The sequence below is a fragment of the Glycine max genome, chromosome 9 (genome assembly GCF_000004515.6).
Source record: "Glycine max cultivar Williams 82 chromosome 9, Glycine_max_v4.0, whole genome shotgun sequence".
In the NCBI taxonomy this organism is placed as follows: Eukaryota; Viridiplantae; Streptophyta; class Magnoliopsida; order Fabales; family Fabaceae; genus Glycine; species Glycine max.
This window is the reverse complement of record NC_038245.2, coordinates 7,349,956-7,422,044: the sequence shown is the minus strand read 5'-3', so window position 1 is coordinate 7,422,044 and position 72,089 is coordinate 7,349,956. Positions and strand designations below refer to the sequence as shown.

The window sequence follows — 72,089 nt, the reverse complement described above, 5'->3', positions numbered from 1 at the left end:
TCCACGCGAAGCAGAACGTAACGAAACGATGAAATGAAGATAATAAAAACCCTAAAATAGAGATAGGGGGGGTTTTATCTGATGATAATAGAGCCTTCTAGAACGAACTAGTGCACTCGTGAGCAGAGGATAGTGTTTCTATGTTGCTCACGCGCATGAACCAGCCCGGTTTAGTAGCCTTGTAATTTCTTAAACTTTTTTTTTTATTTGAGAAAAACTAATAGGGAATTTGAATAATAATAAAAATAATGGTGGAAATTAATTGATTAGAAAATAATGTAAAAGAAAATAAAATAAATGTTTTTAAATAGATCACTATATCTTTATTAATGATAATGAAATATGGATAAATATAAAAAAAATTTAAAAAATGTGAAAATGCTCGTTTTGTATTATTATATGAGAAGAGTTATGGCTTTCTTTACATTTGTTTGAGGACAATGTCTCGGGTGTGTGATCTCGATAGGTCTTGTATCGTGCGTGAGGATTTTGAATCATTAGGTATGATAAAATTGAAATTCAATCTTAATTTGTCATCGTTCAGCCGTGTTGTGCCTGTGATGAATCTAAATGAGTGGTTGCACCTTCAAAAATGAGAAAGTGAAAAGATCTACATAACGATCTAGGAACAATCTTGACAGGGCCTCTTCCTTCTCCTTGTTGGGTAGAGAAGTGGGTTTTGAGGAGGTCAAACAACAGCGAAAGGCGACTGTCACAATGACAATCAGTTTTAGACAGAGGCGAAGGCAAGGAGCATCAAGAGGAAGAGAAACAATTGTTGATCAGAAATCAAGATCTCACCTTTTAAAAAATAAAACTCATTTATGCAAAGATGAGTGCTAGCAGCTTGTGGTGGTGTGATTCAGCAAAGGGTGGTAGTGCCTTGTAGTGGTGTAGTCCAAGTGATGGTTCCAATGATAGTAGGGTTTTGTCTACGACTATGTAGAGGAAGAAAAGGAAAAAGGAGGAGGAGGGGGTAAATCCAAGAAATGTGGAAAAAAGAAAAGAGAAAAGTATAAAAAAAATCTTACCCATCAAATTAATCTAATGACTAAAATTTAGTTGTGCATTATGCAAGACCTATCAAAGTCACACACCTTAGACTCCGTCTTGTTTTGAGTTTCTAGTTTTATGCATTTGACTATGTTAAATATAAACAATCCCAAAATATTAAAAGTTTGGTCCCCCATGAAATCACATTATTAATATGCTTTACATGGTTAACTAATTAATAACACGTGATTAATTTTTTAATGTTGAATTCTACTTTTATATTAAATATAGACATGATATCTATTTGATTCTCTCCTTTTTAAAGTTTTTTTTATGTCAAAAACGAGGGGAATGTATAACAAGTGGTAATACTAGTATTGAAATGTGAAAACCATATGTTGGGAAAAGAGTTATGTTCTTATTTTCAAGTTAGCACATATCAAGGAATGCATCAATTGAAGGGGAACATGAAGAAATAAACATTTTACTTGGAGATATAAGGTTGGCTTGGTGGTGAAGGGAATAGGAAATGGGAGAGATTGTGAGTTCGAATCTCCCACTAACAAAAAATTAATACTCTAACATTTTTCGATCAAGAATAAATAAATATTTTACTTAAGGACAATAATACAGTGGTTATTTACCAAGAAAAGAAAAGCTTTTAATACACTAGCTTTGTAATTACTTATACAACCTAGAAGAAGGATGGATTGAAGATCAAACAATATTGGTTTTCAAGGTTGGTTTGTCATCATAAAAAAAAGGATATTGTAAATGTAAAGCATGACCTCTTGTACTTGAGGAACAAGATTCAAAAACAATTACAAGCAGACAATCTTCTAATTTATGACAAGAGAAGTTTTGGTGAAGACAAAGCCAATAAACAAAACACTCCCACAAAAAGTCACAAAACAAAGCAAGAAAAAAATTATGTCAAAAGTTGGAGAACAAAGACAAACATTAAAGATCAAAGCCAAAGACTTGGGTATGTTATGTAAATTCTCCATGTCTTAACAAGTTTGCATCCAATGATCCATCTAGGGTATTAAAGTTGAAAATGACTTTCTAAAAAGACAAGAAAATGAACCTATTTTGAAAGAAAATAATTAGATAATTAAAAACTTCGTATTGGGGCTAAAATGGTAAAAGGATTTTGAAGGTGTTATAGGAAAAGGAAGGAGATATCGAAAGGAGAAGGTGTTATAGGAAGAAGAAAATGGAATTGAAAGAGTTTACCCTACTAAAGAAAAAAGAAATGGTTGAGAACATTACATTAATCTGTCGGTCTGTGAGCGTCACAGAGACTTAGGACATGAAGGTGTTTATAAGTTTCAATCCTAATTACAGAATACAAGTTATATATTTATAGAGAACAAGTTTTAACCACTCAAAGTACAAATTATAACTATTCGTAACCGCTATAAACTTTTCCTAAATCTTCACCATCGATGGCTTTAGTCTTCGATCACAATCATTGATAATTTTCTCTTCAATCTTCACCATTGATGACTTTGGTCTTCAATCTTCACCATTAATGTTTGATCTTCATCTTCTGATAATAAAAATATCAAATGACCAGTTTTTGATACAATCGAAAAATGGTGGTGTTAACACTATATATTGTTTATACATGTAGCAATTAAGGATTCAACTGTAGATTTAAAGTGCAATCGTGTTTCTTTGATATTTCTTTATATGATCGATTACATATAAAAATTGGTATCAAAGATTTTAATCTCGATTGTGACTATGTTTTGTAATTATGATATTAAAATTTTATGGCATCCAGATTTTGGCATTTTTATCTTATTCTTTTCAGTAGTATTCTAATTGCTCTTTCACGTTTCCAATAATGAGCCCTCTATTTTGTCTAGCACCGAAAGCCTATAATTGGAATTCATGTTTCCAATTCTTGTTATTATATGCATCCATGTTTGTCTAATTCAAATTGCTTTGGGATTAAAATCTTTTTTTTGTGTGTGTGAGCATATAATTGGAGATTTCCATAAAATCCAATTGCTTATTTTATACTGTGTACTTCAATTGGCATATATATTTGGATTGATTCCATGCTTATATAATTGGATTGCATATATCCATTACTTTATAAATTGCCTTGTAGTAATATAAGATTATGTCATCGTTTTAGTAGTTTATAAAAACACACATACATGATCTTTTATTTGATTGGATCACAAAATTTGTTTTATCTTTTCCAATTTTGTTTCATGTTATTGTGCACTTAAAATATTGTTCCTAACCAATGCTCTTTGAATTCTATCTCATATGTTCAGTACTCTTTCTATTGATAAAATTTAAGCATTTATTTGTTTTTCATGATCATGTACTCACCTGTCATGGGACTGGTCATGAAAAGGATTACTAAGATTGCATTAGAAATTATGTTAATATTGTATTTGCCCTATCAGTCTATCCCCATTAATGTAATTCTAATGATTGTGAAATTTATTGAATGCTATGGTCTTAGAGTTTTCAATATCCTGTCAATATTAGCTTTAAGAACATGATTTTTATGTTTATGAAAGTTGACTTGTGCATTGTAATTCAGGACCCTTAGGCGAGATTATAATAGGATAGGTGTTCAATTGAAATTTATGTTCTACACCCTTGATGTGGGATTTTATGTTTCTCCTTATTTTGTATATTGGCATGCTTAATAAAACTATTTGTTTTTATTCTTATATCTAGCATTGCCTATGCAAATGAATGTCTTGAATAGGCTTAATGGGACCAATTATGAGGACTAGGTTGAGTCTCTAAAATTATTCCTTGTTGTGTCTAATATGGACATGGCTCTCATTGAGGATGGGCCTCTCACACTTACTAGCACATCTTCTATTGTTGATAAGTCAAGATATGACAAGTAGGTACACTCCAACAAAGTGTGTTTGATGACAATGAGACCATGGATATGACAATTAAGGACAATGTTCATGATATTGAAAATGCAAGAGAATTTTTGTAGGTTGTTGGAGAGAAATTTAAGAGGTTTAATAAGGCTGAAAAGGCTCATTATCTTTCTTTGGTAGGAAAGACCACTAATGATGGAGTAGGAGGTGTTCATGAGCATACTATGAAAATGGTGAATTGGTATAATAAATGGAAATCCATGAATGTGGAGTTAGGAGAGGACTTTCTTATTTGCCAAGTGTTTGAATCTCTTCCATCTTAGTTTGATGTTCTAAGAACTTCCTATATTGCTCAATAGAATGTTGAATGAAGCATTGATGAAATGATATCTATCCTCACTCAAGAGGAGGAGATTATGAGGAAGGGAAAGTCTCAATAGTGTGTAGTTTGTTTCTTATATTGAGAATGACAAGAATAAATTCTTCAATCTAAAGGGTAAGAAGTTTCAATTTAAGAAGAAAAGGAATTTCCATTTTGAGTAGCACTCTAGCTAGCATTCTAGGCAACACTATGGAGAAAGTTCTGATAAGCCTAAATATAAATACAATGGCAAGTTCAAATTTTGTGATGCTTTATAGCACAAGCAAGCAAATTGTTGGAAGTTTAAGAATTGGCTTGAGATGAAGAAAGGTACCCCTCTAGCTCTAGTGTATTTTGAATCAAATTTTGTTGAAGTTCCTTTTTGTACATGATGCTTAGATACTAGTGCAATTATTCATGTTTCAAACTCTTTACAAGAGTTCAAAAGCAAATAGAAGCCAAATAAAGGAGAAATGGTAACCATTCTGGAGGAATGGAGCTAGAATGGATGCTGAACACATAGGCGTTGTTTCCTTGAAGTTATGCAGTGGACATGTTTTGAATTCGAACATTATAATTTATGTACCTTCTATGAGAAGGAATTTGATTTCTATTTCTGTATTGGATGATTGTGGCTACTTTTTCAACTTTAGTAATAAAAGAGTTACTTTATCTTGTGACTTTATTATTGTTGGTTTTGGAGTTTTATGTGATGGCTTATATACATTGGATGTTCACGCTATTTCTAATCTTGAAAAGAATTTAATCGTTAATTTTGTAGTTGGAAACAAATGTGGTAGAATTTTTGAAAATTCTTACATGTTATTGCATAAACGTTTGGGACATATTTCTGAGGAAAGAATAAAGAGATTAGAGAAGAAATCTTGCATGATTTAGATTTTTCTGATTTTGATACATGTGTTGATTGCATAAAAGGGAAACTTACTATTAGAGTTAGAAAGAATAGGGCTACCATAAGTGAGAAAGTTTTGCAGTTGATTCACACAGATATTTATGGACCTATTACTCGTGTTGTTGTGGGTGGTTTTAGGTATTTTATTACCTTTATTAATGATCTTTTGAGGCATGGATGGATTGAGTTGCTTCGTGAAAAGTATGAATCCTTGGATGCTTTAAAGGCGTTCAAGGTAGTGATTAAGTTGAAATTAGGTATAAAAATCACGTGTATGAGATCAAACAAAGAAGGAGAACTTTATGGTAGATATGATGAGACTGGAAGAAATACTGAAACTTTTGCCATGTTCTTTCAAGATTATGGTATTGAGGCTTAATATACCATGTTCAACATGCCTCAACAAAAATAGAGTTGCTGAAAGGAGAAATCGCACCCTTATGGATATGGTTAGTTGCATGGTTAGCCATTCTTCTCTGCGAGAGTTCTTATGGGGAGATGCTTTAAGAACAATGGTATATATTTTGAATGATGCTTCTAATAAGTTTGCTATTAAGACTCCTTATGAACTAATGTCAGGAAAAATACCGTGTTTGAGGCATTTTCATGTTTAGGGGTGTAAAGAAAAAGTGAGGCCTTATAATCCACAAATGAGGAAACTTGATCTAAAAACTGTAACATCCCAATTTTCGTAAACTAGATTAAAAATGATTGTTATTTATAAATAAATAGAATTTTTAAAAAAATGATGAGATTTTATAAATAAATAAATAAGGAGATATAATTATTAATTAAAATAATGATTTGAGAGAAAATAAAAAGGGTATTTTATTTATTTGTTTGATAGAAAATAAAATAAAGTTTGTTTTTATAAAATAATAAATAATAAATAAATAAATAGAGTAAATAATAGATCGTAAATGTCCCTAGCTATAAATAGCATGCTAGGTCAGTTTTCAGACTGACTCCTCATCCTCCTCTGCCTCACAATTTTGTTTTTTCTTTCTTCTTCCAAAACCCTCTCTTTTTCCCACAGGCCACCTAATCTGTCTCAGAAAAATGACGATCATGGACTCATTCACCGTTGAATCGTCGTGAAATTTGATCGCCATGTTCGAAACCCAATTCCGAGCATTGTCACCGTTGTGAACTTCTATATTATGTCTGAGCTAAGAGAAATACCCCTCAAATTGTAGCATTTTCCTTTCCCGCAGAAACCCAGAGCTGTCTCGGAAAAACTACAATCCTGGTTTCGTTTACCGTTGGATTTTCATGAAATTTGGATATATTGTTCGAAATTCAGTTTAGCAAGCTTTCACCATTGGGATTTGCGAGAAAGTATTTGTGGAGGGAGAAAAATAAATCGCATGATGACAGTACAAGTGGAGGCTTCAATCCCTTCTTTGTCTATTTGACATTTGGGAACTCTATCGGAATAGTTAGAGGAAAAAAATTGGAGGAATCTCAGGGAACCGCTAGAGATGCTGTTATCGCTGGCTGAAGACACGTGGACCCGCTTAGAGGTAAGGGATGAGTTATTCACAATTGAGAATTAGTGAGAACATGTGTATGGATCCTTAGAGATATCAATTGGAATGGGTTTTGGGGTATTTTTGCAATTTTCATTTTATCCTTATAATTATTACAGTGAATTATATATGTTTGACAGACCAATTGTTGTGAAATTGATATGCTATTGTGTTGAGCGTGAACCCCATAAATTGAGTACTTTTTCTAATTAATATGAATTGATGAAATAAAGTAAGGAGAAATTTAGAGAGATATTGATTTTGTATTTTCTCTTTTTCTTGTTGTTTAGGTTTTTATATATAATTTAAAAAATTAATATCATAATTGAAATTGACCAAAGTGTTCATATAATTATTTAGAATTTGTGCATTGAAAACTTACTTTGTAATTTGTGATTCAATATGATGTATGCTAGTTTATATATATATAGAGGTAGTTATTTATATTAATAATTTATGTAAATAATATTGTAGAGTGTTATAGTATGATTCCAAAAATTATTAAGTGTTGGAGTTTGAGAATATTATGGTTAAATTTGATGAACATGTGTATGTTGTACCTTATGAATATCATTGTGGATGTTATGAGATGGTTGATGTGATGTTATGAGATGTTAAAGTGTGGACATGATATTCGATTGTGAATAAGTGGATGTGTTAACACTTGATGTTACATTAATTATATCGTGAGCTATGAATTATACAATAACCCGACCAATGTTTATGCGTAGTGTTAAAGAGAAAGTGTAGGTTCCTTGTTAGGAACCAGTGTTAAATTGTAGCGCAATTGTGTTAAACATGTTTGAAACATGAGTGTGAGGTCATGGTATTGTATAATTAATGAGCAATGCTTATAAATGAAATATGTGATGAATTATGGAATGATATGTTGCCTTGAGATTATAATATTGTTATTGAGATTGAGTAAAAGTGTAAAGTAGAACAGGTGTTGAATTGTGAAATACGTGAAAACATGTGATGGTGGATTGTGACATTATGAGATGTGAAATTGTGAATGAGTTTTGGTTGTGAATAAGTGTGTGATTAACTCTTGATGTGACATTATTTGTGTTGTAAGCTGTGAATCGTACAATAACCCGACCAATGTTATCTTGAGAAAAGTGTAAATGCGCAGTGTTAAAGAGAAAGTGTAGATTTCCTATTTAGGAACCAGTGTTAAAGAGAAAGTGTAGGTTCCTATTTAGGAACCAGTGTTAAATTGTAGCGCAATATGTCGTACGTGTTTAAGACATGAGTGTGAGGTCGTGGGTATTGTATAATTCACTAGCAGTGTCTGTGTGCTAAAATGATTTTAGGGGTTGGACCTGAATCAGGAGGGAGAGGCCCTGACGGACTCTTCAGAATGTAGGCCTTGGAGGTCACCAGGTTTGAGTGCTCCTTTAAGTCTATGCTGATCCCATATGGTTGGAGTATTTTCGCAAAACATCGTGACCCTGACTGGTCTCCCTATGATCTTACTTAGTGAGAGTGACCTGGCAAACCCATTGTGTGGTGTGTCTTGTTATGTACTCCTAAGCGCCTCAGGGTGGTTTTTCATTGACATGGTACCACATTGCATGTAGGCTTGAGTCTTAGCATAATTGTCTCATGCGCTTGCTAATTGTTTATTATGAAATTGAGGTGTTATTATGTCTTGATCAGAATGCGTGATTCTTGTGTAATGTGATTGATGATTGAAAAGTGTGATTGAGGGATGAAAAGTGAATTTTGAATGACAAAGTGATGAAATAATGTGAGATATGCTAAGTAAACTGTATTTGGCTACTATATGTTGTTTTGTTTCTCTCTAGTAGTTAGGAATGTGATAACTCACTCCCGGTTTGCTATTTGTGTTTGGATCCTGTGACGATCTTGAACCTTGTGTTCGGGGGAGCAGATGACTAGGTGAAGTGCTTAAAGGAACCTTGTGTTGAAGGACGTCGGGACACAATGCTCTGATACGATGTGACAGTGGGGCATAAGTTTTATATTAATTACATAATGTTAGTCTATTTTATTTTATCTCACTGATTTAACAAAATATTTTAGTAAATTTTGACGGCCTTGTTTCGAGCCGAATATATTTTTAATAAGTTTTAATTGATAATAGTGAAGTGAATGTGAACCTTTTACCCGTGTGAATTTGGTTACCGATATTTTTTATATATTTTATTTATTTATATGTCGGGATAGAGGGTGTCACAAAAACAATTAGTGGTTTCTTTATTTGGTATTGTATTGGCTCAAGAGGATCAAGATCTTATTGTCCTACTTACACTACTAGACTCATTGAATCTGATAGAGCAGTATTCTTTGAGAATGAACTGGAGCATGATGAGAGCTCTAGGTCAAGGACTATTGAATTCAAAGATGAAAGTGTCGTTGTTCATATACCTCTTGCTTTTTTTTTCTAGAGGAAGAGATGCATGTTTTCCCTTATAATGAAGTTATTGATCCTATCATTCATGTTGAAATCCCTCAACAACAAGTTGTTGATGATGAGCAAAACGAAGTTGAAGACTTGGTTCCACACAAAAGGTCAGAAAGGCCTCATAAGCCTACTAAACCTACTAAATTTAAAGACTATTATGTTTATCTACAAGAGCATTAGTTTTCTTCAAATGTGTACTTTGATCCTAATTCTTTTCAAGAAGCTATTTCTAGTTCTTTAAGTTCTCAAGGGTTGATAACCATGGAGGATAAACTAGTTTCTATGGAAAAAAATAGTGGTTGAGAATTGGTGGAATTGCCTATTGCTTGTAAGACCGTTGGGTGTAAATGGGTCTTTAAGACCAAACAAGATGAAAAAGGAAAAATAGAGAAATATAAAGCTAAACTTGTTGCCAAAGGGTCTAACCAGAGAAAAAGCATTGATTATAAGGAGACTTTTTCTCTAGTTTCTACTAAAGACACCTTTCGTGTTGTGATGGCTTAGGTGGATTCATTTTGATTTAGAGCTTCGCTAAATGGATGTTAAAACAAATTTCTAAAATGGTGACTTATATGAGAATGTATGTATGGATCAACATGATGGTTTTAAAGAAAAAGGTAAAGAGCACTTGGTGTGCAAGTTAAGAAAATCCGCTTATGGACTGAAGCAAGCTTCCAGGAAATGGTACTTGGAATTTGATGTGATGATTTTCTCTCTTGGTCTTAAAGAAAATGCAGCTGATCAATGCATTTATATGAAGAATAGTGAGAGTAGGTTTGTTATTCTTGTCTTGTATGTTGATGAGATATCATTCTGGCTTGCAATGATATGAATTTTTTACTTGAGACCAAGAAGATGTTGACATCTCATTTGGATATGAAATATCTTGGCAATGTTTCTTTTGTTTTGGGGATTGAAATTCTCTGTGATAGATCTCATGGTGTTCTTGCATTATCTAAAAAAAAATATGTTGAAAAGGTTTTGAACAGGTTTAATATGAAATTATGCAATCCTTATGCTGCACCCATTCAAAAAGGTGAGAGACCCTTTAATTTTCAGTGTTCTCAAAATGATAATTAAATAGTAGAAATGGAAAATGTCTCATATGCTTATGCTATTGGTAGTCTTATGTAAGCCCAAGTCCATGCACGTCCTGATATTGCTTTTGCTATTAGTGTGCTTGGGAGGTACACAAGCAAACCTAGTGTGAGTCATTAGAAGGTTGTTAAACAAGTTATGAGGCATCTGAAGGGCACCAAAGAGCATTTACTCACTTATAGGAAGTTTGATCAGCTTGAGGTGACAAGGCTATTCTGATTCTGATTTTGGTGGTTGTCCAGATGACCATAAATCCACATCAGGATATGTTTTTATGTTGGATGTAGGAGTTTTTTCATGGAGAAGTGTCAAATAGTCAATTACAATCACTTCATCTATGGAAGTAGAATATGTGGCTTGTTATGAAGCCATTCGTCAGGCCATATGGTTGAGAAACTTTACTTCAAAATTTCACCTTGTGGAGAGTATCTCCAAGCCTTTGGTCGTGTATTGTGATAATTTTGTTGTGGTTTCTTTCTCTCAAATCAATAAGAACTCTAAACATTCAAAGCATTTTGACACCAAGTACATGTTTGTTAAATAGAAAGTTCAAGAGTTTCATATTCACATTGAGCATATACCTAGTGAACTTATGATAGCAAATCCTTTAACCAAAGGTTTGTTTGTTGGAGTTTTTCAAATCATGTAATTTGTATGGGTATTGTGAACTCTTTTGATGCTCTTGGTCAGTGGGAGTTGTTTTATTGTGATTGTAGCAACGTTGTATTTTGAGACAATGTCTTAAGACTATTATGAATAAATTGTTGCTACCATTATTACCAATATTGTTAACAAATAGTGTTGTTATTTTTTTTTGCGCTATTTTGTTGTTTTATGTTATGGTATATATATTGATTGGAGACATTTTGGACCCAGTCTCACTGATATGTTAAGATATTTTATCCTAACTATTAGGCATATTGGGTGAATGTCAAGGGCCGTTTTGTTTTCGAATTGCATAATTGATCTTAATTTTGTTTGTTTTTCCATGGTCCACTCCTAATTTGTTTGGGTTATTGAGATACGAGTGTTTTGGTATATATATGATGTCAATACTCCCATCAAGTATGATTTTCTATAATGCTAAGACATTCATGATCTTATTTTGAACATGTTGATAGGAAGTGCCTATTATATTTCGGCATCTTGTTGTGGCCACAATTTGTAAAGTTAATATGGAGTATTGTTTTATTACAAATCTAGTAACCTGACTTATGTTGTCCAAGTGATAGATTATTGGATTATTTTATAGTGAACATTATAATCAGTGTTATTATTTTTTTAAAAACTCATATTAATAGGATGTCAAAAATATATAATTATGTTGTTTTATTAGTCCCAATTATGTGATTATATATTAATGTTTATTGAAATTAATATTATTATTATAAAGCATTATTAGTAATATGTTGATGTGGCAGGTTTGTGTTTGGGCTTTCTATGATGAGTAAGTAAGCCCACATTGATTTAACCCGGGGAGAGACTCTTATTTCTAACCAATGTACAATGTAGTTGTCCTATTTGAGACATCACACAGAAAACGTACAATGAAATATGAATAATCTTCTCCATTACAGGAACTAGTCAATGGATCAAAGGTCTTTTTCCTATTCAGGTACTTCTAAATTTGTTGTATATTGTTTATACATGTTGCAATTAGGTATTAAACTGTAAATTTAAAATGTAGTCTTGATTCTCCCATATTTCGTTATATGATAGATTACATATTACATATAATAGATGATGCATAATCATTTTTATATTGATTCATCCCAACAATGGGCTACTCCTAGTCCTTACCCTTCAAGATGAGATTTCACTAATACAATCAACCATTGTTGAACCAGCCAACCATTGGATTTCAATAACTTTCCAACAACCCCATTGGACTTCACACTTAGTAGTCACTGCTAAACCAACAACACCACTAGTTTTCAACCTTTGCCAACCACTTGTTGGACTTAACAATAAGAAGGTTTTTGTGAATGACTGCATAGAGATAAATCTCTCCTTGCAAAAGGGGTTTCCACTCATAAAATTAGAAGTTATCACTTTTACCTATGATCTATATCAGTTTATAAGCATATGCATAAGTGAGTCTCTCTTTTGAGAGGGTTGAAGCAACAATCACATAGAGATGTTAGCTCAAGTTTCTCTCTCTAGGATGGGTTCAAGTAGTCTTCATGATGCTCTTTCATGTTTTCTTAAAGCTTCAAAGATAGTCGTTAAAATGGAGCCCACATAATTGACACACTTCTGGAAGAAGCCGAAAAAGGTGACAACTATCAAGTCAACAGCTAGTAGAGCTATTCTGAGGAACCTTTCTAATGAGCATTTTGAAGACTAGCGATGTTCACAGATTGGGTTGTGCAGGGTTTGGTCAAACCCATGACCCAGTCCAATCAAATTTGAATGAGTTGGGTTGGGTCTATTTTCTAAAAAAAATTGTAATACCTAACCCAAACCAACCTTTTCAAAAACAAATTGGTTTGGGATGGGTCAATGGGTCAATTAATTAAATTTTTTTTATCATTTTTTAAATTTCATTCTTTTTTATAAGCTAAAATTTTATTAAAATACACTTAAATTCACCACAAAACTAATATCATACAACATAAGAGTATACATCTCTTACCCAAATTTTTAAGCTAATATAAAAAGGATAAAACAAAAGCAAATACATAAAATCTCATGACCCCATCCTTTTCATAGTGTTACACAAAATGTGCATGCCTCACTCTTAATTACATTCATTTTAATTGCAAGTTGCAACATTCATTTTAAACTTTCAATCCTTCGTCAATTCATCTTATCCTCTATTTTTTTAAAACTTCACATTACACAAGAAACACAAATAACTTGAATTCAATAGAAATACTCAATCACTAAACTTGTGTAATGTAATATGTTGTCCTCACTAACCACTGTTATGACTAATAGTCTAAGAAGAAAAAATTATTTATATATTTTGTATAAATGATATTAGTAGTTTAATATTAAACAACAGGTTCACAGGTCAGGTTTATAGATCAACAGATTTATAAATCAAAACCCGTGACCCAATCCAAAAGTCAACAAGTTTGATTAGATTGGTTTGGATTTGACTTAAACAAACAAAATTGTTTGGGTTGGTTTGGGTGAATTTTGGTTTACGGGTGACCTATACCATTGAATACCCATATTGAAGCCACATTAGAATGATGATTCTTTTGTTAGTTGAGAAAAAATCCATTCTAAAATAGATCCTTTTGATGAAGCACAATTGATATGACTTTCTCTAAGAGATCACAACTTCATCATACTTAACACATCTTCATAGCACAAAACATTCTGAAGTAGATTGTTTCATAGATAAGAAGGGAAGAAACAATTGTTGGTGTGTTTATGTTTTGTCAGAATTTTGATACACATAACACACGAAGGAAGTGTGACGCATTTGAATAAACCACTTTTATCCAGAAGAACATTTAAATATTTTAAATAAATATAAAATAAAAGGCGGTTACAAGAGAAGATCAGGTCATCAGAATGTATCTTAGATTACAAAAAGAAGATTTTTTAGAAGCTAATGGTCAGTTATATAAGAGAAGATTGAGTCAAGAGAGATAAGTTGGTTGCATAACTGACAGATAGTGAATAGAGGAGAGAAATAGGTGGATGAGTAGGATTAAGTGGTTACAACAAAAACCTATAAGAGGTCTATAAAAATTATACTTACATAACGAAAAAGGGGGATGAAAAAAGGAACGAACGGAAAAATAGAGAGGAGAAGGGCAAAAATTCTGCATAACAAGAATGCATATTTAAAAGTTTTGACGGTTATAACTCAGTTCAACGATTAAAGAGGCAGGCACAAGTTTTTTATTTACTCCATTGTACGACTTCTCGTGTTGGCTTATTAAAATGAATGGAGTACATTGCTTTTTCTCTCTTTTGTTTCATTATGTGCAGTTCATATATATTTTCTATAATTTCCTTTTTTATGGTAATTTGCTTGGTTCTTATATATGTTAATTTTTTTTATTATTCTTGCTATAATTCTTTTTGTGAGCATGTGTGTGTCATAGCTTCTAGGACTTGAATATGGATTAACTTAAATTTCAAAGCATTACATTTACTTTAATAAGTTTTTGAAAGCTATAGTGGGTTTGATGAATCTTGAAAACACGACTAGCAAAATAACCTCACTATTGGCTCACAAACTTTAGCAGTAGCTTGAGAACAACCTAAGCAAGTACTCCAATGTTGTTTGACCAAAGGCGAGATGAGTCACAATACCTCCATCATCCATGAATCTTAGGGCGTGGGACATTATAAGGATTAAGGATCCCTTACTTTCTAGAGAAAACCAAAGCAAAAAGGAAAAGTGCAGTCCAATAATTGGTGTCTCATGATATCTTTGGATCATATCATTGCATCATATATCTTTTGCATTGCATTGCATTTCATGTGCTTCATTCCCATTTGAACTTCTTAGTCCGTGAAGCCTCTAATTTTTTCTTAGACCTTCAAGGGTGTAGCATGGGTTCCTTTAGTTACAAAGTTACCTAGCCCATTGCCCTTTCTCTTCAAGCCAGTACTTGCATCTCACCTTTTAAGCCCAGTACTTACCTGACACATGTTACCGTGTTTTTCTTGAAGCCCAATATCGCCTGGCATAACTTACGGTCATTTCAGTTTCAATGACCAAGCAGTCTAACATCAACATTCCATCTTCAAATCCTGAAACCAATAACAAAGCCCAAAATCGACCCGACACCAAAAACCAAGCCTGAAGCCAACCCAACACCAACAGTCAAAGCCCAGAACCGACCCAGCACCAGTAGTCCAAGCCCAGAATCAACCCGGCACCAACATCCAAAGCCCGAAATCATCCTGACACCAACAGTCAAGCCCAAAACTGACCTGACACTAATAGTCAAGTTTGACCCTAGCAAGCAAGGCTGGAGCTAACTCAACACCATCATTCAATCTCGAAAACAGCCCAACACCAACATTCAAGCCCAGAATTGACCTGGAGCTTGCTACAAGCTCAAAATCTACCTGGCAAATGTATTCAACACCTAAACTTAAGCCTGACATATGCTCAACAACTCTCAAGAGTCTCTACTTGCTCATCACCACATATTGGGTTCCCGGATAAAATTTATTCACTTCTTTACTTGTCCCTTACCATAATAATCTAAAAAAAAATCATTATTTAGATCATTTGATAAGACACCAATAAATAGGGACAACTGTGAATAACCAATTTTATCCAGGAGAATATTTTAATCTTTTAAATAAATATAAAAATAAAAGGTGGTTACAAGAGAAGATCAGGTCTTCAGAAAATATCTTTGGTTGCAAAATGAATATTTTTTAGAAGATAATGGTTAGTTATATAAGAAAAGACTAAGTCAAAAGAGATAAGTTGGTTGTGTAACTGAAAGATAGTGAATAGTGGAGAGAAATAGGTGGATGAATGAGATTAAGTGGTTACAACAAAAACCTACAAGAGGTCTACAAAAACCATACTTACATAACAGAAAAGGGGGAGGGGGGGGGGGGGGGAGGACGAAAAAGGAGGATGAAAAAAAGGAACGAACGGAAAAATAGATAGGACAAGGGCGAAAATTCTGCACAACGCAAAGGCATATTTAAAAGTTTTGACGGCTATAACTCAATGCAACGATTGAAGAGGCACACACAAGGTTTTGATTTACTCCATTGTATGATTTCACATGTTGGCTTATTAAAATGAATGGAGTACATTGTTCTTTCTCTCTTCTATTTCATTACAAGCAGTTCATATATATTTTCCATAATTTTCTTTTTTATGTTAATTTGCTTGGTTCTTACATATGTTAATTATATTTATTATTCTTGCTATAATTCTTTTCGTGAGCGTCTATGCGTCATAGCGATTAACTTGTTTTTACTTTATGCATAAAAGAAAAATAAATTGTCAAAAGGAATAAATTAGATTGAATGCATGTATGTGCTAACCTTATGCTCCACCCATTCCGAAGATGGTGCAGAAAATTATTGTTACAATTCTAAATCTAGTTTCTGGCTTTTTTTTTCCGATGAATTATATATGTTGTGGAAATCATGTGTATAACTCTATCTCTTTTAATCAAGAGCAACAAATGTAATTCATGGTAAAATAAAAATTAGGGAGTGTAACTTTGATTGTTTTAATCTACTCGCTTATGATGGATGCAATTCTAAATTTTTTTTTTTACTTCAGGCAATGGTTCGATAATATTAATTGAGTAGCAATTCTACCTTTAATATTTTCAAATCACAAGGGTTTATAGAATAACCATTTGTTATTATAAACTCTCGGGCTAGAGTAAATTTAAGAATAAAAAAATTTCAAAAACAATATTTTATTAAAATAAGTAACAATTTATGATGTTAATTGAATAGCGATTCTACCTTTAACGTTGTGAATTATGAGGATTTGATGACTAACCATTTGCTAGCTTAAATCCTTGTGCTAAGTTTTAATTAAGTATAAAAAATAAGTTTTTTTATAATAAGATTCAAGAATATGTATTGTGGGCTAAAGTAAATATTTATAAAATTAATGATTTTGTGCAATTAATTAAAGGTATCATTTTCTACGGGCATTGTAGAGTGCTAATACCTTCTCTATGTGTAATAGACTCTCGAACTCATGTCTGGTTCCAAAGATTTTTTTAAGGATTTTTTAATGTTTTCACTTGATTTAAAATGTTAGTGAAGATTCCATTTTAAATAAAATTTATGATGTTCTGTCGTGATCTCGGTTGCGACAACGCATATTAGCTAGACCCATAGACTTATATGTATGTGGTACCATTAAAAAAAATTATGAATGTAGCATGGGAGTCCATGTAGTCGATGAATTGTCACACCATGGTCAATCCAACAATACCACTCTCATTGAGATGATACCGTTGGTGGCGTGTTAAGATGTTTTGGCATTGCAAGGATACTCGTTCCAACCCATGAGATCAACATGAGCCACGAGGAGATTCCAAAATGTTACACTGCACCACTAAGGTCAGAGTCATATGTCAACTCATTCATGACCTCCCAAATTAGTTTCATAACATCTTTCACTTCAAAACAAAGCTCATATTGATTCATATTTTTCTCATTTCACTAAATCGGTCCTCTTATTTTTTAATTCATTATCAAAGTCCCTCTATTTTTCAAAATTCACTATTTGAGTTCCTAGAGGAAAAATTAAACATCGAAGGTTAGCTTAGAACATTGACTATCACGTGTTCGCATATAATTGATCGTTTAAGAGGTATTTATCTATTTAGAAAATATGATTATTGGTAACTAAAGTGATTAATTATTTGCATTATTTCCAACTTACCTTCATTAGTAATTTGACAACTAACAATTATCTTAGAAACAATTACCCCAATCCCAAAACGTAAACTTCATCCACCCAAAATCTATAACTTTCACATTACCAAAAATTCCTAATTTCTAAAATCAACAACATGAACACAAACTGAATAACGAGAAGGTTAGGTGTGTAAAATAAGTTAATGATCAACGTTCAATTTTTCCTTTAGGGGACTCAGATAGTAAAATTTGAAAAAATAGGGAGATTCCGCTAGTGAATTAAAAAAATAAAGAGACTAATTTAGTGAAATGAAAAAAAAAATAAAGAAATTCTTTTTACAATTAAGTATAAAATATATGCATATGAGGTGAAAAAATACAGACTTCATTACATGAAAAATTTGTAGAAAACATTAATTTATTAATAATTTTTTATAAATAGTTAAACCAAAAATAAAATCAATTGAATAAACTAATTGATGAATTATAGTTAACTAATTGATAGTCTTAAAATATGTCAAAATTACCATATTTATTAAAATATTATAAATCATAGAATTAACTTAAATTAAAGGCATAACTTTAGTGTAAGTCTAAAAGTTACATCTAATGTCAACATATCTTTATATCATTCACATGACATCGTAGAAGAAATTAATATAGATGTAGATACAAAATAATATGTATATAATTAAGTGTGTATAATGATAAAAGTACTCATATATATATATATATATATATAATTTATCCAGCCAATTGCCACCACGTGTTATGAACACAAAAGTGAGAATTTTTTTTACACTTTTACCTTCTCTCTCATTCCATCATTCTCTCACTTTTTCTTAACCGTGCATTGACACGGGTCCTATGCTAGTTTACATAAATCTATAAATATTAGTATGCGTGAAACCAAAATCAAAGTCTCAATCTGCTGGTTATATATGTAGGCCATGGAACCATAGTTGTGAAAATAGCACCGGTATGATCGGTTGGATTGGTTAGATCAGGAATAGGTGGTCAAGTCGGTCCAATTAAGCTATCATATCAGAAATGTAGTGGATCAAAATTAATTCAGTTTGATTCGATTAGTTTTTTATTTTTAATTTTTTATAATGGTTAAAACATGTTAAATTATTAATAATTAATTATTGAATTTTAACATATAATTTATTTCTATAATATTATTTTGATCTTATAACAATATATAATAACTAATAATTTAGATTTAGATTTTGATTTGATTTAATATTTTTTTTTATCAGATTTGCTTATGATCTTTTTTGACAATTTTTATACTAAAAACGAAAAAATAACAAGAATTTTGTTAGTAATTTAATAACAACACCTAATAAAATAACTTATAATAATAAATAACTACGTAATGATAGAATATAAATTACGAATTAATCATATTGTATTAGTTATATTATATATAATTGTAATTTATTAATAAATATATTAGCTCAATCGAATTAATAAATGACTAATTAATTTGACCTTTTAAGTCATTAACTCGATGTCTCAACCGGTCCATTTTCATAACACTCCATGGAACGAATTGAAAGGGTAACCCATAACGATAATTAATGACACGACAACGAAAAATCATATTTGGCCTTTGAACAAAGGGGTACTCACTCTCAACACGTTGTTGGCTTTGAATGGAGATTGGAAGGTGACCCTTGTTTGACTACCTGCAGAGGGCTGAAGCTGACACATGTGCTCGAGTAGTCGGGTATGTGACGTCCGTGGTTATGTCTACATGCTGATGAAGTAATTAATATAACAAAAAAACTTATTATATTCTATTTCTGTTCAATTAAAAGGCGACGATAAAAAAGATGTTCAATTAAAAGGCGACGATAAAAAAGATGTTCAATTAAAAGGGTGAGAATTGTTTTTGTCAAAAGTGTATTTGTTTTGTTGAGGAGCAGACAACGAACAAAGTGTTCGAGTTATTTGAGGGAGTAGATGAACTAATATTCGAAGAAGCTTTTCGAAAGCCAAAAATAAGTTCATGTGTTCAAGTTGGAGTAAAATTGCTAAGTGTGAATCATCATCATTCCTAGATACATTTGAGACACAAACCTAAAAGTACTCGAAAGGAACACTTGTTACACCATGTGGAAGAATTGTGAGACTTTCCAATAATGATTGCATGCATTTATTGAAAAGCAAATGAACCAAGTTAGCATGATAGCATCAAATAGTATCTTCAATGAAAATCAAATAGTGTCTTGAATGAAAATTTTTTAGTAAATTTTTTAAGTTTTTTATTTTTTTATTTCCATAGTGTCATATCATCCTAAAAAAATTATATATAATTTTGTTCTAATGATAAGAAATCCTAGGAAATTTCAAGAAACTTATACTTTTATTTTTTTTATTTTCACTTAATTATTATTTAATTATAATATTATTATATGTCAGATAAATGTTATTTTTTATTGTTAAAACATAATTACTTGCATTCCTATTAAAGATATACATCTTATTTTTATAAATTCTTCTTGTCACTTAGATTTATTCCAATAAAAAAAACGATAAAAAAATAATTTTTTCACTTCAGAAATCCTTTAAGAAACTTTGATTAAAAATACTCTTAAAAAACCATAATAAAATTTAAATGTGTCAAAATTTTATAATTTCATCTTTAGTTTAGAAATTCTATAAATAGAGAATCAGGTAACCAATTTTTTTTTTCCCAAAACAATTACACTAAATCTCTATATCACACACATCACACCTATGTCTACACGTTCAAAGAGAAAAATGTATGTACTCACCCACATTTTAGTATCAATCTTTTATATGTTCTTGCCATTTTAACTTGATTTTAATTTACTATTTTTTGTTTACTTCTTCTTCAATTATTTTTCCAAACTTTAAACTTATTTACGTTCCTGCATTTCTATTTCTCTCTCGATCTTTTCTCCATTAATCTCATTCACTTAACATTTTTTATTTCTCCCTCGATTTCTTTGCAAACTTAACTTTTTTTAATTGTTTTTTTTTCATTTATGCTTCCATTATTGATTTATATATATTTAAAGTATGTGTTAAAATCTTTTGAACATTTTCTAGCTCTTGCAATATTAATTATCGAGTTGTAAAAACTTCTACTTGTTTCTACAAAGTAAGAGAATAAAAATAATAATAATATTTGACTAAAATTACACCAAATGTTGAATTAATAGACAAGTATTCATACTTGCTTTTATTTTATTTTACTGAAGTATTCATACTTGTTAAAACTGGTAAAATAAAGTTATAATTCAATTTTCTCTTTACAAATCAAACTTAATATTCTACACACTAATTAAGATTTGGATAATATACGAATTGAGGATTTTAACCTTTCTCGTGCTCTCAAGTTGAAAATAAAACATCATTGGTTCGAATAAAAAAGAACTAAAATTTTCAATTCTATGTCCCCAAATAAAAATCTTATTTGTTGTAACTATTGACTCTATATTTGGTGTAACCGCTTTTAACCTTTCCTCTGTATCAGCTTTAACGGTTGTGGCTTTTATAACTTTGGGGTTACTGTTGTATAAATAATCCCTTGTTATTGCCATGTGGAGGGGTATTGATTCCTTAGAAGAATAACAATATCATTGTCTGTGTATATGTGAATCTATCTTTCTCTTTAGTTTGATATGGTTTTGCTGTATCCTTGCAATACGAAACAACAAGTGGCATCGTCTGTGAGGACACAATGCAAAGGTTAACAAGATCATTCAAGAAATGGCGACGAAGTTTGACATTGAGAAGTTCACTGGCTCTAATGACTTCGGGCTATGGAAGATCAAGATGGAAGCAATCTTGATTCAACAAGAATGTGATGAAGCGTTGAAAGGGGAGACGGACATGCCTCTAACCTTAATGCAGGCAGAGAAGAAGAGCATGATTGATAAGGCCAAAAGTGCAATCATATTGTGCCTTGGTGATAAGGCACTGAGGGAGGTTGCAAAGGAGAAAATTGCGGCTGGAATATGGGCAAAGCTGGAATCGCTGTACATGACTAGGTCTTTGGCCCATAGATTGTGCCTCAAACAACTTTATTCATTCAAGATGGCGGAATCAAGGACGATTGAGGAACAACTTGCAAAAATCAACAAGAACATTGATGATCTTGAGAATATCGGGGTGAAACTAGAAGATGAAGATAAAGTTGTCTTTATTCTAAATGCTTTACCTAAAACCTTCGAACACTTTAGATATGCTCTTTTGTATGGAAAGGATCAGTTAATTACCTTGGAGGAGGTGGTCACCTCAATTCGAACCAAAGAATTCCAAAAACTCCAAGATTCGAAGATCACAGAGGAGGTGTCATCTGGTCTAGCAGTTATAAAGGGAAAAAGAAAGAAGGGAGAAGGTAAATGGAAGAAGTTAAAGCTTGAAACCAAGAAGCAGGTCTGATGTTTCAAGTGTCAAAAGGTTGGTCATATCAAGAAGCACTGCCCTGAGAAAGGTACCAAGGCCTCTCGGGTTATTGAAACTACAGATGTTGCAGTCTGGCTTTTGAAGGATATGAATCTGTTGGGGTCTTGGTGGCTTCATCTGACAATTCACAGAAGAGTTGGGTTATGGACTCAGGATGCACATACCATATGTGTCTTATAAAGGATTACTTTGAGGATCTTGAACAGAAGGAGTATGGAACAGTACTCCTTGGGAATGACAAGGCTTGCAAGGTGCATGGCATTGGAATTGTCAGACTGAGAATGTTTGACAACAAGTACTGCAAGATGTGAGGTATGTTCCAGAGCTCAAGAGAAACCTTATCTCCATAAGCATGTTCGATCTTATGGGATACATTACAAAGGTTGAGAATGGGATGATGAAGGTGTCCACTGGAGCCTCAGTCATTGCTAAGGGAAGGTGAAGCAATGGGCTGTACATCCTAGAAGGATCCACAGTAATTGGACATGTGTCTGTTGCAAGTTAGATAATGGAAGATTAGTCTAAATTGTGGCACTTGCGGCTAGGCCACATCAGTGAGAAAGGCTTGATAGAACTTGAAAAATAACACTTGTTGATGGGTGATAAACTCCATAAACTGGAGTTGTGTGACCAGTGTGTCTTGGGGAAATCTCACAGGGTGAAATTTGGGACAGGTAAGCACACCTTAACCAGACCCTTTGAGTATGCTCATGCAGATCTATGGGCAGCATCGAGGATCCAAACACATGGGGGTGGATCCTATTTCTTGAGCATTATCGATGACTATTCAAGAAGAGTATGGGTCTACATCCTAAGGAACAAAACTGAAACATTTCAAAAGTTCAAGGAATGGCATACTCAAATTGAAAATCATCAAGGAACCAAGTTGAAGGTCTTAAGGACAGACAATGGGCTTGAATTTGTTTCAGATCAATACAATACTTTCTGCACACATCATGGAATCAAGAGGCACAAAACAGTTGTTGGTACTCCTCAACAAAATGACCTTGCAGAAAGGATGAATAGAACCATCTTGGAAAGAGTGAGATGCATGCTTCTTGGAGCAGGTTTACCTAAGGTTTTTTGGGGAAAAGCTGCAAACACAGATGTGTATTTGATCAACAAAAGTACCCCATCTGCCCTTGAATATAAAACACCAATGGAGGTTTGGAGTGGAAATTCAGTAGATTACTCTAACCTAAGGGTGTTTGGAGCCTTGGCATTTGCACATGTCAAGAAGGGCAAGTTGGAAGCTCGAGCTGTAAAATGTCTATTCCTCGGGTATGCTGAAGGAGTCAAGGGGTACAGGTTGTGGAGGTTGGACCCAAAACCTTCCAAGCTCATCTTCAGTAGAGATATGACATTTGATAAGACAAGGATGGATATGTATTATGAAAACTTAGAATGTGGGAAGGAGAAAACTCACATTGAGGTGGAGCCTTTTACTGATAAGGTGTAGGAAAATTCTCAGATAAATCCAATTACTGACTTAGATAATACACTAGAGGAAACTGGACACTCAATTTCAAATTTAAGGGGTCAGAAAATGCCATTAATGATTATCAGCTTATTCGTGATAGGGAAAGGAGAGTTCCTAAACCAAATAGAAAGCTTGCTTAAGCTAATCTCATCTGCTATGCTTTAACTGTAGTTGAAGAGATTAAAGGATCAACATAACCAAGGAATTTCAGAGAGGCACATGAAAGTGATGAAAGGAAGCTTTGGCAACATGCCATGGAAGAAGAACTTGAGGCACTCAAGAAGAACAATACCTAGAGGCTTGTGAAACTACCTAAGGGACAAAAGGTAGTTGGTTGTAAGTGGATCTTCAAAAATAATGGTGAAATTCCCGGGGTTTAGAAGGCAAGGTTCAAGGCAAGGCTGGTGGCTAAAGGATTTACTCAGGTTAAAGGTGTAGATTACAATGTGATATTTGCACATATGGTAAAACATTGCTCTGTCAGAATCTTGATGTCAATTGTCAACCAGTTCAATTTACACCTGGAACAATTGGATGTCAAGACAACCCTCTTGCATGGAGACTTGGAGGAAACCATTTACATGAGGCAACCAGAAGGCTTTGCCTTGGATGATAGGGTATGCCTCCTAAAAAAATCCTTATATGGCCTGAAACAAAGCCCGAGGTAGTGGTATAAGAAATTTGATGATTTCTTATTAAAGATGGAGTTCAAGAGATGCAACGATGATAGTTGCGTTTATGTTTTGCACCAAAAGGATTGTCTATATCTTCTTTTGTATGTAGATGATATTTTGGTGGCTAGCTGCAACAAATGTTTGATCAATGATCTAAAGTCGAAGCTGAACTCAAAATTCGAGATGAAAGATCTTGGGGAAGCTAGACAGATCCTTGGTGTTGATATTAAAAGAGATCAGTTGAAAAGAACTCTGCTTTTATCCCAACAAGCCTGTATGTAGAAGGTAGTGGAGAGGTCTATGATGCATCAGTCCAACCTTGTGGGCACACCTTTGGGGCAACACATGAAGCTCTCGAAGAGCCAAGGTCCAATATCAAATGATGATAAGAAGAAGATGGATGCAGTTCCCTATACTAGTGGGGTTGGAAGCATCATGTATGGAATGGTTTGTAAAAGACCAGACTTGGCTCATGCTATGAGTGTTGTCAGCAGGTTCATGGTGGAACCTGGCCAAGCACACTAGGAGGCTTTAAAGTGGATGTTGAGATATATAAATGGAACTTTGGACTCACGCTTACTTTATCAGAGGAACCCTCAAGGTAGAGCAGTGATCGAAGGGTTTGTGGATACATATTTTGCAGGGTGCTTGAACACAAGGAAATCATTGTCAGGATATGTGTTTACCTTGTTTGGAACTGCAGTCAGCTGGAAATCAAACCTCCAATTAGTTGTAGCTCTATCTACCACTGAAGTTGAGTATAATGCCCTGGCTGAAGGAGTAAAGGAGGGTCTATGGCTGAAAGGGATGCTGCATGAATTGGGAATTGAACAAGAGACTGTTCAGATACATTGTGATAGCCAAAGTGCTATTCATCTGGCTAATCATCAAATGTACCATGCAAGGACCAAGCATATTGATGTAAAGTGTCACTTCATTCGTGAAGTGGTGGAATCAGGAGCAATCAAACTAGTGAAGATTGCATTTGAAGACAATCCAGTTGATATGTTGACTAAATCTCTCCCAAGGGATAAATTTGAGAAGTGCTTAAGCTTGGTAGGATTTGTCTGAGATTAGTGCTGTTAGAAATGTAGAGTCAAGGTGGAGAATGTTGTAACTACTGACTCTATATTTGGTGTAACCGCTTTTAACCTTTCCTCTGTAACCGCTTTAATGGTTGTGGCTTTTATAACTTTGGGGTTACTGTTGTATAAATAACACCCTGTCGTTGCCATGTGGAGGGGTATTGATTCCTTAGAAGAATAACAATATCATTCTCTGTGTATATGTGAATCTATCTTTCTCTTTAGTTTGATCTAGTTTTGTTGTATCCTTGCAATACGAACCAACATTATTTATTGAAAAGAATTATTTGTAAGAAATTATCTTTTCGAGAATTGTTTTAGTTTGAATCTTGAAAAGCAAATTTCTCTATCAATAACATATGTGTTAATTGTGAAAATTATATCTATTTCTCAAAAGGAAAATATTTTTAAGACAGTGAAATTTTTTTCACTAAATGGTTCTATTAACAAATAAATATTTGAAAGTAAGACATAGAATCCATTTTAAATTATGAGTTCTTTTTATTAACCAAACAAGCAAATTCTTAGTTTTTAACTTAATAGAGAATTGTCTAATATTTAATGCAAATCACGATTGGAATTTTGATAAATAGGTCTATTTGAATTATAATAAGGTTATAATTTATAAGATACTAGAATAACTTTTGATAAAAGTATTTTCGATTCAATAATTAATTTATAAGTAATTTCAATAATAATAAGAAATAAGGATAGGAAAAGTCAAGTTTTTAGAAGAAATAGAGATTAAAAAGAGTAAAGGATTTAGGAATCTACAGTAAAATAAATAGACATAAATTTATAAAAGTGAAAAATTGAATACATACAAGATGATCATTTGAACCTTTGTTAGATGTGTTGATGTTTTGAGGAATTAAGTAATTATGTATCAATCCCTCACAAAAAAAAAATAAAATTGGTGGCCAACAATTTTATTTATAGATTTATAATGCTAACAATCGAATTACATGATTTCATACATGTCGAGAGACATTCCTATATACAATGATCTAATATTGGTAACTCTCTTCGTATAACTTCCACACAATGGTATCAACTATATTTTGATTTGTCGAAAAATACTTGCTCACCAATGTTTTTCAATTACACATGCATGAATGAAGTCATCACAATTAATAGTCTCAATCAAAATCACTCCTTTCAATTAAATAGTCCCGTTTCTTAGACTTTTAGCCTTATTCCCTTGGCTCTTAGAGAGATTCTCTTACTCCTCTTGAACCAAATATATCAAAATTTGAATTTTATGCCTTAATCAAATTTTACATAACAAGAAGTAATAATATGATCAAAATAAAACTCTAGCTTTAATTAGAAAAAGAATATAAAAATACCAAAAACAATCCATGATTATCCATCCATATTATGTAGTTTTTTCAACATCCATTACAACAATATTCAAGTATTTTTTTTTTCAGACTTTCACCGTTAATTTGGCTTGTTAAAAATGCAAAAGCAAATGGAAGTTTCCCCCTTACAATCATTTCTAGGTGGGACTTGGGGGAGTGTTATTTACTTGTTTCTATTCCTTCCCCTTTCTCACTTCAATATTTTCAACTTGAACATTCCAAACAAACTATATTATTAAATTAAGTATGCTCCTAATCTAGCCGCAAAACACAGTTCATTAAAGCGAATGCTGCGTCAACAAGCCCACGGAAGGGAAGTGGAAAAAAAAGTGAGATTATGGCATTCTACCCACCAATCCTCCATCTTTTCTAATTAATAAAACCTTTACCACATTAGCAGATAATTTATTTTTTGTTCTTTTCATTACATAATAATACACACAAATTCACGTGGATTAAAAAACGAACGTGGTGGTCCAACTTTGTTTCCTCCACCTCAACGCGTAGGAGCAAAGAGTATATCATCATTGCACTCGTCATCGTCCACGTGTACATTACAACCGCATGCATTTTTACACGCCTTTGAAGTCTTACATCGCAGTGAGTCAAACATCACTCGCTCTTCATCACATATATAAAGAGCCGCAACATAAACTCTATTCAGAAAACGCAGCCAAAACAGCAACAAACGACAGAGATTCTTCCTCAACACAATCGAAAAAAAAAAAGCTTCCGATTCTAAAACCAGAACAACAAAAAAGTAAAACACACACGTCATTTTAAAACATTTCATTTTTTTGGTTATTTATTTAAAGAGCGAGTGTTGTAACAAATGGTGAAGCCGAAGAGCGTGGAGAAACCCGCAGAGGAACAACAACAACGAAGTGTTTCATCGTACAGAGGAGTACGGAAGAGGAAGTGGGGGAAGTACGTGTCGGAAATTAGGTTACCCAACAGCCGTCAAAGGATTTGGTTGGGTTCCTATGACAGCGCCGAGAAGGCGGCACGCGCGTTCGACGCTGCCATGTTCTGCTTACGTGGCAGCGGCGCCAAATTTAATTTCCCGAGTGACCCACCCAACATCGCCGGCGGGGGGAACATGACCTCCTCCCAGATTCAGATCGCGGCGGCGCGTTTCGCCAATTCGGAGCCCCGAAATGAGCGTTCGGATCAACCCGTGGAGTCTTTAACTTCGGATGAGGAAACGGCATCGTTTCCGGTCATTTCGGATACGGATACATCATCTCCTCCTCTCTCAGACGTGACGTTCCAAAACGACGCCGAATTAGTTACTGGGTCGTTCCCTGATATGTTTTCGGATTTCGGGTCGGGCGATTTTGTGCCCGATTTCTCCGATTTTCCGAGCTTCGACGATTTCAGCCGGGACTTCTTCTTGCATGAACTTCCGGGTTTCAATTTCGGAGAAGAGAACTTGGATGGATTGATAATTCAGGACTCGTTCTTGTGGAATTTCTAAGCGGGTCAGGGTTCGGATAATTTTATTATATCCGAACCCGATATCAGAATCCGGATCGGATCCGGGTTTGGGTTGGGTCAAATTTTGCGTGCCAAGCCCTCCATGTGTTAGTAGTTAGTGATGATTATAGTTTTTTTTTTTTAACGTACCAAGTAGTCAAATGTTTCGATTTTTTGGGATGCGAATCATAATTCATTTATTTGTCATGACTTATGTGATTAATTGTAAAGTCGTCTGCTGAATGATAGTGTAATTTTTTTGGCCATTCGTTCAATTATAAAAGGATAAGATATTTTCGTCTGGATATATTGATTAGTGGTGGCTTGGTTTGGCCCATTATATTAATTTATGTCTATCTACTACGATTGAGACGGGACATGTGATGATCAAAGATACGGAAAGAAACTCAATTGGAAAGAACTTTATCACATTTGCTTATCTTCTCATTCTTAAAAAAAGTGACAATTAGATGCATGTTAGTGATGTTACAATGGCTATTTAAAAAAAAACAATAATTTCTTAATCTTAAGTGAAAGTGTGAGTGTGACCAATATGTTATTCCACTCTGACATAAATATATATTTTATTCTACACTTTAATGCTTTTTTTTATTTTTGTTTTTTAAAAAAATTATTTTAATCTTTACAAAATATATTTGTTTTGTTTCATTAAAAAATACTTTAAACAATTAAAAAATACTGTTTAAAATGCTTTAAAAAAAAATAAAAAGACAAAATTAAAAAAAATCACTATATTACATGACGAAAAAAATATTTAAATCTTTTATTTTAGCACATTATTGATTTGTAAAGAGAGATAAACCCGTTTCAGTCACTTGAGAGAGTTTACTTAGGACTGATACTTGGTTGCTTCATCCAATTGTTTACTCGATATCCCTTCTCAAATCTAGCGCTCCTTATCTGCAAAGGTCAGTGATTTTTTTATGCAATCAGATTTGGTTGATTCCTCCCGAATTGGAAACTCATTTTCCTCATCTGGTAGTAGAGATTAAAAGCAATATTGCACCTTTGTTGCCCTCATCCGATTTGATTGTTTGGAAACATTATGAATCTAGTTTGCTTTCTTTATAAGATGCATTCTTGATTTTAATCCTGCGAGTCATTTGATTCCTTGGTGTAAATTAATTTGGAACCAATAAGGTTTTAAAAAATGATCCACCACGGTTATTGGGACCGTAATATCAAGGTTTTTTTAACTATCCATGATCACAAGATGACTACAATTAGGATCACATCAATCACATTTCTCTTGATTTGTTGGGATATCAACAAACACGATAAAACCACAATGCGACTAATATTTAAAACCTTAGGAACAAGCAAATTCCTCCATCAAGATCTCTTCTGCTTCGGAGACTTGCATACCAGACTTTCGGTGGATGAAAATTTGTGCAGCAAAGGTTGTACATTTGTCTTCGTCTATTGTTTGTGTGGTCTATTAAAAAAAATATTTGTTATTGATTTTTATAAAGTAAAAAATATCACATAAAATGACAAAAATGTCTGTATTGGTGAAAAAGTTTAACATAATTTTTTCTTTTAAAATAAAAAAATTATCTTTAAATTCATTTTAGGTCTCTTTCACCATTAGACGGCCCTAGATGCAAAGTCATCCCATCATTTGTTCCTTTATTGTCCTTTAGCAAATAGACTACGGAGCTTGGCAACAAACTTCTCTTTCCCTCTGACATTTCTAGCTTCCACTCCCTGTTGGAATGTTGCTACATTAGTTGGAGTAAGCAGCTTAAAGATCTTGTGTTAGCAGCAATTTTGAGTGTCATATCTACCAATTGGTACTGCATGCAAGAATAAAGCTAGACTTGACAATAAACCCATCAGTTAATTTTGCCATAAACATTTTCTCAGCTGCAACTTCTCTTACTGTCAATTTTTCACGGGGTTGCATGACCTGCTCAGTCAAAGAGTTTCAAATTTTTAAATTCTTACACCTAGGAGGTGGTTCGGTATCCTCCTCTATGCTCTTGGATTAAATGTAATATTTATGGGATTGCATAAGGTTCTTGGTTTTTTTTTATATTTGTAGATATTGAACACGATACCAGAAGATTTACACTAGTCACAAAATTTTCTTAATAGATCGCTAGCTAGTGGAATTTTCTACAACTTTAGAGGAGTAGTTATTGGTTGTTTTGCGGTTAATATGTGGATTTCCACTTCTCTTCGTTCTGAGTTCACTGGTGCTATAACAGACATAGAACTAGCTGGCAAAAAGGTAGACTGTAGTTAGAATGTGACTCTATCTCAGTTGTTTAAGCCTTGGTCACTCCGATTAACTGTTTTCTATCAATAAACAAATGCAATTTCACATCTCTCATGTATACATCGATCGAAGGCAACACTTGTATAGATACGATTGCCTTCCTTGCTCTTTGTGTATGGAATTTTTTTTGTTGGTGGAGTCTTTGCATGCCTCTATTAACCTGATATTTTTAGGAATAGGAATAACCTTCCTAACTATTGATTTTAAATAAATATTAATGGCAATTTTTTATATTCAATTATCTGTTATTTCCATTGCTTATTATTGGGATATTCTGAATCTATTCAGATTATTATAATTATAAATTACTATCATGACATTGATCAACTGAAATAATATTGTTTTAAATTAATCAATAATTTTGAATTTGAATCTTAATTATGTAATTACCTAAAGTTTTGAAGGGATAATTTTGATGCTCATAATGATCTTCCTCATCTTGAGTAGGATTTTGTGGAGAATTTGTGTTACTTTACATAAAAAATTATAATGATAACTTTATTTAAATTTAATTTTTATAAGTTATACAATAATAAACAAATGAGAACTTTTTTTAATGTTGAATAAATGAAAATCTTAATATTTTATTTTGTTAGATGACCTTTTTCATTGTTCCTTTAGACTATTACTTTAATTAGTTTTAATATTTCTTATATTTTTTATTTTTAAATTAATGCAGTTATCCTTGACATAATACACTTCATAATTTATTTTCTTATATTCGTTTTATATATTAACTTTTTTTTATTAATTTAGTCAAATTTATATTAAAAATATTATGATTCATAATAATCCTTTAGACTATTAACTTTACATAAATAATATATTTTTTAAAAGAAAATAAATCAACTTGAGGTGACACAAACTCTTGAAAGAGTTTGATGCACAATTTTGTTAAGGAATTAAAGCGGTTTTAGAAAAATTATTTTAGATGACAAGAATTTAACATTTACATAAAAAATTTAGATATGCAAAGATTTAGTGAAAAGTTATGAAAAAATAAAATGAAAACCATTGGAGTTATGATTATGATAATGATTACGTTGGATTTTACGTAAACTTATGATAATCTTCCAGTTGTGCCAATTGGAACAAAATTGTATCTAGTAAATATGAATCTAAATGACATTGGTGTGTAAGATTATTTTTCAGTAATGGAAAATAACAATATAATGTGACATTTTTTGTCACATAAATTCTTTATTTGTAAAAATAAGTAAATTAATATTTGATTTGATTTGCTAATATTTAAGATAATGGTTTCTTTTAAAGCGTTGTGTTTGCAATTAATTGTGAGATCATATTTTAGCTATGATAGCATTTTATTTGATTTTGGGGGCTTGAAACTATTTTAACTAATAATTTAGTAATGGTTTTTGCAATTATATTTGACTTTAGTTAAAATAATTGAAAGAAACCATATTGTTTAGCTTTAGAAAAATACTATGAATTTAGATAAATAAGTAAATTAAAAGTTATGAGTGTGAAAATTTGAAATGGAATTTGTAAGCTTGGGCGTGGGCGTGAGTGAGTGTACATGTAACGTAGGATAGTGGCTGGAAACTTCTAAAATCAAATGTATGTCTGTGTCAGGCTACAACAAAGGGCACAAAGCTTTGCTCTCATTTTTCTGTGTCATCATTCATCTGTACATTGTAATGTATATATGTAAAATTGAGTAGAATGAAAACTTTTTTTTTCAAACTCTTCTGGCATACGTACACACAAAGGGAGAGAGGACAACATTCCTTTGTTTTTGACCCGAATGTTTATTTTCTGAAACGTCAATTGTGCATTATTTCTTGGGAGTGTTGCTAAGTGTATCCACCATTATTGTTGGTGCACTCAACATTCTTGAAAAATGGTAAAATTTACGGATCAACTTGATCTGTAAGTTGATCCGTAAGTCTCTTCCGGATCAATTTGATCCGTAAGAGGAAAAATAATTATAATATACTTTTAATTACAACATATTTATTTATAATATAATTAAATCTATTTTTTATTTTATTAATTATAATATATTTATAAATATTGATTTATTATAAATAATTATTTTTTTAATATATTTTTTTAGAATAAATTTGTTTAGAAGATGATATTAAAATACTTACTCAGTCCCATTATAATTATTATTTAAGGTTATTTTATACATATTAATAAAAGTCAATAAATACATAAAAGATAATATTATAAAGAATTAATCATATCATTATTAATATTATAAAGAATATAAAAATAATAATTAGTATTATATAAAAAATTAAAATACTAACTACTTTATAATACATTTTTTTACATGATCATTAGTATAAGTGGGAAAATTGTAATTATAAGAGAATTTAAAAATATTAATACGTTATATAAGATCTTAGATAACGAATGATGTCCATTTTTTGGTTAATTATTTTTTTTACATCCTTTTCAACTTCTTTATTTCAATTATATTTAAAGTTATATTTTAAATTATTTTTTATTAGTTGGTAAACTAAGTTAACTAGACCATTTTAATAACACGCGTGTATATAGACACAAATGGAATACACAATCAATGAAAATAAATAAAACTAACATTAGTAATGAAAATAAATAAAACCAACAATACTCACGAAATGAGTTCATGTACAATATCTGTATATACAAGGAATATCAATGTAAAATATGTACATAAACTAAGCCTGATCAGTGCGCCGCCTGCGTCTACACCTAACGTATACTAGATGGTCCTGTGTCACACTCCTGGCCAATCTGAGGCATTCTTCGATCACCTCATGTGTCGATGAGCCAGGCGTGACCACCCCTAGACTTAGATGGCGCTCCAACCTCTCAGCAATGTCATCACAAACTTCCTGTTACATACAAAACAAACTAATTACACAAATTATTATGCAAATATTGAGGTAAATGACGTAAATTATTAGTATTACTTACCACTGCATGTCTGGGCTCCTCCGTAGATGTCGACGATGCTCCTGGCTCCGGCACGTGAGGGATATCCGTCTGCGGGGCCTGAGGGACGACTCGGGGCTACGGGGCGTGACCTTGAGGCAGAGGATCTACTGCGTGGCCTGGTGTCATGAAAGGATGGGAGATGCGGAAGAACCAGTCGATGTAGTCACTGGAACACGCCCTTGACACAACGCACACCTCACCTGCAGGTACGATATGATCCTCGTAATGCATCCACATGTCGTGTATATCATCATACGAGACCCATGAATCGACAGGAGGAGCAGGAATGGTCTGCGTGTAACCAAACTGTCGCACGACCCTCTCCGGTCGGTAATAAACAACAATAGGCCCCCAGCGCAAGAGACCGGAGTAGCATGATCTAACGTGGAAGTCTCGGACCTCTCGATGCTCCCCATACGGGATCCAACAGACATCCGGAATCCGGAGTCGGTCCAGGCGCTCCCTGTACGATGGCGTGCGAATGCTCTTCACGGTCTTCTTTGTCGCAATCCATCTGCACGCACGCGGAGAAGCCTCGTCGTAGTCCTGATCAGCGGTGGACTCCGCAACCGATGGAAAGTGCTCATAAATCCAGCACTACAGATGTAACATTCAAATTGTAAACATTAATAATGAAAGTGTAACAAAATTTAAAGTTGAACATTGTTTAGCTTGAATGAATGAAAAACATATTTGTTACCTGCAGCAGTGTGATGTAATCGCCAAGCTGTCGACTGTGGCTCATGGATGCATCGTTCAACTGGTCGTACATATGAACCAAAGCAGCCACTCCCCAAACATACCTCTCTGTCATACTGAGGTCACGAAGGGCCTCCAAGTAGACAACATGGACATTGGTTGCACTATTGTTAGCAAACAGAGTGCAACCCAGTAGGTGAAGAAGATATGCACGAGCCGCAGCTGTCCAATGACCTGCCTGGCATCGGCGCTGATATATATCACGTACCCATTGCAGGCGTACGTACGGTCCGCGACACTGGACTGTCTCAGCCCTAGCAGACTCTAGAGACACCATCAACAAGTCCACCGGCATATGAACCACATCATCCACGTGCAAGGGCTCAAATGCGTGAAAGTCACCTATAACTGGAAGATGGAGAAGAGAGGAGACGCCGTCCAATGTGATGGTGAGCTCACCCACCGGGAGATGGAAACTAGACGTCTCCCGGTGCCACCGCTCCACAAACACGGACAAAAGTCCCCGATCGCCGGTGTCTACCGAACACGCGATCAGAGGACTTAGTCCTGTACCATCAATAAGTTCCTCAATGGCAGGGACAGGCCTGCCTAAACTGTGGACCTTCCTCCCATGAGAGGATAACTTCAATTCAGGACGCTCCTGAATTGAAGTATAAAAGGAACGCAAAATTCGTTAAAATTATCATTTAAAGGAAAACTAATAGTATAATTTACAAGTAACTAAAAGTAAATAGTATAAATACCTCTCCCGTCCATGCACTGCAAGCAACGTGATCCGTATACGCTGTCAGCACAGATGGGTCGCTCGGACCACTCGGAAATCCCTGAGGCTGATCCTCAGCCACCTCTGCACCTGCGTCCGCAGGAATGTCCTCCACAGCAGCTGGTGCCTCCATCGGGTCATCCTGAACATCTGGGTCAGGGATGAGTGGCTCATCGACGTGATCCGCAATCACATCGACTCGCTGCCTCAGTGCGGATGCAGTAGGTCGTCGACGCTGTGGAGCATCATCGGAATCATCATGATCTCCTCTGCCCACACCTCTGCGAGTGACCTTACCTAAGACACGACCTAATCCTCTGGTCCTAACCATGATCTACAAATGAGTACCGCAAAATCCATCACTCATTTCATTTTCTCAAATTTCAAGCATTTGGTTAACTCAATGGTCAAAAGCATAAACAAATTTTTGTTTGTGGTCAACAACATCTCAAATTTGTGTGGATAAACAAACTAAGCATAAACAATGGTCAACAACATCTCAAATGCTTAGTGGTATTGACCTTGATTCAGCAAGGTGTTGTGTTTGTGGTCAACAACATCTCAAATTTGTGTGGAAAATCAAACTAAGCATAAACAATGGTCAACAGTATCTCAAATGCTTAGTGGTATTGACCTTGATTCAGCAAGGTGTTGTGTTTGTGGTCAACAACATCTCAAATTTGTGTGGAAAATCAAACTAAGCATAAACAATGGTCAACAACATCTCAAATGCTTAGTGGTATTGACCTTGATTCAGCAAGGTATTGTTTTGTGGTCAACAACATCTCAAATGTGTGTGGATAAACAAACTAAGCATAAACAATGGTCAACAACATCTCAAATGCTTAGTGGGAAACTTGCTGAGCTTTATGAATCTGAGAAACAATGATTCATGAAGGAATGATGTGTGTGGATAAATGAAATAGAATCAAACCAGGATTGATGTGTTTGATGTGTGTGGATAAACGAAAATTAGGAATTAATGCTAAGATAGTGTTTGATGTGTGTGGATAAACGAAATAGAATCAAAATATACCATTTCTCAACACAATATTGTGTTTTGTTCTATTTTTATGATTGACCAAAGCTAGAATAGAACCCATTAGAGGATTGAGTGAAGGAATAAAATAGCTAACTTGAACAAGTGCAGAAGAAGACTTAAATTCTTACTAAAATGTACAAATTTGGATGACTCTAATAGAAGTAACCCACTACTTTAAACTAATTCAATTGCCATAACATGTTCACTTCATTATGATATCAATATCAATTCCCTCCCTTGTTGGCTATCACAACTAGGACAATTCCTTGTTATACTGCTTGTGACAATTCCATCTAAGAACAATATATATTAATATATAGAACAATATTGATGTTCAGTCTGAAATAGAAATAAGAACAGCTAGTAAAAGTTGCAATCATTATAGGATTTGGATTAATTGTTCTCCTAACCCTCATAGAACTTTCTCTCTAAATGTTTTCTATATACACTAATTGATTGTCCTTATAGCTTTCTATCTAGAAATAATCCACATTGACCAATATGTTTTTGTTGACCAGTTCTATAAAAGGCTAATAATGCTAGTCCTAAATATGTTGTGAATGTTGAAATTGAAGTTAGTAGTGTGACCACCGGATAATGATTCATGAAGGAATGATGTGTGTGGATAAACGAAATAGAATCAAACCAGGATTGATGTGTTTGATGTGTGTGGATAAACAAAAATTAGGAATTAATGTTAAGATAGTGTTTGATGTGTGTGGATAAACGAAATAGAATCAAAATATACCATTTCTCAACACAATATTGTGTTTTGTTCTATTTTTATAATTCACCAAAGCTAGAATAGAACCCATTGGTTATGTTCCATTTTGTAACTTGTGTTCTAATATGTTTACCAAATGCTACCTAAGAGTGTAACACTTACCAAAAATATATGATTGGATTCCTAGGATTCCTAGGAATCAACATTTAGGACTGTGGAAGGTGTTGGTGGGGGTGGCATCTTTGTGCCCGTGCTTACTCTAGTTGTGATTTTTATCTTTGTAATAATGAGACTAGTTTTACTAGCAATATTTGGTTTGGAATATTTGGATAATTTCATACAAGCACTACCTATCTCTTGGAATTTTTTAAATGAAGTAATTCATGCTAATCATTCAACGCCAATGGTATTGATGATGTATTTTTTTTTTTTGTAGGGTGGATCACATCAGTCCGAAAGTAGCATCACATGTGGATCCACTAGGATTTTTATAACACGTTGTAATTATAGTACCTCTGGTACTCTTTTATTAATATATATATATACTCTTTTATTAATATATATATATATATATATATATATATATATATATATATATATATATATATATATATATATATATATATATATATACACACACACTATTTTGCTGATAAAAAAAATGCTAATCAATATATACTCTTTGGATAATTCCCTAACTAAAAGAGGATATATCTATATATATAGAAAAATTTATCTAAATAGACCCATAAATGTAACCACTGATGTGTGCTTTATTCTATTCATCATATAAGGGGGAGCATCCTAACTAATATATATGTCTACCAAAAAGGGATATTAGGTGCTAACCGGGACAAGATTTTTTTCTAATGTGTCCAAGAAACAACCAAAAAAAGCTAATTAAAGGGGGAGCATTGTCAGTAATTACAATGTTCAAGTTCAACAATATTGAAACAACCAAAAACAAAATAAGGAAAGCAAACCTAATTAAAGGAGGAGCATTGATTTGGTATTTTTTCAATTAAAATGAAACTGTTACTTTTACGGATCAAGTGATCCGTAAACTACCCAGCAACTTCCTGATGGCGGTTTCCGCCATCGCCGGCAACAATGGTGGAAGAAGAAGAAACGCCAAGGAGAAACGTACCTCGAAGAAGAAGCAGCAACGCAAAGAAGAAGCTTTCAACTTGATCCCGACAACAATGGCGGCAACGAAGATGAGGAAGAAGCAGAAACGCGAAGAAGAAGACTTCACTTGGGAAGAAGAGGCAGCGCGAAGAAGAAGATGCAGAATGAAGCAGAAGAATGAAGAACAAGAATGAAGCAGAAGAAACAGAAACGTCCGAGGAAGGAAGAAGAAGAAGCAGGCGCGGGAGAGAGAGAGACGAGTTATGTTTAAAAAAAAAAATTGAAGGGCTTTTAAGTCTTTTCCCATAAATTGCTGGGTGCACCAGCAAAACTGCTGGGTGCATCTAGCAGCACTCATTCCTTGGCCACACATGCCTGTAAAAGCCCAAAAATTAATTGAGTTAATCCATCATCATATCCTGCACATAATTAAAAAGAAACAAATAGCTTTTGATTAATTCTTATTTGAAAAAAGATAACAAACATATTATTAAATCCAAAAGAAAACTTTACTTCTAAAAAGTTTATTCACCTTTCTTTCATTACTTAAAACCCAAGCCAAAACATTCGAATCATTTAGGCATCAAATGACAAAGTTACGTGATTGGAGCTTGGCTAAAAAAGACATTATCGAAAGCAAAAGCCGAAATATATTTTTTTGGGTGAAAAAGGCCCATATATATACACGAGTTATTTTTATTAGTAAAAAAAATTAATTTCATTATTTTTAACATAACGAATACATTTAATGTATTATTTGATAATTTGATTTAAATTTATCACATGAGATAACTTTATACTGTTCTTCTTATGTAAGTTCTCACATTTTCTTTATATATATGTTGTGTCTTGCGATATGCTTACGACATTCTCTCTAGAAAGTTTATAATTCCAAACTCTCTTTCTTACAACATTGTCCCATTATCCGTTTCTTCATATTTCATTTCATGGCTCTCAATAACCCTTGATGTCAACGCATTGACAAAATATGTTTAGAATCTTGTGCTTGGAAAATTAAGGGGATAATCACTACAACATGGACAATTTCTCTACAAGAAAACCCTCAAGATTTCAAGACTTGTGAAGCTATACTAATAGATCCAAGGGTATTTTTTCAATATATTTTTAGTTCATTTTTCTTCCGAAAACTATATATTTTTTTAAATACATTACATGATATCCATGATTTTGTTTTCGAATTTTATCTGATAAATAAAAAGAAACAACCCGACTAGATGTTTATAATATTGTAAAAAATATTTAAGCAAACCGTAATAAATAATTTTTTATTCAGGGTTGCAAGATACAGCTGGGCCATATTCAAGGAACTTTTACATAACAGTTCATTTCGCTTGAAAGAGGGATGTGCATGCTATATTAAAAATTTCACCATATTAGGGGAGTGTTTTTTATGGAAGAGGATATTTTTGAAAAACAAATTAAAAAGGGGAGTTTCTAAGCAAAGAGGAGACTAGATATAGCAACTGCCCTGCACTAAAATCACCGAACCCAATTTTTTTCTTTGAATTTGTTGGGCCCAATAAGCAGTGCACCGAATGATTCCAGATAGAATAATAAGTCTTGATTAGTATATTTGAGATTATATTACCAATATGTTCTCCATTTACCAATATGTTCCAGGGAAATTGACTTTGCCAAGGAGAGCATCACCAATATTTTCTGCTCTCAACACTTACTTCAAAGTTCAAAGTCGTAGAGTTAAGGCTCATCTTCGGGTTTGTGTTTTTTTTCCTTTACCATGAAGGAGGTTTGAACATTACCTGATTATGAAGAAATACATGCATCAATTTAGAACACAATTATTGATCATAGGAAAAGAAAAGAAAAAAAAACTAGCCAACTAGCTAGCATTTGGTCAATAATATTAAAAATAAAAGGTTACCTAGCTAGCATTTTTTTTCTATTATAAAAATCAGGACTTGCAGGGCATCACAATAAAATCAATGATCCCAATAAGATTGGCACCAAAGAAATTATTGATCATCTGCAGCAGACCTGATTTTTATTAATTATTAAAAAGAGAAAAACCAAATCCAAGTACAAAACAAAAAAAAAAAAGCGTGTGTACCCATAGTTAGTAAAACCTATAAGGCTATAACTAGGAAGATTAAATTTTTCCCTAAAAAAATATCTTTAATACAATACAAGAAGGTAAAGAATCTCGCCAAATGAAACCAACTTCCTGAATGCCAAGATTAACCAATCTATAAAATATTAAAATATCATAGTAAGCGATTTGTGTATCATATTTTCTATTCGTTTACCTTTACAGAGTTGCCCAAATCAATTTCAGATACGTTTCCATAATTGGTTAGAGGTGACCCCATTTTGGTTGGGCAATGTTTCCAACAAATTAAAGGAAGAAAAAAAAAACGTTTACTTCATTGAAAAAAATAAACGTTTATTTCATAGAAGCGTATAAATAATGTTGGGCGTATAGATCAACGAAAAATGATTATTCAAGATTAGTGTTGGACCTCATGTGTGCTTCTAGGATAATGAATTGATCCACGTATTAACACCCTCCTTTTCCCATCATGAGTGACTTTAACGGCAAAATTGATGCCATGGTGAGTATAATGAGAAATACAAAGGAAGAAAATAGATCTTTAGACAACATGCATGACAATGAGCAAAGAGAACGTTCAGGGAGAAGAAGATAATAGTGTTAGGATTGAAAGTTTTCTAAAAGAACCATTTGGGTTCAAAGTGTTTCAAATTTGCATATAATATAATTAAAATTAACAATAGTAAAAAAATATTTCATTGTCAAGGACTAAATTGCACTAAGTAAAAATTTCACTACTAAAATAGTAAATGAGATTACATCATGACTTCATTAAAAATAAACTTAAGCTAAAAAATAGTGGTACTTATTAAAGCAAACTTTCAATAGGTAGCGCTGTTATAAGAAAACCTCTGTTAAAACTTTTCTAAATGATTCATGTTACCACCTAAAAAATGTTATAAGAACTTTTCATATATATGAATCACGTTTTTCCCCAAATTTGCTACATTGTGACTATGCCATGTTTATCTGTATGTCAGTAAACTTATCCTCTACACGTCATCCATATTAGTGGGGAGTTTGTGGTTCTAGATCATACTCCGTGAGAGAGGATTAATCAAGAATAACCATCATATTATCATATATTAGCTAATTTGAGTTAAACTGTTGTTAATCTATCGATAACGTTAATATTATTGCTAAGCAATTTTTTATAGTCGCTTTCAAGGAAATTTAGCACTCAAAGCATTCACCAACTTATGCAATATGCACTTCTTAGTTGACTTCTTGGTTTATCATTAATATTATACGTCCTCTAATTTTAAAGTTTAGCAAAATTATTTAGTTTGAGTCATATTGACATTAAATTATATGTATAGTGTGAAGAATTGATTCCATAAAACAAAGACTTATATGTTAATTCTTTTTCCTAAGATATCAATATTCAGCTATTTCTTTTTTATTACATAAGCGTGTCTTCTAAAAACGCTTAGATTTTCAGCAACAGAGAATCAAAACGAAACAAGTTGATTGCCTTCCAAACAGTCTCACTACCATCTCAATAGTAGCTAGCATGAGTTGCCATGCACCGAAAAATTTCCTCGAATTTATCTTCAACTATGTCCCAAGCTAACAGTACTATTACAACTTAGACGCACATATTCTCTTGTAAAAATATTCTTACACGTGTCAATTAATTAATTTTAAATTATAATTTTATATTTGCTTTATGATTCAATTTTTAATTTTAACTAAAAATGTCACTAGGTCGGCACAAAATGTATATTACCCATTGACGCGTGTAGAGAAGCAAGGCAAAGGACAATCGTTATGATCCCTATTTCGTACACTCTTTAAGGTAGTTTTTTTATATGCAGGAATTAATGATATATTAGGAAATTTGTAATAATTTAACATTATATTCAACTATCTAAACTAGACTCTTGTACACTTTTCTAGGTATTATTATTTGGATTGTAAAAATTAAATAATGAAACATATTTTTAATTTAGTTCATGAAAGATTTAGAAGAAAAAAAATATTACTTGTTTTTCAATTTAATTTTTTTCTCTCTCATTTTTCCTCTGGTCAAGCAAAGGAAGGGTTGTGTTATATATCCTAAGAATACAAATACGTTTGGATGTGTAGAAATTCAAACTAATTAATTAACATCGAGATGAGTTTTTTTGTTTTTTTGAAAGGCACATCGAGTTGAGTTGGATTCCATGCTTTTGGGTAAACAATTCTTATTGAGCAAACCAAATAATTGAATTGTTTCAGATTGGTTCATTGGATCACATATTAAGTGATATGAGTGTATACCATCAATCGATATTAATACTAAAAAAACGAGAACTATAAATATACCTATACTTCGAATGCTAATACGTTTCTCATATTTATAGTATTTTTTTGCCATATAATTGGGTTGATTGAGTTGGGTTTGGGCGTTTAGAAGTTCAATCTAATTAAATAACATCAAATGAGGTTGTGTTCTATGTTTTTGAATTTTGAGTAGACAATCATAACTAAACTAACCCAATTGATATTAAGTTAAAGAATGGTTTATATATATATATATATATATATATATATATATATATTATTTAGCGTATAAATTTGTTAATATATATTTACGGTATAATTTATTTACTTAGTCACACAAAAAACTAAAAAAAAAGAGTGTGCATCTATAATTTTTTTTGAGGGGTACATATACATACATTTTTTTCTTAAAATATATTAATAAATTATAGTTTGAGATTATCTTTATATATATATATATATATATATATATATATATATATATATATATATATATATATATATATATATATATATATATATTTATTGGGATGAGGTGGGACCATGGTTATATACCGGAACCCGATTCTATTTTTTTTAATAAGATGAGATCTTTATATAATAATTTTATTGTGATATGATAAGACAACTAACTTCTTATAACGAATAAAAGAAATAAGTGTGCAAAGACACACTTGGTTACAGCTAGTTTTTCTGTGTCTTTTTCTTGAAATAAAAGAAGAAAAAAGAAATATGAGACACATTATTTGGGAGATATAATTGCAGTTTTGTTGAGTAGCGTCAAATAGTTGTGGAGTTGGACTCGACCACGTCACTTTCATAGTAAAACAAAGGCAGTACTATCTTCAATTCAGTGGGCTCTATGAATATGATGCAGTATGTTATTTAGTCAATATTTGTTATTCTATTTTTTTTAAATATTTCAATCATTCTATTATTTTAAATAAAACTATTTTTAAATAGTCATAATGAATGCGTTTAAGTAAGGATTATTTACTTTAATAATGGAGACGTTTAGGAACATATTTTATTTATCATGATCCAATCACTATTAAGTTTGACTACCTCACTCAAATAAGGTGGGTTTAATATACACAACATAAAACCCTGGTTTTAGAGCTTAATATAATATGAAGTTATAAATTATTAAATATAATAAGTTTTTAATTAGATGAATGAGATTGAAAAGTCGAAATTGGAAATAAAATATTATCCTTGTTCTATCTTAGCTCTAGCTATCTCGTGTTCTTTCTCCAGTATATTGATAAACCTCTCCTTCCTCCTCCTACACTTGCAGTTTGATGTGGAATATTGAAAATATATTATGATTATCGTAAAATAATAAAATATCAAAATCACAAAAATTGTGTGTTATAAATATCCATTAATCGTAATTTAATAAAATAAATGACAAAATAAAATATCAATATATTGTTGGTCTAAATAGAATTAAGTTCTGTATTTTTATTAACTTTGATAAATTACACTACTAGAAAATGTACATTTAACATCGTCAGGTTAACATCGATTTTCAATAAAACAAATGTTAACATAAATACGGTGGTATAATTGTAAATAATGTGTATTCGTTAACATCGATTTTATGAAAAATTGATATTAATGAATTGACGTTAACATCTTAACGTCAGTTCATTAACATCGGTTTTTTAGAAAATCGATGTTAACATAAACATGGTGGCATAATTGTAAATAATGTGTATTCATTAACATCGATTTTCAGAAAATCGATGTTAATGTTAACATCGATTTTTTTTTATTGAAAGCCGATGTTAACGCGAGTCCTATTTTTCTTGCTTTCTCTTCTTCTCCATCTAAGCTTCTTCTTCGCGACTCTACCTCTCTCTACAACCTTATCGCCACCGTGACACCTCGCCACTGTACCTAGGTATTTTTCTGCAACCTTATTTTTCGTGACTCTGTCTTCTTTGCATCTTTTTGTATTGAATATCATGGTTGGGTTTGGCTCACCTTGCATGGTTGAGTTTTTGCCAAGTGCCATGGTGGCAAAGTGGCATGGCATGGCCTCGACTACGGTGGCCGCATGGCTGAGTTTTGATGCTAAGGGAAAAGTTCTTCTAATTGTCAATGTTGCTTCTCAAAATCCTTAATATGTGTTGTGTTTGTTACTTTTTTTTGTCCCCGATTGTGCCTTCTAATTAATTTAAAGCCTTGATATTTTCATCTTTTCTATTCTTTTCAGTAACTACTCTCACCGCTAATGTTATAAATGTTGAGAATATTTACAATATATGTTTGGGATTGAGACAACAGCTTGACCAACTCCAATTATACGGAGCTGAATCAGTTGTATGACAAGTATAAAGACCAAGGTTTGTTTGTATTACTGTGTATTGTTGGTTGTATTCAATAGTAACCATCATAACCTTACTGTTTATCTTTGTTTCTTTATGTTGTCTTATAAGTATATTATTGGTTTTGTAAACTTAATTAGGCCTGGAGATTCTGGCATTTCCATGTAACCAATTTGGTAAGCAAGAACCAGAAAGCAATTATAAAATTGTGGATTTTGTCTGCTCTCGCTTGAAATCTGAATTCCCCATCTTTCATAAGGTAGGTTGCTATTCTGCTAAATTTTGTTAAGAACTGTGACAATACATGCACTTGTATTACATATCTTTTTTGTGATTTTTGTGCTAAATTGAAGTGAATGGGGACAACTTTGCTCCTTTGTACAAATTCTTGAAGTCGAGGAAATGGGGAATTTTTGGTGATGAGGTGGAAGCCACATAGAATTTCATAAACCCTAAGATGTTGACTTGGCAAAAAATTCTCACTAAGGTGTTGAGGGGCAATGAACCCAATGCAACATCCTTGGTGACATTAGAATTGGAGACCAAACGATCAGCCATAACAATGAGTGTCAAGTTGAGTCCCTTAATCTCCTCAGCTAATATGTCTCCATTAGGGATAGGAGCTTCCCCAATCAACTGCCCTTTATAGTTGAGTTGGGCAAAGCTATTGTAGTAATTGAATCCAAGCTTATTAGGGTTGTTGACTGAAACATCCACTTCTAATGTCAAGTTCACATTTACACTCATGCTAAATATGTCCATGGCCAAGCTCATGTTCTGAAGCCTTACTGAATCCACATTGGTAATGGGGTGCCTTGGTTTGAACACCGTCAATGCTAAGATCACCCCTAACAATACAAGTGCAATCGCTACACATAATGCTACCACTAGGCACATAATGCTTCCTTTGCAGCCAAATCCCTTTTTCATTGTGCCTGGTGAGGATCTACATCATTATGCAAATAAAAAATATTAAATACGTAGTAAGTGCATATCAGATGAGATATGCATGTATATATGTAAACCAACAACCTTGGAAACAAGTAATATCAATTTGTATCCGTTAATTAAATATTTTGGTAAAGAAAATTCCGTACAAATATATATCATGGTTAAAAGAAAACGTGTATATGTACCCAAACTTTCATGTTAGGTTATATATATTATTTGCATGGATTTTTGGCCATTTGGTGGATTAGTAGCTCTCAAGATCAATGTTTTCTTTGTTTTGCTTGCAATTGCGTGAAATCGTAGCCAATCAGGGGAAGATGGGCAATCTATTTCAAACATATACAACTCCATTTTAAGAATCATTTACTATTTGGAGTCCTCCTTTTGCCCAGCTCCACGTTCCATTAAGACTGAAACGTATGTACCCTTTCAAGTATATATATGATGTAAGTATGTAACTATCAGAGCAATGAATCTAACTGTGGTTGGGTAGTTGTAGTTTTTGCACGTTTATTTATTTTATTTTTAATGTAGTAAAAGGAAGGTACCCCCGTCTTCAATAAATGATTATCTCAAATTCTGAATAGTTCTCCACATGGGCCTAGAAATTTTTACCATTATTATAGTTTATATTATCTTATATTATAAAGCCAAAACTGTATAATATAACATGATAGTTAACAAGAAGATATAGGTAATACAAACACATTGTGTAATGATTAAATACAATACAATGTGAATTTTGAGGGCCATGCTTCTACATTTATCACAGTCCATTTGCACCTGTATAACTATGTTTTTGTGTTAGGTAAATTTAGGCCTACCAAACCAGTATCTCCAAACCAACTCACATTGTACTAGTTCCATGCACAATCATTGGAGAAACATACATGTCTAAATACCTGAGATCCATTTAGTTTCATTACCCTCTGACTCCCTTGAAGCACTCTGATAGTGAACACATGTTTTTTCAAAAGTCAAGGGTCATTGTTCATTTCATGTAAAGTCTTACTTGATATATCCAAGTTTCTCATATATCTCACTTAGCATTCAAATATTTAATTTGTAGGCACTATTTGTCTTGTTGTTTGCATCATCATCACGACATTCGTTGTTGGACATTATATTGATAATCATCACAGGTACGAAAGTTTTTCATATACTTTTGATGCTAATTTTTGTTACCAATGCTTTTCTACGTTGTTGTTTGTGAATAATGACTTGTGCTTTATATACAAATTTTGTTCATCATGAGTAAACCTTAGATTCTCGTTTGAGATTGAATACAATGATTCTTGTGGACAGTTTGCATTAATCGTTGTATTGAATCTTGAATTGACTGTTTGGACAGTTTGGGAAGAGTCATATTTTTATGGTATATTCATGCATTAAGGTTAATATTATTTTGTTGAATTTGATGAAATTTTGGTACAATGCATTTCTAGTTGTTCTCTGAGTGCATACTTGATTGTCGAGGAATTAATCTCACCGCTTTCATGTCGTGTACTTGGAGATCAATGCGAAATGCTGTCAAAATTTCGTCAAATTTAAAAAAAGAGACTTAACCTTGACATATGAATCTACCATAAAAAAATGTCTTCCTGAATGGGATAGAGCCACACCTTTAATGAAAAAGTAAATTTTTCTTGCATTGAATAACTTTGTGAGTATCACCGAGTTATTATTTAAATGGATCAAAGTTGGATGAATGAAATTCGCATGAGCCCTGCGTATGAAGAAGGCGTGGAACAATTCTTACAATTTGCTTCTGAAAAAAGTTGACTGGATGAGGACGGAAATTTTTTTGTTCTTGTATAAATTGTTTGAACGGGAAACGACAAATACTCGACGACATATGGGAGCATCTGTTGTGTGATGGGATTAATAAGAATTATACAACGTGGATATGACATAATGAATTGATAGACATGCAGAGTGGGTCCTAATCATAACTGTTTGATGTAGAAATGGGAGATCGGTTAGAGGATATGATTCATGATCTTGAACAAGAATCTTTTTAGAAAGCACATGCCCCTATGTATGATACATTGTAAATTGATTCAAAGAAGTCTTTGTATCCGAGGTGCAACAATTCCTTGACGTTGTTGTCAATGGTGTTAAGTCTGGTTAATGTGAAGGCCAGATATGGGTGAAGTGACAAAAGTTTTAGTTCATTGCTTCAAGTAGTGCACGATATGCTTCCAGACGAAAACACGTTGTCAAAAAGTTACTATCAGGCCAAGAAGATATTGTGTTCGATGGGTACGGAGTATCAGAAGATTCATGCTTGCCCTAATGATTGCATACTGTACAGACATGAGTTTGAAGAAATGCATAAATGCCCTAGGTGTGGGGTATCACGGTACAAAGTGAAGGATGATGACGAGTGTAGTAGTGACGAAAACTCAAAGAAGGGCCTCCAGTGAAGGTGTTGTGGTATCTTCTGATCATTCCAAGATTTAAGTGTCTATTTTCCAATGGAGATTGTGCAAAAGACCTTACATGGCATGCAAATGGGAGAAACTACGATGAAACGCTCCGTCATCTGGCTGATTCCTCTCAGTGGAAGAAGATTAATCGTTTGTATCCAGATTTCGGCAAAGAGGCAAGAAATTTTTGGCTTCTACTTTCCACTAATGGAATGAATCCATATGGCAATTTAAGCACTCAACACAGTTCATGGTCAGTTTTGCTAGTAATTTACAACTTTCCTCCTTGGTTGTGCATGAAGCGAAAATACATGATGTTGTCTATAATGATATCGGGCCCAAGACAGCCACAAAATGACATCGATATTTATCTCAGTCTGTTGATTGAAGACTTGACAAAGTTGTGGGATGAAAGGGGTTTCAGTGTTTGATGGGTTTCAAAATGAGACTTTTGATTTACGTGCAATGCTTTTTTGTACCACTAATGACTTTTTAGTATATGGGAATTTGAGTGGGTACAGTGTTAAGGGCCATCATGCATGCCCCATCTGTGAAGAAGACACAAGCTACATACAACTAAAACATGGTAGAAAAATAGTGTACATTAGGCATCGACATTTTCTGAAACCTTAACACTCTTACGGCGATTGAAAAATTCATTTAATGGAAGTCAAGAGCAAGAAATTGTGCCGATACCGTTAACTGGTGACCAGGTCTTTCAGCGGGTTCAACATTTGAATACTATATTTGGAAAGACCTAAAAGACGGAAAAAAGTAACACTTGCATATGGAAGAAAAGGTCGATTTTGTTTGATCTTCCATATTGATCATATCTAGATGTTAGACGTTGTATTGATGTTATGCATGTAGGAAAAAATGTTTGTGATAGTGTCATTGGGACGCTCCTTAACATTCAAGGCAAGACAAAAGATGGTTTGAATACTCATCAAGATCTAACTGAGATGGGTATATGAGCCTAGTTACATCAAAGGTTTGATGGTAAAAAAATATACTTGCCTCCAGCTTGTCATACTTTGTCCAGAAAGGAGAAGATGAGTTTTTGTCAGTGTCTGCGCCATGTCAAAGTCCTACAAAGATACTCTTCAAATATTAAGAGCCTTGTGCAATTGAAAAATCTTAAGTTGGTAGGCTTAAAGTCCCACGATTGCCACGCCTTGATGCAACAATTGTTAGCCGTGGCCATACGAGACATTTTGCCTAACAAAGTTAGGCTGGCCACAACTCGATTATGCTTATTCTTCAATGCCATATGTAGTAAAGTCCTTGATCCTATTAAGTTAGATGAGCTGGAAAATGAGGCTGCCATTATATTGTGTCAGTTGGAGATGTATTTTCCTCCTGCTTTCTTCGACATCATGGTTCACTTAATTGTTCATCTGACCAGAGAAATCAAATGTTGTGGTCCTGTTTATTTGCGGTGGATGTACCCAGTTGAGCGATACATGAAGATCTTAAAAGGGTATACAAAGAATCTACACCGTCCAAAAGCATCTATTGTGGAAAGGTACATTGCAGAAGAAACTATTGAATTTTGTTCAGAGTACATTAAAAAGACAAAACTTGTTGGGCTTCTCGAGTCTCGGCATGACGAAAGAGTGAGAGGTAAGGGTTCAAGAGGACTGCATGTTATCACTCCAAGTGTAGAAGATTTGCAACTAGCTTATTTGTATGTATTGAATAACAGTAATGGAGTTTTGTCATACATACTTTGCCACGAAGGTTTAGTGAAGGAAAGTAATCCAAAAATGTCGAAGAACGAGGTGTTGAAAGAGCATAATAAGACTTTCCTAAATTGGTTTAAAGATACAATCTTTGGTGATGATAATGCTTCTGAAACATTAAGAAAGTTAGCAGATGGGCCTAAAAGAAATGTTATAACTTGACAAGGATACGATATAAACAAGTGTTCCTTCTATACAAAAGAACAAGACAAGAAAAGTACAATGCAAAATAGTAGTGTTACCCTAAGGGCTGAATCTCAACACTTCGCTAGTGTACATGATGACAATCCCCATGTAGTTTTCATCCCTTACTTTGGTTTCGTTGAAGAAATTTGGGAGCTTAACTATGTCAAATTTACTGTCTGTATTTTCATATGTAAGTGGGTTGACAACAATACTGGTGTTTAAACTGATGATGTAGGATTTACGTTGGTAGATCTTAAGAAACTCGCTTACTAGAATAACCCTTTCATCATAGCAGAACACACTAAACAAGTATTTTATGTTCAAGACCCTTGTGATGAAAGGTGGTCAGTGGTTCTACACGGGAAAACAATTGGTGTTAATGTTGAAGATGATGATTCACTCATTGATACTTATGTTAGCCCTTTGTTCACACAAATGTCGCCAAACATCGTCGGAGAAGAAGAAGCTGACGACATTCATGCAAATCATAATGATCATGATGAAGAAGAATTAATTAACATCGTCTAATGCAATTTTTTTATTATGTACTTCATTTCAGTCCATTCAATTACATAAGTTATTGAGTTTTGTGATCATGTTGAAAATTAATGTTTTTTTCTTTATAGGAAAATGACTACACCACCCAGCTCTCCTCCTCATCCTCCTCCTCCTCCTGATGTAGCATCATATTCCCCTTCTACCTAGAAGTGGACAAGAAAAGCCATACACTTGAGACCATTGGCTACTAGACCAATTGGAGCAGAGAGACTCATGGTCCATGTGGATCCTGCAACCAGCAAAGCCAACGGTCCCCACAGAAAGAAGTTAAGAACATATTTGGGGATCATCGCTCGTGATAAGGTGGATTTGACATACGGGAATTGGAAACAAGTCCTTGCGGCCCAAAAGGATTTGATATGGGAGGATATTCATGTATTTTACTTAAATGTTGCATGTTGTTGATTAATAATAAAATTGTAATTTAGTAACAATAAAATGTAATTTTCGTTTGTCAGGCTGAATTTGGTATTCCTGAAGCATTTGATCTAAGGACAAAAAATAAAATACTTCAGATTGTGGGAGAGCGGTGGAGACAGTTTAAGTCTAATTTGACTTGTATCCAACAAGGACAGTGTCGATGACATTGTATGTGAAAAGTATGGCATTAGTAAGCAGAAGTGGACCCAATTTTGTCAGAGCCGCAAAGATCCTTCGTGTGAGGTAACTTTGTGATTTTCATTGTTTTAAACTTTAAATTTACTTATTATTGTCAGTAATCATAACTTTGGATAATCTTTAATTTTTAAAGGATGTGCGAAAGAAGGCACGGGCCATCTAGAAACAAAACATTGCCCCTCACGTGTTGTCTCGTGGGGGATATGAATTTCTAGAAAACAAGTTGATGGAGGAGAAGAAAAAGAAACAATTGGAGGAAGCTGCTAAATCTGAAACCACTTACACCGTCATTCATCCTCCATCTCCCATCAGATGACACGTGAAGTGGAAGATGGCCCGCACCAAGAAAATTGCCCAAATGATGTATAAGGCAGCAAAGGAAATTACTGACAAGATTGTAAGTCACTTTCAATTGTCAATTGCAATTATTTATGTTTATTGTTTGATTGAGTAAACCAATAAATATGTTCGTTACAGGATTCCTTGGAGGAGCAGGCCTCACAGGGTTCTTTTGTCAGTCATGGACGTCAGGATATATTGGCTGCTACCATTAGGCGACCAGAACACCCTTTTCGTGTGCATCCTACTAGAGCTGGTGTCACAATCAAACAATATTTTGGACCGGCGCCAAGGACCTCCCGCACTTCTTCGTCCATGGCTCCTGAAAACCTGGAGCAACTGACGCAAAATATCAGGGACTAGCTGAAGGAGCCGATAACAGAAAAAGTGACTCAACAACGAATGTTGTCCTTTAGCCAAATGCATTCTCAGTTCCAATCGCACATGCAATCACAGGGACTCACAGTACCTCCTGAGCCTGAGGTTGGTCCTTCAGCTGCTTGTGTTAGCACAAAGGAGAGTTGTGTTGATCACTCAGGGAAAAATTCAGACACGGGTGACTTAGAGAAATACGGGTTGTACGTCAAAGAAAATTCTCCTCGCCTGGTTGCCCTAGGAAGACTTTATGAGTGGCCAACAACCGTTCACAACATCCCTTTGCGCCATGATCAAGTCAAGGTTGGTATTGAGGAAGTTAGAGATGTAGATGCTCCCATTCATGTACCCACTTAAGAGGTTTAGTTAGTGGGCAGGCATTTAACACCTTCGTTGCTTGGCCGATGCATCTTGTCAAGTGTTTATCAAAATAGGTATTTCACTATCATTAAATGTTTTTTTTCAATTAAAGTGTTCAATGTAATTAAATTATGTTAATTAAAAATGTTGGATAAATATGGAGCCGTGGGACCGACAAAACCTGTAGATAGGCCGGATCATGATATCAATGATTCCCTATATCTGATGACATTGACCATCCCATAACTTTTTCCTAAGTCGTTGCAAGTTATGTGGGATGCTACCGTGTTTGGGGTGTTTAATGTCAACTTCCCCTTGTATATAAAGTATGAAGATTTGTCTGAAATAGCACACGGTGGTCAATGTCTCAACACCTCTGTTATACAATTGTGGATTCTGTAAGTCAATTTACATTATTATTTATTACCTAACTTATTGTTTTAAATTCATACATAATTTACTTTATTTTAACAACAATAGGCATATGACTGAGACAGGTATGTGAGTGGGGAATGCCTATGTGTATGGATTCCTTGAGCCACAGTCCATACAGAGATCTGGACAATTACAATTTGAATCAGAAAGTTATATTAAGAACTAGATGCTGAATTCAAAAAGGGATGTGTACCTAGGAGTCTACTTGAATGAATATGTTAAACTGAACAAATGAATTTAAATAATGTATAATAGTATAATAACTTATATTGTTCTCCACTACAGTGCACATTGACAAATGGTCGTCATTTTGCCTAAGGAGAATGTTGCCATCTGGTTTTGTTAGTTGCATAATAGGCCAAACAAATACCTCAAAGGAATTATAAACAAACCAGTTCTATTTTTCAATACATTTACATTAGCATTAGTCGGGAACATCGATATGTTAATAGTACAATACACATCCATGTTTGTATTGAATAATGCTTTGAAAGGATTTGGCGATACTCCACAAAGTAAATCCAAGGATGCTGCTAGGTGGATTGTTGTTAAAGTAAGCCATTTAAACAATGCTTATAGTTATATTTTAATACTGTGTAGACTAATTTGTCCTTAGCATTGAATATCTAAATTTCATAATGTATTTAGTGTAATAGACAAAAAGGAAACACTGAGTGTGGGTATTACGTCATGCACTGGATGTCAACATAATTTACGTCATTTTGTTATAATCGGTATTATATATTATTAACTTATGATTTATTATATCACGTAGTATTTCAATCATGCTAGACCATTGGAACCAGAGAGATTGAAGGCACTTTGCATCCAGTGGGCAAGCTACTATTTGAAAGTTAAAAATGAAACAATTAGTGTTTAAGTAATTTTGGAATTTTAGTTTAGTTAATTTACATTTTTTGCAATTCATGTTATATGCACATTAAATATTCTTTTAATTCATAATAAATATTCAATTTTTATGGAATTTCTGCTAAAAACTGTTTGAAAACAGAATGAAAATTATCTGTTGTGGTTCTGATTTTAAATTTGTAGGTTAATATGGGGTTATTAAAAAAACAAACAATACATAAAAAAATTCAAAAAACAACATTGGTTTAACTAAAAACCGATGTTGTATTTATATATTAACATCGATTTTTCCAAAAACCAATGTTAAGCTTCATTCACAACATCGATTTCTTAAAACTGATGTTGTTGTCGAACATACAACATCCACTTTTACCAAAAACTGATGTCGGTTATCAAACAACAACATCAATTTTTAGTAAAAATTGATGTTGTTATCTAACTAACAACATCGATTTTTAAAAGTACCAATGTTAATATATATATATATATATATATATATATATACAATACTAAAAATCGATGTTGTATGCATATATTAACATTGGTTTTTCCAAAAACCAATGTTGTATTTATAAGTTAACATCGGTTTTGGTAAAAACCGATGTTGATGTGAAGATATATATGAATTTTTTTTTATATAATTCTTACTATATAACATCGATTTTTAAAAAAACCAATGTTGTCATTTTTATGTTAACATCGGTTTTGGAAAACTAATGTTAATAGTATTACTTTCAATGTTGGTACTTTTAACATTGGTTGATAACCGCCGATGTTAAAACTCTATTTTCTAATAGTGTTAATTGTTTGTTTCTTATATAAATATATAAAAGAAAACAATAAAAAATATAATTTCCCTTGTTTGACATTTGAGAAAGAGTTATTATCAACATATATCTATTTTATCTCTTCTATCTAACCATTGTTACAAAAAAATTAATCATAGGAACATATTTAATCTTTTAATTCAATATTATTACCTCTACAAATATACAATGAGTATTTACACATCTTCGAGTTCAATATTCTCAATTCTAAAGATTCTTAACCTAATATTTTCAACCATGTTTTCTAACTAATAGGTTCACTCAAGTTAAGTATTATTTTCTTTCACAAGCCTCTTTAGGCATCCCCCAAAGCAACCTTATTACAAATCCACAAATTATCTCTAGATAGATTATTATACATAAAAGAGACATTAAAAACAAATACAAGTTCTAACTCGATTGAAAAAAAAATAGTTTAAAAATACTCAAATAATTAAAATTGCTGAATAATTTAAGCAATATTAGCTTCAAACTTCACTCCTCTAAGTTCTCTTTGCTGCTCTCTTTCTGTCGCTTCAGCTTCTTCTTATGCTCTGTTTTCAACTCTCTATCTGACTTCTTTCAAACTTTTGCCAACTTCAGTGTTTTAAAGGCTCTTGGACCTTTCAGCTTCTGAAGGCTCACTAAGCGAGAGTAAGTGAATTTTGGCTTAGCGAGACTAGGCACGCTAAGCGCGAGAAGAGACAACAACCTCACTGGGCGGGCTGGCTACGCGCTGGGCGAGCACATCTTTGACTGATCCTCTTCTAGGGTTTCCCAACCCACTAAGGGAGCGGTATGCCTCGCTTAGCGGATGTCATTCGCTAAGCGGATCTGCCTCGTTGAGCGAGTCATCAGCTACTTAAACCTTTTCTTCTTTTGGCCTGAAATTGAAGTGATTTCAACATTAATTCACAAATGGGAGTATCTACTCTATAAAATCACACTAAACATAAAAATATGTACAATTCCTACAAAAAGAACCATAAATTGAAGGTAAGCCGCTATTTCCTTGCAAATATTCAACATAAAACTAACTCATGAATAGTGACTAACAATAGCCTTACATTTAGGTCTTACTAAACGTCATTATTTTAGAGTTTCTTCACTCTTATAAAGGAGATGGGTGGTGCCTGACAATGTTAATAAGTCCACTGAATGCAATAAGTCAATAATGTAAATCATAGGAACCCAATCCCTTTGAGTATGCAAGTGTCGACAAAGAAGAGGAACATTAATATCATCCTTTTTCAATATATCCCACGTTTTGTGTTCACCCACTGCGTGATAATTAAGAAGTATTAGGTGCCACAATAGTTTAATTTTCAAATATTTCTGCCATTGTTCTCTCTGAACGACCCATGAACCTGATTCATTTGCAGGTCATGTGTTGTTGCTTTATACATTGTTCAGAGTATGGTGAGTAACACAAGATAAATGATTCTTGGAGAGCAAGGAAATTACTTAACTGTAACCTATGATAGCATTTTCTTAGAGAGACTTTAAGTTTATTTTAAGAAAAAATGAACAATTATAACTAATAGGTTTTGAGATTGTTAAAATTTGTTTTCGTAATTGCTAAAAAAATATGAAGCATATATAAATCATTCGAGAAATTTCAATATGGTCACACGGGAGGCCAAGCCTAATTGGTTCTCTTGTTAGATCACTCTCTAAATAAAAGAAAAAGGTGTTAAGTGATATTATGACTCGTGAAAGAAGGAATTGTTTATGCTACAACTAGAATTAATACTAGTAGGTTAGAATTGTTGGTTGTAGTGTGTACGAAGGTTCCAATAAATAAGTTAAAAAAAGATTTAAGGAGAAAAAAAATATTGTACTACAGTACTTGGAAAGAACAGTAACATAACAAGCAATAAAAAATGAAGACACACCCTTACCCCTACAGTAAAATTCAAAACAATTAAAAAATTGAAGATGACGATACCACATATGACAGTTAGTGTCCAATTATAGTACGAGTGAATGTGATGAATTAGAAGAGATGACACTAACCTGTATTCCTTGACATTCAAAATTCCCTATCATTAATTGTTAATTATAGTTGCAATTGAATAATTGAATAGGTTAACTAACGAAAAGGATCCTTTGCAATCATTATAAATAACTGCACATTGTGCATTTTAAATCTCACAAGCATGACTTTTTATTAGTATTTATAAATTACTATAAATCTTTGCTTTTTTGTGAAATAAATTATTTTAACAATCGCCATTTTAGGCAAATCTTGTACTAATAAATTATTGGGAAAAATAATCAATTTAGCTTTGTTGTAAAGCATTCCTAATCTCAATGATATGTCAATGTCAACAAAATTTTGTGTAAAATGTCGTTAGTTAGGGGTGTGCATAGATTCGAACCACTCAAACACTTCCATAGGAACTTTGTTGTTTTATGGGTAAAATCGACTTGACTTGTTCAAACTGAATGTCCTTCGATTTGGATAAGAAGTTGTTATTTTTAAACCTGTAAATCCAATGACCTCACTTTTTACATCTGTAGTTTTTGTTCATAAACCTTGTTTAAATCGAGGAATTATGTGGTGTAACAAAACAAACTCAACTACGAAGATGAAAATTAATAGTTGTAGCATTTGATTATAATGACAATATAAGAAGATAATTCCATGAGCAAATTACATTGGGGACCTTCTCATTGTTCTCCTTCTATTTTCTCTTCACTCCCCTATTTCCTACCCACTATGTGTTTTGAAATTGCCAATCATGGGGCGCAGAAACACACAGAACACAACTATTACTAACAATGTGAAAAGAAAGATAACTTTATCACTACGTTTCACCAATCACCACCTCCTTTGGTTGGAAAAGTTCAATTCTGTGTCCCTACCAAGTTCTGTATACTTCTGAAGCTTACTCATGACAACATTCTTAAAATTCTTAAGTGCTCTAACCACTAATTTGCAAAGAGTAGAATCTTACAACCTCGCTGAACTTGATTTAGAAAGTTTACAACCTCCAACCATAGTGAGAGAGCTATCAACATGATGAGTGACTCCAATGCCTTGAAAGTAATGAAGACCTCCAAGGTATTTTAAAGAGAGAAAAAAAAAATATTTACCTGAGAAACAAGTGTTTGAATAAGTTTACAGTCATTCATTTTCTCTATAATGTCATCCACATAGATTAAGATGTATATTATAAAATCTGCCTTAGAATACGCAAACAGAGATGGATCACACTTGCTAGGAATGAACTGAAACTACAACAGAGCATGTTTGAGTTTATCATACCATGTTGCAGGTGCTTTCTTGAGTCCATAGATTGCCTTATTCAATCTGTAAACTAACTGCTTCTTAGAGTTTTGAAAACCTGATTGTTGTTGCATGTAAGCTTCCTCTTCCAACACACCATTTAATAAAGCATTGTTGATATTCAGGTGTTGTAGAGGCCATTTATTTGAAATAACAAGAGTAAGAATGATCCTTACGATTATAAGTTTAATAACTGGTGAGAAGGTTTCATTATAGTCATGTCCAACCCTCTAATGAAAACCTTTAGCGTCAATGTTGCCTTATACTTGTTGATGAAACCATGTAGATTCTATTTTATACTAAAGACCCACTTGCAACTGATAAGCACTTGTGACAAGGTTGATGAACTAGAGTCCAAATACCATTCTTCGTCAAAACATCATATTTAGGTTGCATAGCTGCATACTAGGTAGGATTTGAGATGGCAGTTTTGACAGACTTTAGCTCAACATGAGTTAATAGTAGTGTAGGGCTAAGTCTGGGTTTCACAATTGTAGATTTGGTCTTCATACAAATGGAATGGGTGTTTTCTGGTCTGGATAAAGAAGATTGAAATGGTGCAGTAGACTGTAAAGGTTCAGGAAAAGGAGAGGATTGGGGAAGTTCAGGTGAGTTTTGTGAAGTGGTGCTAATGGGTGAGGAATTAATAGGTTCACGTGTAGGAGACTGCAGTTGTGAAACAGAAGCAGTGGAATTATGAGGGGAAATGCTAGGTTTTGGTGTAGCATTACAAGACGAGAGTTGTTGTTGTATAGAGGCAATATATAGTTATGAGGGTAGTCAATCAACAAAAGCATGGATAGTAGGTAAAACAATGAGAAAGGTAAGATTAGTTTAAGACTTGGTGGGAGTAGAAGACTTTGAAGGAAATAGGGTAGGGTAGGGAAATTTCGACTCATTGAATAATACATCTTTTAAGATGTAAATTCTACCATCTGATGCTAAACATTTATAACCTTTATGTGACTAGGAGTAGCCTAAGAAGACACACTCCTATGATCTGTATTAAGCTTTATGAGAATTATAGGGTCTTAGGAATGAGAAGCAAGCACAACAAAAAATTCTAAGGAAAGAATATTCTAGATTTTTGTGAAGCAACTGTTGAAAAGGAACTTCATTTTGGATGGATGTAGATGGAAGTCTATTTATAACAAGGTCCAACCTATGTCTACTATGTGTATGTTCTTCCTTTCTCTTAGCAAAACACTCAGAAACTTAGTAAAAGGTCTCATCTGCATTCAGATGGTTATTTGGAGGCTACGCCTAAGAGGATTAAACGATCCACACGGATGAGAAGGTTGACTTTAAGAACCTTAGATTAGCCCAGACCAACGATTAACGTTGATCCTGCAACTGGAAGAGGATTAGGACCACAAAAACAAAAATTTCATAGCTATTTGGGGGTTGTGGCTCGAGAAAAGATTCCTATTGTACTTAGCAATAGGAAAGATGTGTCAAAATCTCTAAAGGACCTAGTATTGGATGACATTTTGGTAAGTCGACTTAACAGGGACATGTATTTAATTTTTTGTTATTAACACTTCAAAATGTTGACACACACTAAATGTTACACAATAATATATCATGTAGGCCAAATTTGATATCCCTAAAGCCTCAAATGCCAAGAAGAAGGTCATGTCCACGGTAGCCACTAGATGGAGGCAATTTAAGTCTTCGCTAACCACTAAATTTGTCTATGCTGACACTAATGGTGAACAAAAATAAGATCCTTCTGTAAAATATGGTATGAACCAACAAACTTGGGATGAATTTGCTGCAAGTCGCAAGACCCCTACCTGGCAGGTTAGATGTTTGTTAGTTTTAATTCAAAAAAACAATGACTGCCCCCACGTACTGTCTCGTGGGGGTTATGATTTACTTGAAAAAAATCTATTAGATGAGAAAAGAAAGAAAAGACAAGAGGAGGCAATGCTGATTGAGAATACACCATTTCTTGAGGACCATCCATCTCCTATTGAAAGACATGTCAAGTGGAAGATGGCTCGCACAAAGCGATATGGGCAGATGACATCTCAAACGGCACAATAAATATCTGATAGAATTGTGAGTTCATGGTTGACATATAATTTGAATCTAATTTTTGTGTATTATAATAACCACCTCATTTGATGTTTATATATGTCGTGCTTATTATAGGACTCGTTACAAGAACAAACGACACAAGGTAGTTTTGTTCCCCATGGTCATGATGACATACTTAATATTGCCATTGCGCGACCAGAACATCCAGGTCGTGTTCGTGTAGCGGGGTCTGGTATGACAATCAGTCAATACTATGGAAGGGCATCATGTGGCTCCAGTAGTTCCTCTACATCAATCACCCAACAACAGTTGGCTGAGATAATTGGAAGCCTTAAAGAAGAGTACATGAATGAGATTATCAGAAACCCGAAGGAAGAAGTCAGGAATGAGATTGAAGAAGAAAACAAGTGGAGTCAAGAGAAAAAGAAATAGGAATTGAAGGATGCCATCAAAATTGAGTTTTCCCAAAGGGGATCACAGTACTCACCCCTGATTGAGGCAGAGATACAAGCATTAGGTGCACGTGTTAGCACAAAAGGGAGCAATGTTGAAACTGTTGTGAACCCATCAGGCGAAGAACATGATGGTCATGCCATATCGACTATGGGGTTATATGTGCAACGTGAAAATTGTACACACTTGGTGGCCTTGGGAAAAATATATGAAGGGGGGTCTAGCATTCCCAACATGGCTTATGCGAATGATGTGGTAAGGGTCAGTGTTGAAAAAGTTTTAGACGGTGACGCCCAAGTCCCGTTCCTGACATCAGAAATACACTATGTCAGGCATGCCCTTCATACATTCATTGCATGACCAACAAATCTTGTGAAACTTGTGTCACATAAGGTAAATTTTATTTTGCAAAACATGTATTAAGACTTTCGTAGATCGATATAAATTAGTTACTCACATTAGTTTAATTCTTGTTTTCATTAACCATATAGGAATCACATATTAGTCCAAAGAAACTGCATGAACCTCTTCAAAGGCCGAATAATGTTTCTGCAGATGATCCCTTGCGTTAATTGATTAAGAGCATGTATGACATTTACGAGAAGCCCGTTGAGTTGATGTGGGATGTGACAAAATTTGGAATTCCAAATCTAAATGCATCCTTTTTCTTAACATATTCTGATGTAAATGAAATAATATCAGGTGACAAATATTTAAACATAACTATACTACAATTATGGATGATGTAAGTAAATTTCATATGATTCACTAATAACTAATATTCCTTATGATATACATCACTATCAATTTTCATTTCAATGTTGAAAATAGGTTTATGGATAAGTGGAGCTTAAGTTTGGGTTATGGTTCGGTGTATAGATTCCTTGAGCCTTAGTCAATACACAATGCAAAGGATTGACGTGCTGAATGTGAACATTACATACAAACATAGGTGAAGGAATCTCAACGAAAGGTGTACCTAGGAGCTTACTTGAATCAGTATGCAGTATTTATGCAAATGCTTGTAAAAAATGTTTGCATTATATGTAGTTAATTTTTGTTTAATTTAGGGCCCATTGGCAGTTGGTTGTTCTATGCCTTAGGAACGATGTTGTTGCCTGGTTCTGCTCATTATGTAAGAAGCCTGATATTCATATCAAAGCTGCAATTAACAAATTAAGTTTTATATTGTAACTCATTTAATGTATTCTAAACTTTGAATGATAATTTTTTTATTGTCGTATATACATTGATGTTTTATTTTTCTCACCAGTGCAATGAAGACATTAAAGACCACTGTGGATGGTAAAAATGATCAAGGAACTCCTTAGTGGATTGAAGCAAAGGTTAGTCATTTAATTAATGCTTATTTATGACTGATAATGTTAAGATGGTAACTTCAGTACACTTGTTAGATTCAATTATTATTTATATTGAATGTAGAGCCATGTTCAAAGCGGAGGCTATGAGTGTGATTATTATGTGATGCATTGGATGTGGAACATAGTAAGTGGGGGTTTAAAGAATGATTGGAGCATGGTATGTTTGCTTGAACAACTTTAAATTATTAGTTGACTATGACTTTTTAATCATTTTACATATACATGACATATTATTTGTATATTTCATATTTTGTAGTGGTTTGCTGATGTCACGACATTAGACATCGAGACAATAACAACAATTCAAAAGAAATGGGTAGCATATTTTGTAAAATTTAAAAACATCCGATGTATAAAGGTTTAGATGATATAGGACGAACCACTATTGTGAATTTGATGGTTACTGTAAACATTAAAAACACGATTATACAAATATTGGCATTTATTTGACAATAAATTTTTAAATTTGTGTATGTCATTTTGTCTGCACCAAATCCGTAGAAAAATGCATCGTATTCGCAATAGGAAGTTGTGTGGACAGGATAACTATTTCTTGTACGTCTAATGTGCCAATTTTGCAGGTCATTATGAAGCGGACTACTTTGATAGCCCTAATGATATCCCAATTGATCTGAAGTTTGCTTACTTATTAGACCCATGTAAGTTGATTTGAAGGTTTTATTTTTTCTATATTTTTGTTTCCCAATTTTCAATTAACTAATACTAACAATTATTTGTAAAAATATCGTTGCTACCTAAAAATCACAAATGTCAATGGGAGGGTGGATCCATGCATGTTTGAGCCTTTCTAAGTTCGCCAATTGCGTCATCTTTTCATAGCATTTATAGGGAAACAAAAAGGTATTCAAGGTTATTGGAAGGGTTACCTCCCTCAGGTCTATACAGTTAGGAAAGAATGTACTGGTATTTTTGTATTTATACTGAATCTGGAGTAGGTATTGTCAATGATTTTCGTATTTACAGGATTTTTTTTTAGTTTGACTCCAAATTTTTATATAATTAACCTTACTCAATTAAATTCAATTCTTAACTTAGGTACAATACAACAACATTTGTTTTGGAGTGAATGGGTGTGACGGAGGCCAACACAACACTTCAAGCTCGTCCCGCAACGACGTCGGAGAATATCAAAGCATTACTTGATGTAAGAAAAGAAAAAAAAATCATATTTATATTATTGTTGGGTGTGATTAATTGATTATACTGAATATTGGTAATGTTTTCATAGGTTGCAAGATACAATGACATGGATGATGTTAAGATCTTAGAAGCCACTGGTGTTTCTCTTGATTCCAAGGATGAACAAGGGAGGACAGGTATATTTCAAAGTTGTGTGGAATTAACTCTATGAAAAAAAAATTGGGGTTTGGTGGTAGTGCTATTGATTACAGTGAGTGAGAGGTTGATGATTGAGGGTAGAGTTTGTTAGAATGTATGTTCGGTTTGGTGTATAGTGAGCGTTTTCAGTTACGTTCAATCTGAATGAAGCTAGAGTGTTCATGTGGTTATGTGAAATTAGAATGCTATAGTAAGGGTGGAAAGTGGATTAATTGAAGGGGCACTTCACAAGTGCAAAAGGAAAACAACTCCATGATTGGCAGAGCATTACAAAAAATCAAGTTGCTAAGCTCACCAAAGTCCTGATGCTTCTGTCGAACGAGATTTTAAATTGCTTCCATGATTACGGCTTTGTTATGATCCTTGATATTGTGGAAAATTAAGGTTGATGTGCCAGCAATTTCCAAATTGTAATTGTGATGCAGTTATTGAGACCTTGAAATCTTGACGTTGCAGCCACAACTGTAGTTCCAGACCCTCTTTTAAAACCTCTTGACTATATTTAAAAAGTCTATCAGAACACTTATTAACAATATGGGTGACTTTATCTTGTAATTCCAATTAACCATATTCTTTAAGTTGCTGATAATCTATTTGTGTAGTTGCCAGGCTACTTTGTAGTCCTTTCCTTTCTCAACAAGGAGTTTAGGATCACAACAACAGAATCCAATTCATGACGTCAAATATTTTTGTATCCCAAGCTCATGGCTAATTTCAAGCAATTCCCCACTGTTGAAAGAATCAACTTTACATTCATGGAATCTGAGATACTTTTGAGTCTTCCTTAATGCATTCTTTTCACCTCATCATTAGGATTGACTTATGTTGGTGTGAAGTACCATTCCCCTTCATTAAAATATTGCTCTTTGCTATGAACTTATGATGTAGTAGTAGAATTACTGCTATCCTAGTCTCGTTTTGGTATGGTGGATTTTTTCTATAACTTTTTATTCCTTTATAGAAATAGATATTTTTAGTTGAATTCAATCTTAAATAAAACTAGAGTGGATTATATGATGAGTGGTTACATTGATATGTTAAAAAGATGTTATGGTAGATTTGGGTTTATGGTTATATATGAAGCTTGTCATGGATGAGATCATGAGATATTGGGGTTTGTAATGAAAGAGTTTATTTCATAAGATCATATTGATTGAATTAGTTGCTTATAAAATTATAATGACAAAATATATTTAACAATTGTGAAGTTTTTGAAGGTCAGTTATGATGTTAATCACTATTTTTTAAAAATGCATAAAAACTGTAGCTCCCCCCATACAGACTTACACTAACGGTTTTTTGTGTTCATTATAATATGAAACTACTGTCATAGAATGAGAGTTGTTTTTTGCTGAGTTAAAGTGCAAAATTACAGTTGAAAGTTGAAATCAACTGAAATAATGTAACTCCTACTAAAAATTCTTCATGGTGTCATTCTTATTCTTAAAAGTCAAGAGACTCCTTGCATATGCAAAAATTTGAATTTGAAGCCCTTAATTAAACCTCCTACTCTTTCAAGAAGGTTTATATAAAAAGTTGGCAATGCTGGGTAGACAATGGCAAATTCATAGTGACAGCAGAGTAATGGTCCAAAAGGATAAACAAAGACAGAGAACAAATAAAGTTGCCCATGCAAGTAGACTCAAAAACCCAACACACTTCCCATAGAGATAGAATATGGAATTGCGGCTGGATGTACTTTCTTTCTAAAAAGTGAGTTTGGAACATGGAATTAAATCGCATGGATTGACTTTGACTATATTAATGTGCAACTCACAACATTGCATTTCAAAATTAGGCAGCACTATACTTCTATGGCCCTTGATTTTTATGTTTTATTGATCGCTGATTAAGATAGTTAACAACACTATACTATGGTGTCCCTCCTAATTGAGCCAGCTTGATCAAATGTGTATTGTAGTCTCAGGTTTCTCATAAATAAAGTTTATAATATTGCTGATTCGGTGCCATGATGACTCATTGCGTGTGTGCAAATCTATCTACCTCTCTATTGTCTCTGCATTTCATAGCCACTTTTGGTTTTCCCTAAATAACCACAAGTTTAATGCATGTGTGATAATCCTAAATAACCCTAAGTAACTATTGATTTTAATGCTTCAGGTTTGCTGATATAGCTTATGTCAATCTAAAGATTCCAAATCTTCATTTCATACCTGTCAATATCTCAAACTAGGATGGCCCTATTATGAAGGTATTGTGATTCTTTTCTTTGAAAAGCTTGAAGAATTTAGTGGAACCCATTATGAAGTCTTAATTGATGTTATTAGTATTTTGACATCTTTCCATAAGGAGAAAAGAATATTGAGGAACCACAGTTGGAAATCAAATGTGACACTATAATGATATCTTTCTATGGCCTTAATTGCAGTTGCAAGATGGACATGTTTAATCTCACCTTTTACCAATGGTTTGCGATGACATTAGGAAAGACCTACAATAACATGTCCTGTATTTATTGTGTATTATTTTAAATTCTTGATATTTGGCCCTCATCTTTGAAGGGATCCTTACGGAAGGAAACTTTTATGTGGTCTTGCTCATAGGACAAGTAAACCCAAAAACATAAGAAAGATCAAGAAAGGAAATATAGAAAACATGTCATTTGATAAACCTAATTGAACCCGTTTTCTATATTTTCCTTTCCTGCCCAAATATTTATGTATAAGCTTCCTTCAACTTGTCAACATCTCTATAACTATATGACTGTCCTTTATAGCATCTCCAATAATGAACATTATTTAGTTTTTTTTAACTCATTTAATGGCTTATACCATTCCACATCGGTTTTAAGAACTATAGCAACTTTTCACTCTAATGATGCATCTTTGTAAGAACTTAAACAAGTCTCAAGTTTTTTTACGTCTTAATTTTTCTTTAATGGGTCTCAGAAGTTACCTCTCAATTATTTTTTAATGGTTAAGAGTAAGTTCTTTTATAAGAACAATTCTTACTCGTAATGTCCATATCATCTTCCTCCAGTGGTGAACCTAGTTAAAAATGGTTCTTAACTTTAAGAACCTACACAAGAACTATGTTAGAGATGCTCTTCTAGTGAAAGTATAGGTTGTTCTAAGATGGTCACATCAATCACAGATCACCTTATGTGTTCTATATTTAGAATTTACCTTGTATGTTTCATCTTAAAGACGATATTGAATTACTGATGCTTATGCAGTTTGAGGATGATGTGTACTTACCAACGGATGAGCCACATGGGTCAATTCAAGCTAGCTTGAGCCGCCTTTGGTCAAAGCTATAGAAATTGCAGGAACTATGGTGCTCATCCTTTATGGTGGATTGCTAGTGCAACCTAAACTAGCAAATCTGGCCTTAGATAATGTTTTCCATTAATGTGTCTTGTAATTCTGGTTTTTGTTATCTCTATCTTTATCTTTTGTTTTGTTTCATGAAGAACTATTATGCATGAATAACTTCTAAGAGGGATATTTTGTGGGTTGCACCAATGTTAAGCTTTTTGTTTCTACTATTCTAATAATTTCCTAGTTTCCTTGTGGAATGTGAAATAAGTCTTACTATGACGTTGGTGCAATGGTTTTTTATGGTCATATAAAGATGGTATTTACAAATGACTTCTTATTTGTCTTTTTTATCAGGTACTATTTAAAGGGGCCTGTGGTATTTACTGATGTTACATGGTTTTGTGAGGATTGTGCAACAAAGCTTGGGGTGCCACCTGCTCTTGACCAATCTACACCTATCTCATTTGTATCAAGAAACAATAACATTTAGAGAGTGAAAAAGCAAAATAAACAACGAAAAAAGAAGCTTAAAAAGAAGCAGAAGGAAGGAAAAACTAACTCTAGCTTAGTTGCTAAAACAAAGGGAGTGTTATCTAGTCGTCACATTTCACCTGAGCCTAAGCATCCTCAATGTAGTAACAGATGTGAAGAATGTGAGGTGAAAGATGAATGTGGACCAAAGGATGTAGCTAATTTTGATGTAGGCGAAGAAGAAAGTGTGGCAAGGGATTTAGCTAATTCTGATGAAGGTTTCAAATTTGTTCTAGTTTCTCAAGGAGCTACCGATAATGATTCAGGTTGTGTAGAATTAGATGGTCATGTTTATGCATATCCTACTATTGATCCAATCTGGAGGTACATAAACTGTTTTGCTACCTTCATTTGAAATTGGTGAACTTTTATAGTTGTTGGGGTGAATATCATTTGGAGGTACATAAACGTGACAGATGAGGCTGTCCAAAAGGGAATCTTCTACCCATCCATTGATTGGTAATGTTCCCTTTCTCTTGTTCTCATTTGATTTTGATTTGAGGTGGCTCTTCTTTTCCCTGGCTCCTTTTGAACTACTATAAGATTAATAAAAATCAATTTGTATAGATGCATTAAAATTGATTCTCCAAAATTATTGGATTTGGATGCCAAGTACAGTACTAAATCTAACAATAGTTTAGGTTTACACATCCCTTATCAAATATGTTCAGCAATTACCTAATATCATGATTTAATATGGTTTAGACTTGAGAAGACATTGACCCAATTTTTTTTAAAAGAAACAATGATTTGGGTGTTTAGTGGTGTTTGCAACTAATAAATAGTTCTCAATAGTTGATGTCGTGGCCTTCTCTAATCAACCCAACTTTGTTCTGCAGTATACGATATGTTACAACAGAGGTTGAGGCTGTTGTTGTACATGCAACGATTGTAGAAAAGCAGCCTAAAGGACATGGTGATGTAGGGTTCAAAGACCTATCAAGAAATCAAAAGTATGGAAAATTCTGATTACTCACTGATAATACATTATATATTTTGGTTAAGTACACTGTTATATTTTGCATGCTATCAAGGGGTAGTGATTAGTGAACTGTTCAACATTAAATGTTGCTATCAGGGAGTTGTTTTAATGGTTATTTGTAGAACATGTGGTGTGGTCTCTAAACTCTCATGGCATCTTGGGCTTAAATTTTAAGTAAAGCTAAAGAAATTTCATGCATTATATGGCCTCTCATTCTCATATGTGAAGAAAAAAGGGAATAAGCATAGAGAACAATGTGTTTACATTATTTCCCTTTTTATTGTTTGATTCATGTTTTCCTTTTTGGGGAGAGTGTTTCTCATACTAACTGTAAGTAGAGTGCTTTTTCCACTATCACTCTATCTGTTGTGCTACTAATGGACTAATGGTAATTTTTTTTATCCATTTTGGAACCTTTTCAACATGTTTTATGATCAGAAAATCTAGAAAATGATCCTAGGAGGCTGCTTTGAAGTGTTTCTTGATTTTGTAGCTACCATATATCAAATATTAGACATGATACATATACATTAGTTATGTGTTGTTTGAAATTGACATCCAAACCACCTTTACTTGGGGATTTAATGTAGTTGTTGTCATTCAAGTTCTAAATCAGGTATATATGGACTGTTTTCTTTTTTGTGGACATTTTGTCTTTCAATTCAAATTGTTTGTGCATGTGTTTATTTTTTTTCTTTTTTCTTTCATATGTTATTTGGGCTAATGATCAAATTATTGAGGGTTGAATGCTTTGGTTTACATTTGATTATTGTAATTTCGTAGCCATTTAGTATATATATTTAGCTTGAAATGCATTTAGAACGTCAGTGTTAATATATGCTCAATGTAATCAACCATACATTCTAAGACGGTTCTTGTATAACAACTGTCTTAAAATAATCAATTTTTCTAAGACAGTTTTTATTGAAACCGTCGTCAATAATATCGACTTTCGACGATGTTGGCTATAAAGACAATTCTTAACCGTCATTTTTAATCGTCGTTAAATAAATTTTTTTACAATAGTGTATGACAACATTTGGTCTCCCTAATTTTATAAATTAGCGATTTTGATCTTCAGATAGATTATTAACTAATGATTCTGATGGTTAAAGATGTTAAATTAATTATCATTTGCCTCCTCTTCTTCGTAAATACTCCTTTCACATTTAGTGTAGCACACAATTCCACCAACAATAACACCAAGATTAATAGTCTTTCATTAAAAAAATTTAACAATTGATCATCTATGTCCTTAATTATTCAATTGTAAATACTCCTTCGTTAAGGAATTATTGACGGGGAGGGAGTTTGTTCTACTTACAATTAGAAATAATACATCCACATGCCTTAATTATATAATCTATGTCCTTAATTATTCAATTGATTTTCTTAGAATACCTATAATTGGATTTGCATTTTTTTTTCTAGATTACAAGTATTTTTACTCAAAAAATCATGTCAAGTCAAGTAAGTTTATATGATGACAAAACATTTTCTCCGTTAGTATTTAACCTAATTATTATCATGGATTCAAACTGTGAATATTCAATGGGTTGCTTGCTAAAAAATATTACTTTAGTATGTCATATTATTTTTAGTTACTTAAAATTAAATAAAAGTGTTTCATAAACAATTATTTCTCATCAGTTGTTTAATACACGTATATGTATTAAATATAGAAGGGAGAAAAAAATGAAATTTTGGTGAAAGAAAAATATTTGTGATTTAAATAACTTGTTAATAGAAATTTTTATTGAAGATAAAGTTGAATATGTTACTTAAAATTGAGATGACATAGGTTATGTTGGACAAAATATTTCACTTGATTTTTAGTTTTTTTTTACTAGTTGAAAAACTCATTTATCCTTTTGGTAAACAAGCTTTTTTTAAGTAACTTTTAGTATTTTTTTAGAAATATTACTTAAAGTGGTATTTTTTAAAATACTAATTTCTAACTTTTAGCTTTTTATAAAAAAAATATTTTTATCCTCGATATATTTATTTTTTTTCCTTGTTACCTTGTTTAAATAAATTATAATTTTATTATTTTTATGTCATTTTGCACTTTTTCACTACTTCAAATGTTAGTTTTACCAAATAATTTTAATTTAATAAGTTAGTTTTTCAATTTTTCACTACCAACTTATTTTTTAGCTTCTATCTAGCTTTTCATCTTCCAAGCTACCTTTTCAATTAATTTTGCCAAATATAGCCTTAAAGTATATTGCTTACATGAAACCAAAATGCTCTTAATACTTTTTGCTTTTAATGCAAATATATAGATTTTGTTAAGGTTTAAATATCTATTTAGTTCTTGATTAGTGTTGTTTAATTTTTCATTCTTGTAAAAAAAAAATTATTTTTAATTCTTACAAATTATGTTTATTTTATTTTTTTTCTTTATAATGTTTTAAATAACATTTTCCTTCACTGTTCAAAGTATTATTTAAAGTATTTTAAGAACTAAAAATAAAGCAAACATAATTTATAAGGATTAAAAAAATAATAATTTTACAAAAAAAAGGCTAAATTATAAGAATTAAAAAATATTTAAACTATTTTTAATATATAAAAGTGACCATAAGAATAAAACGTAAGATGTTATAGATACCATCTAAACCTTTCATTATTAGGCTGACTCTGTTGAGTTAATGCAAATATATAAATGACTTTTAAACAAATCTAACCTTTTTACTATATTTATCAACAAGATTTAAGACAATTCGTAAATAAACGAGGTTCTTAAACATGTGAGAATACGATTCCTAATCATGTAAAACAAAAAAAAAACTTTGCTAAGAGGGGATAAAACTCATTTTACTAATTTCTGTCCCTTAAAAAGAATTAATTTTTTACTATTAATTGGAGGATATCCTCGATGAAAAAAAAAATATAAACACTACTAAAATGCTTTGTTATATATTGTCTAAGAGAAATTATCCCACTCCAAAACCACATACAACATGCATTCAATTTTATTTTTTCCACCAAAGTACTTACACACCACTTATGTAGTTATTGTCCATTTATAAGGAATTGGTGAATGCGTAAATCAAATATCAACCTTGGTGTGCAAAATTAACAATTAAACTACTCCATTGCCTGCCGTATTATTTATATAATCAAACCAACCAATTACGCACATACCTACATTAAACTAATGCTATGCTACAATTTTTTATGTGACGTCGTAATCATTGAAAATGACATTTTCGGGAAACTGGCCCACGTACAAGTGACCCATAAATAAATATTAACGTTTAAACAATCACAACATAGGCCTCTTTTTAAAGGTGTTGTAGAATTAGTAAAATAACCATACGTTTAATAACTCGATAAATTAATTAAGAATCCTGAGACACACAATACTTACGTCCTTTAATCAAAATCTTGAAATTCGATCTTCGACTTAATTATGAAATTATAACTAAAAATATCATTTTTACTCTAAAATGACTGATCTAATAGAATGTAGATTAATCAAATATCAAACAAAAAATTCCAAAATACTTTCTGATCAAATAAAAATAACTCGATAAATAAATAAGAAATCATTTGTTGGACACATCTCTAGCAATCATCTCCCATATACTTCCAAACAAAACCACGGGCTTAGTCCAACCACTCCATCAATTATATTACAACATCTATGATACCCTTCCTAGTTGGTCTTATAAAAGACACCCACATCTCACATCCCACCCTTCACAATAATCTTTGGCACAAACACACACACACCCATCTCCTCCATCCTTGTTCTCCACAATTCTAGCTACCTAGCACAAAAATTGTAGTCATGTTGGGGAAGAGGCCCCAGCCACTGATCGGAAAAATCTCCGAATTATTGGTCTCCGGCGGTCGTGCCGCCGTGCTTTTCGATGCCCTCGGAAGCCCTAGAAGCCCGTTTGACATGATGAACTTAAAGATGCAATCACCAAAGGGCCTAAAAAGCTATGACCTTGGTGGTGTTGGTCTAGGAATTGTGGTGGCCCTTGATAAATCATCATCCGAGGAACAAGGCCATGTTTGCACATCAAATTCAAACCGATCCGTACCAATCCCAGTTACTAACCAACGTGGGTTTCAAAAGGGTGTGAATGAAATTCCCGCTGGAAGCTCCGAGGATTACACGTTTGTGACATACCATGTACCTAACAACAAGACCATCACTAAGGTTTATTATGATGGCGGTGAAGGTGGAATTCTAACACATGGCTACTATAATATTAATAATAATAACAACAACAACGTTGGTGTTGGTGGTGTTAGAAGAATCCCACCAACGCAAACTTTAATTGAAGAAGATGAACAGTCATATCCCACCTCGGATTTTCTCAGCTCGTGTCACTTGTGCCGAAAGAATCTCGATGGCAAAGACATATACATGTACAGGTACTTCGAAATTCAAATTTCAAAGTCCTTCTTTGCTCAAAATTTGATCATTTTATTTATTATTTATTCAATTTTTTTTAGTTATAGACAAAGTTTTAAAAAACGGTTCGCCACCATGATTTACACCGCAACGCATTTAATATCAACAAAGGCGATGAAACAGATATTTAAAACCTTGGTTATGGGATTTAATTTGGACTAATGATTTGATTTTGTATTGGTGTGTGCAGAGGAGAGAAAGCATTTTGTAGCAACGAGTGCCGTTCAAGGCAAATATCGATGGACGATGAACGCAAAGAACGGTGTAGATCAGAAGCTTCAAGGTCTGTGGA

General features: G+C 33.2%; 5 protein-coding genes across 5 annotated transcripts in view; 2 read left to right on the top strand and 3 right to left on the bottom strand.

Moving 5' to 3' along the window:
* Positions 1 to 44, bottom strand: part of LOC100803033 (20 kDa chaperonin, chloroplastic-like) — a 3,286-nt gene extending 3,242 nt beyond the window's left edge. Inside the window, exon 1 of the mRNA NM_001254498.2 lies at positions 1 to 44. This exon is cut by the window's left edge and continues 11 nt beyond it. The gene's annotated coding sequence lies outside the window, so the exon portion shown is untranslated.
* A 27,185-nt stretch (positions 45 to 27,229) lies between these two features.
* LOC100802508 (ethylene-responsive transcription factor ERF017) lies at positions 27,230 to 28,357 on the top strand. Its single transcript, XM_003533747.5, has one exon. The coding sequence runs from the start codon at positions 27,409 to 27,411 to the stop codon at positions 28,051 to 28,053; it is 645 nt and encodes a 214-aa protein (XP_003533795.1). The 5' UTR covers positions 27,230 to 27,408; the 3' UTR covers positions 28,054 to 28,357.
* A 4,669-nt stretch (positions 28,358 to 33,026) lies between these two features.
* LOC102663724 (protein MAIN-LIKE 1-like) lies at positions 33,027 to 35,120 on the bottom strand. Its single transcript, XM_006587968.2, has 4 exons — positions 34,770 to 35,120; positions 34,007 to 34,666; positions 33,415 to 33,903; positions 33,027 to 33,203 (listed from the first exon to the last, which is right to left on the bottom strand). Exons 1-4 carry the CDS (start codon positions 35,118 to 35,120, stop codon positions 33,027 to 33,029), a joined length of 1,677 nt encoding a protein of 558 aa, XP_006588031.2.
* A 9,592-nt stretch (positions 35,121 to 44,712) lies between these two features.
* LOC100777377 (uncharacterized) lies at positions 44,713 to 45,300 on the bottom strand. The gene has a single exon (XM_003534908.1). It carries the CDS (start codon positions 45,298 to 45,300, stop codon positions 44,713 to 44,715), a length of 588 nt encoding a protein of 195 aa, XP_003534956.1.
* A 25,749-nt stretch (positions 45,301 to 71,049) lies between these two features.
* LOC100801983 (uncharacterized) overlaps positions 71,050 to 72,089 on the top strand; it is a 1,338-nt gene continuing 298 nt past the window's right edge. The window contains exons 1-2 of the mRNA NM_001254355.2: positions 71,050 to 71,757; positions 71,988 to 72,089. The exon at positions 71,988 to 72,089 is cut by the window's right edge and continues 298 nt beyond it. Coding sequence (NP_001241284.1) covers positions 71,162 to 71,757; positions 71,988 to 72,089 — 698 coding nt within the window. The 5' untranslated portion in view covers positions 71,050 to 71,161. The remainder of the gene's footprint in view (positions 71,758 to 71,987) is intronic.

Bases quoted from the DNA above. Each gene is read 5' to 3' on its own strand.
- LOC102663724 (XM_006587968.2), bottom strand. From the start codon at position 35,120: ATGGTTAGGACCAGAGGATTAGGTCGTGTCTTAGGTAAGGTCACTCGC. The intron at 34,667-34,769 runs GTATTTATACTA...ACTTCAATTCAG, and splicing joins GCAGTGCATGGACGGGAGAG to GAGCGTCCTGAATTGAAGTT. The intron at 33,204-33,414 runs GTAGATCCTCTG...TGTATGTAACAG, and splicing joins TCATGACACCAGGCCACGCA to GAAGTTTGTGATGACATTGC.
- LOC100777377 (XM_003534908.1), bottom strand. From the start codon at position 45,300: ATGAAAAAGGGATTTGGCTGCAAAGGAAGCATTATGTGCCTAGTGGTA.
- LOC100802508 (XM_003533747.5), top strand. From the start codon at position 27,409: ATGGTGAAGCCGAAGAGCGTGGAGAAACCCGCAGAGGAACAACAACAA.